Genomic DNA, 72089 nt, shown 5'->3' on the forward strand with positions numbered 1-72089 from the left:
TTCTGTAATTTTTGAGATTGCATCCAGGTACTGCATTTTGAACTCTTTTGTTGACTATGATGGCTACTCCACTTCTTCTAAGGGATTCTTGCCCACAGTAGCGGATATAATGGTCATCTGAGTTAAATTCACCCATTCTAGTCCATTTCACTTCACTCATTGCTAAAATGTCGATGTTCACTCTTGCCATCTCCTGCTTGACCACTTCCAATTTGCCTTGATTCATGGACCTAACATTCCAGATTCCTATGCAATTATTGCTCTTTACAGCATCAGGCTTTGCTTCTATCACCTGTCACATCCACAACTGGATATTGTTTTTGCTTTGGCTCCATCCATTCATTCTTTCTGGAGTTATTTCTCCACTGATCTCCAGTAGCATATTGGGCATCTACTGACTTGGGACATTCATCTTTCAGTGTCCTATCTTTTTGCCTTTTCATACTGTTCATGTGGTTCTCAAGGCAAGAATACTGAAGCGGTTTGCCATTCCCTTCTCCAGTGGACCACATTTTGTCAGAACTCTCCACCATGACCCGTTTGTCTTGGGTGGCCTTATAGGGCATAGCTTATAGTTTCATTGAGTTAGACAAGGCTGTGGTCCATGTGATTAGATTGGTTAGTTTTCTGTGATTGTGGTTTTCAGCCTGTCTGCCCTCTGATGGAGAAGGATAAGAGGTTTATGGAGGCTTCCTGATGGGAAAGAATGACTGAGGGGAAAACTGAGTCTTGTTCTGATGGGTGGGGCCAGGCTCAGTAAATCTTTAATCCAATTTTCTATTTATGGGTAGAGCTGTGTTCCCTGCCTGCTATTTACCTGGGGCCAAACTGTGCTGCAGGTAATGAAGATAATGGTGACCTCCTTCAAAAGATCCCATGCAGACACTGCTACACTCAGTGCCCCCCATCCTGCAGCTGGCCACCACCAACCCACACCTCTGCTGGAGACTCCTGGACACTCACAGGTAAGTCTGGGTCAGTCTCTTGTGGGATCACTGCTCCTTTCTCCTGGGTCCTGGTGGACAAGGTTCTGTTTGTGCCCACCATGAGTCTTTTTCCCAGTCCTGTGTAAGTTCTGGCAGCTCTCTGATAGGGTTACTGGCGACCTCCTCCAAGAGGGCTTATGCCATACCTTAATCTGCTGCACCCAGAGTCCCTGTCCCTGCAGCAATCCACTGCTGACCCTTACCTCCACAGGAGACACTTAAACACAGTTCTGTCTCAGTCTCTGTGGGGTCTTTGGGTCCTGGTGCACACAAGGTTTGTTTGAGCCCTCTGAGCATCTCTGGAGGAAATGGAGTTTGATTCTAAACCTGAATTTGCACCTCCTCCCATCTTTCTGGAGTTTCTCTGACCTTGGATGTGGGGTATGTCCTCACGGCTGCTCCATGCCATGCAGCTGCCATTCCAGTGCTGCAGCTAGAAAGTTCAACAGTACCTGAACCGTATACTTCCAGATGTTCAAGTTGGTTTTAGTAAAGACAGAAACCAGAGATCAAATTGCCAACATCCCCTGGATCATCAAAAAAGTAAGAGAGTTCCAGAAAAAATATTTACTTCTGCTTTATTGCCTATGCCAAAGCCTTTTACTGTGTAGAACACAACAAACTGTGGAAAATTCAAATACCAGACCATCTGACCTTCCTCTTGAGAAATCTGTATACTTGAAGTATGAAATACTTCAAGAAATTAAAATACCAGACCATCTTACCTGCCTCTTGAGAAATCTGTATGCAGGTCAGAAAGGAACAGTTAAACTGTACATGGAACAATAGACTGGTTTCACATAGGAAAAGGAGTACATCAAGGTTGTATATTGTCACTCTGCTTATTTAACTTAGATGAGGGGTACATCATGATAAAGGCTGGGCTGGATGAAACTGGAACTACGATTGCCAGGAGAAATATCAACAACCTCAGACATACAGATGACACCACCGTAATGGCAGAAAGTGAAGAACTAAAGAGCCTCTTGATAAAGTGAAAGAGGAGAATGAAAAAGTTGGCTTAAAGCTCAACATTCAGAAAAATAAGATCATGGCATATGGTCCCATCAGTTCGGTTCAGTTCAGTTCATTCTCTCAGTTGTGCCTGACTCTGTGACCCCATGAATCACAGCAAGCCAGGCCTCCCTGTCCATCACCAACTCCCGGAGTTCACTTAAACTCATGTCCATCGAATCAGTGATGCCATCCAACCATCTCATCCTCTGTCATCCCCTTCTCCTCCTACCCCCATCACTCACAGCATCAGAGTCATTCCCAAAGAGTCAACTCTTCACATGAGGTGGCCAAAGTATTGGAGTTTCAGCTTTAGCATCAGTCCTTCCAATGAACACCTAGGACTGATCTCCTTTAGAATGGACTAGTTGGATCTCCTTGCAGTCCAAGGGACTCTCAAGAGTTTCTCCAACACCACAGTTCAAAAGCATCAATTCTTCAGTGCTCAGCTTTCTTCACACTCCAACTTTCACATCCATACATGACCACAGTAAAAACCATAGCCTTGACTAGATCAGCCTTGATTGGCAACATAATGTCTCTGCTTTTGAATATGCTATCTGGGTTGGTCATAACTTTCCTTCCAAGGAGTAAGTGTCTTTTAATTTTATGGTTGCAATCACCATCTGCAGTGATTTTGGAGCCCCTAAAAATAAAGTCTGACACTGTTTCCACTGTTTCTCCATCTATTTCCCATGAAGTGATGGGACCAGATGCCATGATCGTAGTTTTCTGAATGTTGAGCTTTAAGCCAACTTTTTCACTTTCCTCTTTCACTTTCATCAAGAGGCTTTTTAGTTCCTCTTCACTTTCTGACATGAGGGTGGTGTCATCTGCATATCTAAGGTTACTGATATTTCTCCCAGCAATCTTGATTCCAGCTTGTGCTTCCTCCAGACCAGCATTTCTCATGATGTACTCTGCATATAAGTTAAATAAGCAGGGTGACAATATGCAGCCTTGACGTACTCCTTTTCCTATTTGGAACCAGTCTGTTGTTCCATATCCAGTTCTAACTGTTGTTTCCTGACCTGCATATAGGTTTCTCAAGAGGCAGGTCAGGTGGTCTGGTAGTCCCATCTGTTTCAGAATTTTCCACAGTTTATTGTGATCTACACAGTCAAAGGCTTTAGCATAGTCAAGAAAGCAGAAACAGATGTTTTTCTGGAACTCTCTTGCTTTTTCCATGATCCAGCAGAAGTTGGCAATTTGATCTCTGGTTCCTCTGCCTTTCCTAAAACCAGCTTGAACATCAGGAAGTTCACGGTTCACATATTGCTGAAGCTTGGCTTGGAGAATTTTGAGCATTACTTTACTAGTGTGTGAGATGAGTGAAGTTGTGCGGTAGTTTGAGCATTCTTTGGTATTGCCTTTCTTTGGGATTGGAATGAAAACTGACCTTTTCCAGTCCTGTGGCCACTGCTGAGTTTTCCAAATTTGCTGGCATATTGAATGTAACACTTTCACAGCATCATCTTTCAGGATTTGAAATAGCTCAACTGGAATTCCATCACTTCCACTAGCTTTGTTCGTAGTGATGCTTTCTAAGGCCCACTTGACTTCATATTCCAGAATGTCTGGCTCTAGGTGAGTGTGGTCACACCATCGTGATCATCTGGGTTGTGAAGATCTTTTTTGTACAATTCTTCTGTGTATTCTTGCTACTTTTTCTTAATATCTTCTGCTTTTTTTAGGTCCATACCATTTCTGTCCTTTACCGAGCCCATCTTTGCATGAAATGTTCCCTTGGAATCTCTGATTTTCTTGAAGAGATCTCTAGTCTTTCCCATTCTGTTGTTTTCCTCTATTTCTTTGCATTGATCTCTGAGGAAGACTTTCTTTTCTCTCCTTGTTATTCTTTGGAACTCTGCATTCAGATGCTTATATCTTTCCTTTTCTCCTTTGTTTTTTGCTTCTCTTCTTTCACAGCTATTTGTAAGGCCTCCCCAGACAGCCATTTTGCTTTTTTTGCATTTCTTTTCCATGGCTATGGTCTTGTTCTCTGTCTCCTGTAAAATGTCACAAACCTCTGTCCATAGTTCATCAGTCACTCTATCAATCAGATCTAGTCCCTTAAATCTATTTCTCACTTTCCACTGTAAAATCACAGGGAATTTGATTTAGGCCATACCTGAATGGTCTAGTGTTTTCCCTACTTTCTTCAATTTAAGTCTGAGTTTGGCAATGAGGAGTTCATGATCTAAGCCCCAGTCAGCTCCTGGTCTTGTTTTTGCTGACTGTATAGAGCTTCTCCATTTTTGGCTGCAAAGAATATAATCAATCTGATTTCGGTGTTGACCATCTGGTGATGTCCATGTGTAAAGTCATCTCTTGCATTGTTGGAAGAGGGTGTTTGCTATGACCAGTGCGTTCTCTTGTCAAAACTCAATTAGCATTTTCCCTGCTTCATTCCGTATTCCAAGGCCAAATTTTCCTGTTATCCTAGGTGTTTCTTGACTTTCTACTTTTGCATTCCAGTGGCAAATAGATGGGGAAACAGTAGAATTAGTGACTGACTATTTTTTTTTTTTTTTGAGCCTCAAAGTCACTGCAGATGGTGATAGCAGCCATGAAATTAAAAGACTCTTACTCCTTGGAAAGAAAGTTATGACCAACCTAGACAGCATATTAAAAAGCAGAGACATTATTTTGCCAACAAAAGTCCATCTAGTCAAGGTTACAGTTTTTCCAGTAGTCATGCATGGATATGAGAGTTGGAGTATAAAAAAAGCTGAGTGCCGATGAATTGATGCTTTTGAACTGTGTTGTTGAAGATGCTTGAGTGTTCCTTGTACTGCAAGGAGATCCAACCAGTCCATCCTAAAGGAAATCAGTCCTGAATATTCATTGGAAGGACTGGTGCTGAAACTGAAGCTCCAATACTTCAGCCACCAGATGGGAAGAATTGACTCATTGGAAAAGACCCTGATGCTGGGAAAGATTCAAGGCAGGAGGAGTAGGGGACGACAGAGGATGAGATCGCTGGATGGCATCACTCAGTGCACATGAGTTTTGGTAAACTCCAGGAGTTGGTGATGGACAGGGAGGCCTGGCATGCTGCAGTCCATGGGATCAGAAAGAGTCAGACACGACTGAATGACTGAACTGAAGGAATAGGAAAGACTTTTGTGATCTTCTCACAGTTAGGCCATTGGCCATGACATTTTTCAAATATTAAAAGATATGATTTACAATGAAGTGATCAAAGTGATACTTTGAACATATTAAGTTTAGGTTCTTATGAGACATTTATAAAACATTCAGGCAAGTTAATATTTAAGTCTGGGACACATTTCTTGTGTTTATTCTTACAGGTACTTAAGAAAATGTCTACCTTGATAGGTACACTATATTTTTTTCATTTATTTCAAAATTATTTGTTAAAGGCTGTAAGAAAAATTCCTAATATGTTCCTCAATCAACCTCCATCCTTATACACTGTGGACAATCCTCTATTTTGAGATTCTAGCTTTTTTTTTCCCTCAGACACTGAGCTACAGAATATTGCTTCTGTGTTTCCCCTGTCCCCACCATGCCTCTTTTTTTTTTTGTCTTCTCCATGTTTACAATGTTTAATGTTTTGTCTACAATTGTCAGTGTCTCCATTGTCTCCCTTGGCAAACATATCAACTATCAGCCCAAACAAATTTTCCAAGTTATACCAGCTCCTGTATTTCTGCTGAAGTCTAATGCCTCACTGGTTATATGCTTGATCTTAAATTGTAAAATTACATTTCAAAAAAACAACTATTTTAGATCACAAGCATTCTATTCATCCTCTAGTTTTCTTATTCAAGGTTCCACATTGAAGTATTTGGCAATTTATGTAATACTTTGCCATCCTAAGCACCCCCTCTTTTCCTTTCTTAGGTCTAGGCTTCCCTGGGTCATTACCACAGTGATTGACTGTTATCCTTAGTGGTCGCTGTGTCATGATTCCAAATTTTTGATTTATTAATTCATGCAATCTAAGCTTTGGTTTTTAGAATAATTGAAGTATCTTTAGCTTCATTTTCAATACATTTCACAGTCAGGTTCACATTATTTGTCTTGTCTTACTAGCTTATACCAGGATACATTGAAAATCTGAAAATAAAATCAGTAAAATCAGATAATTTAGGTCACAATAAATATTTGAATTTTTTCTAGTAAATTGTAAAACTGATAGGTTTTAATGTAGGTGAATAATAAGGTCAGGTTTAAATTTTAAAAAAAGATTATTCTTGCTGTTATAAAGATAATTAATTATATGATTGGAAAGTATAGAAGTTGTATGATTGGAAGGGGTAGAAATTGGAAGGGAGGAGTAAAATTTTAAGAATAAGTTAAGCAGGGTTACAGCATTTCTGGCAGAAGATAATGTGTCAAAGTAGGGAATTTGGATTGTATTAGGATCTCTGGCATTTTGTGTCCATATTCATATTGATTTTTCAAATACATAGATTGGTGAGAGGTACCTTATTATCTGAAAAAAGATTGCACATCATTTGCAGCAGTTGCCCCATGCTACCAGAAACTGCAAATGAATGTAACCTCAAATGAGGTTACAAAACTTGAACTTGTGGTATTGAAAAATATCATTCCTGATCATACTCTCGGCATTTTCAATCTTCTTATGAGCACTAATGAGTAACAGGAAGGCTAAAAGAGAGGGGAATTATCTTTAAATTAGCAACAATGCTTATGACTAAAGAGGAGTAATAATAATAATTATATATATATATATATATATATATATATAATAATTTTCTCCACGTACTTAGAAATTTATTTTATTATAAAATTATAAGGCCAGTATTTTTTTAAGTAAATTTATTTCAGATATTTTTTTTTTTTGGGTTACTTGAACTAAAAGCATCCCAGTAAATGAGCATTCTCTTTCTTCCTGGGTTTCATTTTCTCCTTGAGAATGTTACAGAAAGCCTTGTCTTATCAAACCAGAAATTTAGGGGTCTGCAGTTCTTAATGTCTTGATCCTGTTTATGCACTGTCTCTTCAAACTGAAGTCTTCTTTCTGAAAACTTCTTGAGTAAAATGTCAGATTCATTTTATTGTACATAGATGATTTATCTAAATATACATTATTATAGCATTGGTTATATATTATGTGTGTGTATATATATATATATATATTCACCTCTATTGTATTAAATATATTACCAGAGCTAATGGAAATTTTCTTCAGAAAATTGATGGTATATCATTGTATTCTCAAAAAGAATCATCATTTAAAGTTTGGGTCATTCTGTACTGTTTTCCTTCACAAGTTTTTTTGCGTATGTGTGTGAAAGATGAATTTTTCATTCTAGTTAGTATTGCAGAAACAAGAGTATGATAAAAATAATCTCAGTGAGCAAAAATCCATTGTTTAAATAGTGGTATAAGTATATAATATGTTTTTTTTTTTTTAGTATATAATATCTAATGATACCAGTTGTAAGTTTGAAATATAAACAGCTAGATAGTTTTTAATAACTTGTTTTCTCCAACCTTTACTTAAGTATTGTACTATTTGATCATACATAATGTCTGATGCCTTCCAAAATGAAAGTGATGTGGTGCACTTTGAGGTGTAGATTTCATCTTTTGAAGTCCATTTTATTTATTTATTTTTAAAATTTTTAAAATTATTATTATTATTTACTTTACAATATTGTATTGGTTTTGCCATACATCAACATGCATCTGCCATGGGAAGGCCATTATACCAAAATAAGATAAATATTTTCTACCCACCTCTAAGGCACATCTGTTTCAGCCTCTTAGAATTTCTACTTGGCTGTGTCAGTGAGAGTTGGTGGGGCTCTATAAACCTTTGAGAACCTAACTAAAACCCAGGTGATTTTAATATCCACAAATTGTCTTTTGCATCCTTTGGGAAGATGCCATCTGGGATTTGCTGTTTGATAAGATCTCCCCCTAGGAGTTCAACCAGATGTCTCTTCAGTCTTCTTCTTTTTTTGGTGACAGTATGACATATATTATTGAAATGAGTTCAACTCCATGACATCTGATTAAAGTGTATCTATCAAAGTAACTTTGTTGCATTCAGTGACTCATTATGGCAAAAATGCAAACCAAAGAGCTAGAAACAAATGGACTAACAATGAAATAAAAACAAATTCCATTTACACACTTTGTTTTTATATGACACTATTTCTCTTTGTTTCCTACTTTTACTTCAAAGAATACAATTTAGCACAGTCATTATTTCAAGAATAGGATAAACTGGATATTAAAGGTGAAGCTATGTCCTCCAAAAAATATTCTATATTAAAAATATTATTTTAATCCTCTCTTTATAAATGTATTTCAGGTGAAAAAATGTAGAAGATAAATTCTAGGCAAGGATCAAATATAATATTTGAAATTACAACTTTTATTTAATGTCTATAAATTTCCTTTCACACAGTTTTTTTTAAACACTAAATATTTTAGACATATATTTTCATGCATTTAAAGACTAAGAGAATCATGTAGAAAGAAAAATGCCCTGGAGAAATTATCAGCTTTGGGGCTTAAGTTCTCTTTGCAACAACATTTTGTGTGTATGTGTGTGTCATATTATTTTCCCCTTTAGGCCTTGAATTTAAAGCTGGAAGTTGGAGTAGGTTCACATTAAATACTTTGGGATGGTTATCTAGTAAGGTTTTGTTGTTGTTTAGTTACTAAGTCATGTCCAACTCTTGCGACCTCATGGAACCTGCCAGGCTCCTCTGTCCATGGGGTTTCCCAAGAAAGAACACTGGAGTGGGTTGGGTTGCCATTTCCTTCTCCAGGGGATCTTCCCAACCTAGGGATCAAACTTGTGTCTCCTGTATTACAGGTGGATTCTTTATAAGTGAGCCACTGGGAAGCCCACATCGTGGGGTAAATGAATAAAGATGAAAAACGTATTCATTTGCTTGAGCAGCTATAACAAATACCAAAAACAGGTTTGTTTAAATAAAAGAAATATGTGTTCTCAGTTCTGGAGTCTAAAAGCCCATGATCAAGGGACTTCCCCAATGGTCCACTGTTTAAGGCTTCACACAGAGAGTGTGGTTTGATCCACGGTCAGGGAGCTGAGATCCCACACGCCTATGGTCCAAAAAAAGCAAAACATGGAACAGAAGCAAAGCTGTGACGAGTCCAGTGAGGACTTTACAACAGTTCATATCAAAGAGGGCTTCCGCGATGCTTCAGCAGGCAAGGAATCTCTTGCCAGTACGAGTTCAATCTCTGGGTCAGAAGATTCTTGGAGGAGGAAAATGGCAACCCACCGCAGAATTCTTGCCTAAAATATCCCAGGGACAGAGAAGCCTGGAGGGCTACCGTCCGAAGGGTCACAAAGAGGCAGACACAACTAAGCAAATAAGCACGCATATCAAAAAAATCTTAAACAAATAAATAAAGTCTATGAGTAAGAGATTAACAGATTTGATTTCTTCTGGGGCCTTTCTCCTTGGCTTCTTTCCTTGCATAGATGGCTCCCCTCTTGCTGTATCTTCATGTGACTGTCACTCGGTTTGGGTACATCGAAGTGTCTGGTGTCTCTCTATGTGTTTTAGCCTCTTCTTATGAGGACACTTATGATATTGGATTACGGCTCACTTTAATAACTTGTTTTAACTAATTACTTCTTTAAAAAGCCTTATCTCTGAATACACTAGGTTCTGAGATACTGTGGATTGAGCCTTCAACATATCAATTTTGGTGGGACACATTTCTGCCCACGACAACTTGGAAGAAAAAATAAATAAACAAGAGAAGAGGTTCTGCCTGGCCCAATAATGACAAAGCATCACAATCTGAAAAACATAATTATTTTGAGGGTCTTGCTGTAGAAACCTTGCTTCTTGAAGACTGTTCTGATGAAGTCAGTTCAAGGTATTAAGTTAATATTGTCATGACAGTATTATCAGTATAGAGAAATATTGCAAGCTATGTATATAGTTCAGAAGTTTGTGCAATGAGTTATAGATATATATTTAATATACTTTTATATATCCTTTAAATCTTTGTCTATATGGATTATATAAAAATTCTAGAAAAGTGTCTAAAAAAAGCAAAAATAGTATTGAAAAAGTCATATTCCATTTTAAAGACATTAATAATGTATATTTTAGGCACAATAGAATATTAAAAAATGTGAAGTATGTATGCTGACCTTGAAAAATGATGACATGCTACTATTGCTCCCAATAAGAGAGAATTTCCACTATCCTGAAATGTTCCTCAATGTCTCTTTACAGTGAATTGCTCCACACTCTACCACAAAGCGTAGTACTTTTTATTAGCATTTTATTTTTTATTTTAATTATTATGCAAATAGGTAAATAATTTACCAACAACACAGTTAGAATGTGGAAGAATCCTTATGCATCTATTTTATAAACAAAAAGCAATAGTGTATCATGTTATAAGTACAAAGCTATTTGTTACAGCACTTTTTATAGTGGCAAAGAAATTAAAATCTGCTAACAACTAGGTCTATCAGTCAAAGAATATCCAAATAAAAAGAGATCAATGTGTACTCCACAGTTGTATGCTGTGATAAAGTGTCATAATCTGACAAACATAATTATTCTGCGGGTATTGCTGTAGAAATCTTGCTTCTTGAAGTCTGCCCTGCTGAAGTCAATTCAAGGCATTAATTTAATATCATTATAATAGTATTGCATCATGTATCACTTTATTCATTGCCATGTATCACTTTATTAATTTTCAATAAAAAATTTAAAAAGGAACTTTTATTAACTAAGAATAATGTGATGCTTTCTCAAATTAGGAAAGTAAATTGTAGGGAATATGATGTACCATGGTTTCTTTAATGCTTTCCTATGTGGATGAAACTAAAGTTGCTTTCAATATTATTTAACTTCACTTATGGATTGTGAAAAATAAAGGAATGATATAACTGGGGGAAAATATGTGACCAAAAATCTCTACAGTACAATATAAAGTGTTTCTCTAAAAAATAAAATTTATTCATGACAAAAAATATACTTACAGACAGGATCCATAGGTACTGTAGCAAGTAAAATTGATGTTCTTGGAGAATGCAATTGTGTGCTTTTTAATTTAATTTGTTATATTTTATTTCATTGATTCATTTTAAAAAGTTAAAATTTTATCTTTATAATGATAAAATTAATAAATAAAATTTGTATATATTTCCAGTGTGCAAATATGATATTCTGATATACATGTATAAAGGTGAAATATTATCATAATCACCTAATTAACATATCCACCATCTCACAGGGATAGTTTTTTTTTTTTTTCCTTTTGTGGTAACAATAAAGTAAATGGCAGTACATTAAAGAAGGGGAAAATAAATAAAATACATGCATCTAAGATAAAGAGCAAAGATATTACTTTGCCAACAAAGGTCCATCTAGTCAAGGCTATGGTTTTTCCAGTGGTCAGGTATGGATGTAAGAGTTGGACTGTGAAGAAAGCTGACCACCAAAGAATTAGTGCTTTTAAATTGTGGTGTTGGAGAAGACTCTTGAGAGTCCCTTGGACTGCAAGGAGGTCCAACCAGTCCATCCTAAAGGAGACCAGTCCTGGGTGTTCACTGGAAGGACTGATGCTGAAACTGAAACTTCAATATTTTGGTCACCTCATGTGAAGAGTTGACTCACTGGAAAAGACCCTGATGGTGGGAGGGATTGGGGGCAGGAGGAGAAGGGGACGACAGAGGATGAGATGGCTGGATGGCATCACCGACTCAATGGACATGAGTTTGAGTGAACTCCAGGAGTTGGTGATGGACCGGGAGGCCTGGCGTGCTGTGATTCATGGGGTCGCAGAGTTGGACATGACTGAGTGATTGAACTGAACTGAAGATAAAGAGACTCTGGTTCATATTTTGATTTAATTACCCAAAATTTTCACTTTGAATGTTAGACTGAATCAAAATGACTGGGGTAGTGTTTATAACCTTTTAAAAATCTAAAAATTGTCTATTCAAACAACTAATGTATAAGGAATCAGTTCATTTGCTGTGTGTTAGTCGCTCAGTCATGTCTGACTTTTTTGCATGCTATGGACTGTAGCCTGCCAGGCTCCTCTGTCCATGGAACTCTCCAGGCAGGAATACTAGAATGGATAGCCATTCCCTTCTCCAGGGGATTTTCCTCACCCAGAGATTGAACCCAGTTCTCCCGCATTGCAGGCAGATTCTCTACCATGAGCTACCAGGGAAGCCCTGAGTAAGTACAAAGGATGAAGCATTTTGTTAGCACAGAGTTCATGCAAAATACTGGATCTGTGTATACAAGCTGAGGAAGAAAGCAAAATACACGATGAAAGGTCAGTTAACCCTAGAATGTACCAATTGTCTCTAACCTAGGTTATCATTGCTATGGATTTGCAAAATATTTATGACACTTTAGTAAATGACTGTATACACACAATCCTTCAAGCTAGGCTTCAGCAGTACTTGGATCAAGAACGTTCAGGTTACAGCTGGGTTTAGAAAAGGCAGAGAAACAAAAGATCAAATTGCCAAGGGAAATTCCAGGAAAAAACATCTCTTTCTGCTTCATTGATTAACTGAAAGCCTTTGACTGTGTGGATTGCAACAAACTGTGGACAATTTTTAAAGAGATGATAATGCCAGACCACCTGACTAGTCTCCTTAGAAACCTGTATAAGATTTAACAAGCAACAGTTAGAACCTTATGTGGAACAACTGACTGGATCAATTTTGGGGAAGAAGTATGACAAGGCTGCATATTATCATCCTCTTTTTTAACTTCTATGCAAAGCACATCATGTGAAATGTCAAGCTGGATGTTACAAGCTGGAATCAAGATTGTTGAGAGAAATATCAACAACCTCAGATAAGATAAGCAGAAGATACCACTCTAATGGCAGAAAGAAGAATTAAAGAGCCTCTTGATGAGGGTGAAAGACGAGAGTAAAAAAGCTGGTTTAAAACTCAATATTCAAAAAACAAATATCATGGCATCCAGTACCATCACTTCATGGCAACTAGAAGAAAAAGTAGAAACAGTGACAGATTGTCTCTTGTTGTGCTCCAGAATCACTGCAGACAGTGACTTCAACCATGAAATTAAAGGATGTTTGCTCCTTGCAAGAAAAACTATGACAAACCTAGATAGTGTATTAAAAATCAAAGATGTCACTTTACTGACAAAAGGCTGTATAGTCAAAGCTGTGGTTTTTCCAGTAGTCATGTATGGATGTTAGAGTTGGACCATAAAGAAGGCTGAGCACCAAAAAATTGATTCTTTCAGATTGTGGTGCTGGAGAAGACTTTTGAGTGTCCCTTGGTCTGCAAGGAGATCAAACCAGTCAATCCTAAAGGAAACCAACCCTGAATATTCAGTGGAAGGACTGATGCTGAGGCTGAAGCTCCAATACTTTGCCCTCCTAATGTGAAGAACAGACTCAATGGAAAAGACCCTGATGCTGGGAAAGATTGAGGGCAAAAAGAGAAGAGGGTGGCAGAGGATGAGATGGTAGGATAGCATTCCTGACTCAATGGGCATGAACTTGGGCAAACTCTGGGAGACAGTCAGGGATAGGGAGGTATGGTGTGTTGCAGCCCATAGAGTGTCAAAGAGTCAGACACAACTTAGTGACTGAAAACCAACAACAACCACAAGAAAATGACCGGATAACTCATTTTTTTTGAATCTGCTATCCTAAATAAACATGTTTATCAGGAAGCTAGCATAAACCAAAGCTAACTATAGCATGTGACTCTGTCAAGGGAGACTCAGAGTTAGCCAGTAGGCTTCTCATGTTTCTTAATTTAAATATCTTCCAAAATCTCCACTGTATCCCAGAGATAGAAAATATTAACTCAATCTGACTGAAAATTTAATTCTGAGAGGTATACTTTATTTTCTGTATTGCATATGTTCTTGAAATAACTTGTTCAGTTATAACCATAAGCTTATTCACTTCCTTGCCTCTTGTCTAGTCTACACATTATTCATGGTTTAATATTCTTTACCTTTAGTACAGTCCCTGCTTTAACATATATATCACTAATTTTTGGTCCATTGTACTCTATTTTGACTGATAAATACTTTTTTAACCTCTGCAAGTCTGAATTTGACCAAAAATTTGGCATGACTTGCCTTCTTTCTAAATAACATAGGTTCCAATATGATCTTGAAAATCACTTGAGACTTAATCATCTGACACCATGTTTATTCAGGTGAGGTGGAGAAGAGTCCTGAGAGATATGAAAGGAAGCATTTTATCCTGAAAAAGATGAAACAATGTGGTAAAACATTTTTATTTTTGATGCTTTCATTGGACTGATAGAGCATTCTACAAGGATTTTGGACCCACATTTGCAACTTGTATTAAGATATTAGTTGGGAATTTTGCATCAATTGGTTAAAGTTCTCCTCAGAGCATCTTTTACTTCTCTGTTCCTTAGGCCATAGATCAATGGATTGAGCATAGGGATCACCAGAGTGTAAAACACAGAGGCCATTTTATCAACAGCAAAAGTATGGCTGGACTTGGGTTGCAGGTACATAAACAGTAATGTCCCATAGAACACGACCACCGCTGTCAGATGTGAACTACAGGTGGAGAAGGCTTTGTACCTCCCCTTGCTTGAGTTCATTCTGAGAATGGCCACAAGAATGAACATATAGGATACAAGAACAATCAAGAGGGAACAGAGCAAATTGCAGCCTGAAAAGATCAAGATGATCAATTCTAACTCATGTGTGTCAGAACAGAGCAGAGATATCAGAGGGACAGAGTCACAGTAAAAATAACTGATGACATTAGAGCCACAGAAGGACAATTTAAATAACTTAAGGGTGAGAAATAGTGACACAAAGGTGCTGTAGAGGTAGGGAGTAAGTACCAGCGCCCAACACACTTTCTGTGCCATGATGACCACGTAGAGAAGAGGTTTGCAGATGGCTACATAGCGGTCATAGGCCATTGCTGATAGAATGAAGAGTTCAGTGATAATGAAAGTCTCAAAGAATGCCAGTTGGGTGGCACACCAATTGTAGGAAATTGTATTTTTGTGCACCACAAAGTTGACCATCATTTTTGGGCCAATGACAGTGGAGTAACCAAGATCAGTAATTGACAAATGTCTAAGGAAAAAGTACATGGGAGTATGTAGCTTGGAATCCAAATGGGTCAGGATAACCATACCCAGATTTCCTGTCACTGTGACCAAGTAGATGACCAGGAAGATTCCAAAGAGAGGCGCCTGCAGCTCAGGACTGTCTGTGATCCCCGTAAGAACAAACTCAGTCACCTTGTGCATGGCAGTATGATTGTGTTTCTCCATGGGGTCCATCCTGGTTACCTGGGTATAAAATCAATACTTTGTACTTGCAGTGCTATCATCTAGGAGAATTTAATACATTATATGTGAGTCATTTTCTTTGTCTAAAATTATAAATACAGATTCATCTTCCCATCAGGTCAAGACTACACCTACCTATATTCACATTGCAATGTAAGTGCATAACGATCAGCTTTTTAAATTGTTATGTAAGTTCTGATATTAACCTTTTCATTGCTGAGACAATAGATTTCAAAGATATAATCTCAAATAAACATATTTCTAGCTAAACACTTAGATAAATAGCTGGGCTGTCCTATCCATGAAATTTCCCTTTTAGAAAGCCCTGAATGATATAAGTAACTGCCAGCTTGATTGACCCTACATTTCCCTTTCTGAATTTTATAACTCCTGCTCTTATGTTTTAAATTAACCAACAAAAATTTAATGTAGGCACCCCATCCTTGATCACAACAAAGGCAGAACCATGCTGTCTTCTCTTACTCTCATTCTTTCTCTCTTTCTCTCCTTAACCTCTCTCTGTGGCCTTGGGTGTGCCACGTACCCTCCAGAATGTAACAAGGCTTGTTTTTCAAAGTTACCTGATACTTGTTGCTGAGATGCATCTTGCAATAATAAAAGAATCACAAGTGATCTTCCAGCCACAGCACTGGCTTTGATCAGGGAAATGTCTGTGCAGCTCACCACAAATAATAGGGACCACTTGAGTGCCCACAGGAAGTCCTCGCTGATAGGATCTCTATCAACAGGCTGAGACCAACACAAAGCACATTCATTGAAACTTTGGGAAATTTTGCTTTAAAGGGACAAGACATTTTGAAATGATTGCTTTGATACAGCTTCTATGGCCCACTTGTTTTCACATGGTCTTTTAAAATATATCAAAAGATCTGTCTATTATATTTGAACTTTATAAAAATGTTCAGATAATTTTTAAAACAAACATCTACACTCAGACAATAAAGCTTATATTATTGACAATCATCTTATCTGTTCAAAGTTGCAAGGAATAATAAAAAGATTCTCTGTTGGTAGACTGATGAATGATGTGGTGAGTAGAAAATCTGATAATTAAACATAAATTTCAATGTTTCTCATTTATCATAAGCTCAGCTTGTTTATCCAATACAAAATCCAGTGTTATAATGTCTTAATTTTCAAATTTTGCTATTAATATCTTAATCTTCATTTGCCATATTGATTGTTTCTGACAACTGAATCACTTCTAATGGTCTTCCAATCACACATCCCTCTTCTGAAAAATAAAGGGTTGATCATTCTTATTATTTATGAATCTGGTTATTTATGGAGATCCATGTAAATAGATCCACTGGAAAGAAGAATGCAAATGAATACCAAGCACTGATATGGAACTTATAATTTGCCAGGGACTTTGCATGTATTAATTCACATGACCCACACAATAACTCTAGAAAATAAATAGCACAGTTGTCCCTGGTACTTGTGGGGAATTGGTTCCAGCATCCACTGAAGATAACAAAATCTACAGATGCTAAAGTCTCATAGTCCACCTTCCTTATCCACTGGGGATACTCTATCTGTATATTTGGCCAACCATCACTGGTAAACATAGTGGTGTAGTTGCTGAGGGAAAAAAAAAAAAAATTGCATATAAGTGGACTCATATAGTCCAAAACGTGTTGTTCAAGGGTCAATTATATGACCATAGTCCATTTACATGTCAAGAATAAAATAGCTTAATCAAGATTGCCCAGACAATAACTGGAAGAGTTAGGATTCAAATAAAATTAACTTTCTTCATAATATATTCTCACAAACATGGCATTCTTCTGTTCTATCATGGTCATTCTGAGTACACAGGCAATGAAAATGGAGAAAGGGAGGCATCCTTGTTAAAATAGATGGGAGAGCTTTAAGTTCATTTGGAAAGCTAAGATAGTCTAAATGCATTGCATCAGAGTCCATACAAAAGGTCTGTCCCAAACGTTAATCTTGTTGATCAGAAAAGTATACTGAAAGGGAAGAAACAGTTTTGCAGAGCACAATGCCTTCACAATCTTTGGTAATGATTGGGTTTGAGCTGTATGACCTGAGAAACTTGCAGACCAGTGTTTTCTACTTACCTTACTGGAGAATTTGCATCGACTTCCTACTGTTTCAATCCTCCTTGTCTATTGCAGAATGGTTTTAAGTGTTTTTCTATCCCTTTGAGACTCATTTTGTTAAAATTTTGATCTGATTCAAAGATTAAAAAAATAAAAAACATTGAACATAATTACCTTAGGGAGAGTGCCTTGGATATTTGTTAGTTATCCTCCAAATGTCTCATTAGGAAAAGTCAAAAGTATTTCATCCCCTGGTCTAATTGAACAAACTATGCAATATCACCAAACATTGGAAAACATAAATATACTTTTGTCAGCATCTCAGTTACACAATTTAATGCACATATTAGATATGTTACACATGCACACGGTGTATGAGTAAGTGAAAAATGACTTTGTAGAAAAAGATTATGCAATATTTGATAACATAGCATTCGTTAACCAAGAATGTTTTTGAAGAATATAAAATTGTAGGTTGACACAAAACAATGTTTTATGACATATTGTTTCTGCAAAAAGATCAGTGATAACTCTTTTATTTATCTGTTCATCTTCATCTGTATCTTTCATTTCTATGTTATTAATGCTTTTATCTTCAGTTTTCAGAAACTTAACATGACATACTTTGGTGTAATTTCCTTTCTGTTTATCCTGCTTAGAATTATTTGAGCTCTTTATATTTTAGGATTATCTTTTTTAATGTTTGGAAAAAAATTTGGCCAACATTTCTCTCTTTGATTTTTCAATCATATGTAATCTCTTCTTTCCACTTTCCTACACTTAAATATACAGTACTTAGGTTGCTGTTGTTCTATAGATCACTGAAACTATTTTCATGGTGTTTATTCAGTGTTTTAGCTTTTCTCTTTGAGTACCATTATTGTGATGTGTTTAAGTGTAGCCATCATTTCTTTTTCAGTACACAATATGCTGTTATGCTCATTCAATAAATATTTTGTTCCTAAGTTTAGTGTTTTTAGTAAATGATTTGGTATATGGAACATATTTATAATACGTTTTAAAGTCCTTGCCTGTTAATTATATCTTCTGTGACATTTCAGGATCTGTTTTAATTATGTCCTAGGTGGGGGTCACATGTTCCTGCTTTCACATTCGTCTAGTATTTGTGACTAGATGCTAAATACTGTGAAGAAATACAGAATAATAAGTGCTGCAATTTCCTGTTGTCTTCCTAAAAGAATGTTTTAAACAAGGATCAACTAGCTCCTTTCGAGACTTGTTTTCAAACTACGTGAGTCTAAAGTAGCTTTTATTATACCTCTGAGATCTCTACTGGATGCTCAGGTGTGGAACGAGGATTCCACTCTCTGGCTTTTTGGAACACTGATGTCTTCCTGTTTTGTGTGATCTCGGATTGTTTAGCTCACAATCCAGGAAATCTTGTAATGTAATTACCTCAAATGAAAATGGATTAAATTTCCCAAAGGTTGAGATGAGTAGAGTGATTTTTTAAATCACGATGCAAATGTCTGCTGTATGTAAGAGACTCACTCGATCTGCACACAGTCGTTTACGTTCAGGAAATACAATGCAAAATGGCTGAAAGGACACCTTCCTAGAAAACAAGCAAAAAGCTTCACAGAAACAGCCACAGAGTTTACTAGGTAGAGTTTAATAAGAGCTTCCTTTGGGATAGATTCAGGGTTCTGTGAAATCATTAAAGGAAACATTGAATCAACAGCAAGGAATGTGGGGAAGTGAGTGAGATTTCATTGAGATTTAAAGTATGAAAATTAACTGGACTGAATACAAAGGAAACAATCTATTTCTCTGTGTATTTTAATGAGCTTTTGCTTTGGAGCCAAGAAGAATGATATATATTTTTTATTTTTTTTTAATTTTATTTTTAAACTTTACAATATTGTATTAGTTTTGCCAAATATCGAAATGAATCCACCGCAGGTATACATGTGTTCCCCATCCTGAACCCTTCTCCCTCCCCATACTATCCCTTTGGGTCGTCCCAGTGCACCAGGCCCAAGCATCCAGTATCGTGCATTGAACCTGGACTGGCAACTCGTTTCATACAAGATATTATACATGTTTCAATGCCATTCTCCCAAATCTTCCCACCCTCTCCCTCTCCCACAGAGTCCATAAGACTGTTCTATACATCAGTGTCTCTTTTGCTGCCTCGTACACAGGGTTATTACCATCTTTCTAAATTCCATATATATGCGTTAGTATACCATATTGGTGTTTTTCTTTCTGGCTTACTTCACTCTGTTTAATAGGCTCCAGTTTAATCCACCTCATTAGAACTGATTCAAATGTAGTCTTTTTAATGGCTGAGTAATACTCCATTGTGTATATGTACCAAAGCTTTCTTATCCATTAATCTGCTGATGGACATCTAGGTTGCTTCCATGTCCTGGCTATTATAAACAGTGCTGCGATGAACATTGGGGTACACGTGTCTCTTTCCCTTCTGGTTTCCTCAGTGTGTATGCCCAGCAGTGGGATTGTTGGATCATAAGGCAGTTCTATTTCCAGTTTTTTAAGGAATCTGCACACTGTTCTCCATAGTAGCTGTACTAGTTTGCATTCCCACCAACTTTTCTCCACACCCTCTCCAGCATTTATTGTTTGTAGACTTTTGGATCGCAGCCATTTTGACTGGCGTGAAATGGTACCTCATTGTGATTTTGATTTGCATTTCTCTGATAATGAGTGATGTTGAGCATCTTTTCATATGTTTGTTAGCCATCTGTATGTCTTCTTTGGAGAAATGCCTATTTAGTTCTTTGGCCCATTTTTTGATTGGGTTATTTGTTTTTCTGGAGTTGAGCTGTAGGAGTTGCTTGTATATTTTTGAGATTAGTTGTTTGTCAGCTGCTTCATTTGCTATTATTTTCTCCCATTCTGAAGACTGCCTTTTCACCTTGCTAATAGTTTCCTTTGTTGTGCAGAAGCTTTTAAGGTTAATTAGGTCCCATATGTTTATTTTTGCTTTTATTTCCAATATTCTGGGAGGTGGGTCATAGAGGATCCTGCTGTGATGTATGTCAGAGAGTGTTTTGCCTATGTTCTCCTCTAGGAGTCTTATAGTTTCTGGTCTTACATTTAGATCTTTAATCCATTTTGAGTTTATTTTTGTGTATGGTGTTAGAAAGTGTTCTAGTTTCATTCTTTTACAAGTGGTTGACCAGATTTCCCAGCACCACTTGTTAAAGAGATTGTCTTTAATCCATTGTATATTCTTGCCTCCTTTGTCAAAGATAAGGTGTCCATATGTGCGTGGATTTATCTCTGGGCTTTCTATTTTGTTCCATTGATCTATAATTCTGTCTTTGTGTCAGTACCATACTGTCTTGATGACTGTGGCTTTGTAGTAGAGCCTTAAGTCAGGTAGGTTGATTCCTCCAGTTCCATTCTTCTTTCTCAAGATTGCTTTGGCTATTCGAGGTTTTTTGTATTTCCATACAAATTGTGAAATTATTTGTTCTAGCTCTGTGAAGAATACCGTTGGTAGCTCGATAGGGATTGCATTGAATCTATAGATTGCTTTGGGTAGTATACTCATTTTCACTATATTGATTCTTCCAATCCATGAACATGGTATATTTCTCCATCTATTAGTGTCCTCTTTGATTTTCTTTCACCAGTGTTTTATAGTTTTCTATATATAGGTCTTTAGTTTCTTTAGGTAGATATATTCCTAAGTATTTTATTCTTGTCGTTGCAATGGTGAATGAAATTGTTTCCTTAATTTCTCTTTCTGTTTTCTCATTATTAGTGTATAGGAATGCAAGGGATTTCTGTGTGTTGATTTTATAACCTGCAAGTTTACTATAATCATTGATTAGTTCTGGTAATTTTCTGGTGGAGTCTTTAGGGCTTTCTATGTAGAGGATCATGTCATCTGCAAACAGTGAGAGTTTTACTTCTTCTTTTCCAATTTGGATTCCTTTTATTTCTTTTTCTGCTCTGATTGCTGTGGCCAAAACTTCCAAAACTATGTTGAATAGTAATGGTGAAAGTGGGCACCCTTGTTTTGTTCCTGACTTTAGAGGAAAGGCTTTCAAGTTTTCACCATTGAGGATAATGTTTGCTGTGAGTTTGTCATATATAGCTTTTATTATGTTGAGGTATGTTCCTTCTATTCCTGCTTTCTGGAGAGTTTTTATCATAAATGGATGATGCATTTTGTCAAAGGCTTTCTCTGCATCTATTGAGATAATCATATGGTTTTTATTTTTCAATTTGTTAATGTGGTGTATTACATTGATTGATTTGCAGATATTGAAGAATCCTTGCATCCCTGAGATAAAGCCCACTTGGTCATGGTGTATGATCTTTTTAATGTGTTGTTGGATTCTGATTGCTAGAATTTTGTTAAGGATTTTTGCATCTATGTTCATCAGTGATATTGGCCTGTAGTTTTCTTTTTTTGTGGGATCTTTGTCAGGTTTTGGTATTAGGGTGATGGTGGCCTCATAGAATGAGTTTGGAAGTTTACCTTCCTCTGCAATTTTCTGGAAGAGTTTGAGTAGGATAGGTGTTAGCTCTTCTCTAAATTTTTGGTAGAATTCAGCTGTGAAGCCGTCTGGACCTGGGCTTCTGCTTGTTGGAAGATTTTTGATTACAGTTTCAATTTCTGTGCTTGTGATGGGTCTGTTAAGATTTTCTATCTCTTCCTGGTCCAGTTTTGGAAAGTTGTACTTTTCTAAGAATTTGTCCATTTCTTCCACGTTGTCCATTGTATTGGCATATAATTGTTGATAGTAGTCTCTTATGATCCTTTGTATTTCTGTGTTGTCTGTTGTGATCTCTCCATTTTCATTTCTAATTCTATTGATTTGATTTTTCTCCTTGGTTTCTTGATGAGTCTGGCTAATGGTTTGTCAATTTTATTTATCCTGTCAAAGAACCAGCTTTTGGCTTTGTTGATTTTTGCTATGGTCTCTTTTGTTTCTTTTGCATTTATTTCTGCTCTAATTTTTAAGATTTCTTTCCTTCTACTAACCCTGGGGTTCTTCATTTCTTCCTTTTCTAGTTGCTTTAGGTGCAGAGTTAGGTTATTTATTTCTTTTTTCTTGCTTCTTGAGGTATGCCTGTATTGCTATGAACCTTCCCCTTAGGACAGCTTTTACTGTGTCCCACAGGTTTTGGGTTGTTGTGTTTTCATTTTCATTCGTTTCTATGCAAATTTTGATTTCTTTTTTGATTTCTTCTGTGATTTGTTGGTTATTCAGCAGCGTGTTGTTCAGCCTCCATATGTTGGAATTTTTAATAGTTTTTCTCCTGTAATTGAGATCCAGTCTTACTGCATTGTGGTCAGAAAAGATGCTTGGAATGATTTCTATTTTTGTGAATTTACCAAGGCTAGATTTATGGCCCTGTATGTGATCTATCCTGGAGAAGGTTCCAAGTGTGCTTGAGAAAAAGGTGAAATTCATTGTTTTGAGATGAAATGTCCTATAGATATCAATTAGGTCTAACTGCTCTATTGTATCATTTAAAGTTTGTGTTTCCTTGTTAATTTTCTGTTTAGTTGATCTATCCATAGGTGTGAGTGGGGTATTAAAGTCTCCCATTATTATTGTGTTATTGTTAATTTCTCCTTTCATACTTGTTAGCATTTGTCTTACATACTGCGGTGCTCCCGTGTTGGGTGCATATATATTTATAATTGTTATATCTTCTTCTTGGATTGATCCTTTGATCATTATGTAGTGACCTTCTTTGTCTCTTTTCACAGCCTTTGTTTTAAAATCTATTTTGTCTGATATGAGTATTGCTACTCCTGCTTTCTTTTGGTCCCTATTTGCGTGGAAAATCTTTTTCCAGCCCTTCACTTTCAGTCTGTATGTGTCCCCTGTTTTGAGGTGGGTCTCTTGTAGACAACATATGTAGGGGTCTTGTTTTTGTATCCATTCAGCCAGTCTTTGTCTTTTGGTTGGGGCATTCAACCCATTTACGTTTAAGGTAATTACTGATAAGTATGATCCTGTTGCCATTTACTTTATTGTCTTGGGTTTGAATTTATACCCCGTTTTTGTGTTTCCTGTCTAGAGAATATCCTTTAGTATTTGTTGGAGAGCTGGTTTGGTGGTGCAGAATTCTCTCAGCTTTTGCTTGTCTGAAAAGCTTTTGATTTCTCCTTCATACTTGAATCAGGTCCTTGCTGGGTACAATAATCTGGGCTGCAGGTTATTTTCTTTCATCATTTTAAGTATGTCTTGCCATTGCCTCCTGGCTTGAAGCATTTCTATTGAAAGATCGGCTGTTATCCTTATGGGAATCCTCTTGTGTGTTATTTGTTGTGTTTCCCTTGCTGCTTTTAATATTTGTTCTTTGTGTTTGATCTTTGTTAATATGATTAATATGTGTCTTGGGGTGTTTCGCCTTGGGTTTATCCTGTTTGGGACTCTCTGGCTTTCTTGGACTTGGGTGATTATTTCCTTCCCCATTTTAGGGGAGTTTTCAACTATTATCTCCTCAAGTATTTTCTCATGTTCTTTTTGTCTTTGTCTTCTGGGACCCCTATGATTCGAATGTTGTAGCGTTTAATATTGTCCTGGAGGTCTCTGAGATTGTCCTCATTTCTTTTAATTCGTTTTTCTTTTTTCCTCTCTGATTCATTAATTTCTACCATTGTATCTTCTAATTCACTAATCCTATCTTCTGCCTCTGTTATTCTACTATTTGTTGCCTCCAGAGTGTCTTTAATTTCATTTATTGCATTATTCATTATATATTGACTTTCTTTTATTTCTTCTAGGTCCTTGTTAAACCTTTCTTGCATCTTCTCAATCTTTGTCTCCAGGCTATTTATCTGTGATTCCATTTTGATTTCAAGATTTTGGATCAATGTCACTATCATTATTCAGAATTCTTTATCAGGTAGATTTCCTACTCTTCCTCTTTTGTTTGGTTTGGTGTGCATTTATCCTGTTCCTTTATCTGCTGGGTATTCCTCTGTCTCTTCATCTTGTTTAAATTGCTGATTTTGGGGTGTCCTTTCTGTATTCTGGCAGTTTGTGGAGTTCTCTTTATTGTGGCATTTCCTCACTGTGTGTGGGTTTGTACAGCTGGCTTGTCAAGGTGTCCTGGTTAGGGAAGCTTGTGTCGGTGTTCTGGTGGGTGGAGCTGTATTCCTTCTCTCTGGAGTGCAATGAAGTGTCCAGTAATGAGTTATGAGATGTCTATGGTTTTGGGGTGAGTTTTGGCAGCCTGTATCTTGGACCTCAGGGCTGTGTTTCTTTGTTGCTGGAGAATTTGCTTGGTATGTCTTGCCCTGGATCTTGTTGGCCCTTGTGTGGTGTTTGGTTTCAGTGTAGGTATGGAGGCATTTGATGAGCTCCTGTCAATTAATGTTCCTTGGAGTCAGGAGTTCCCTGGAGTCAGGGTTTGGACTTAAACCTCCTGCTTCCAGTTATTGGTCTTATTTTTACAGTAGTTTCAAAACTTCTTCTATACAGCACCATTGATAAAACATCTACATTAAAGATGAAAAGTTTCTCTACCGTGAGTTCTCCCAGAGAGGTTCACAGCGTTACATGGAGAAGAGAAGACGGAGGAGGGAGTTAGAGGTGACCTGAATGAGATGAGGTCCAATCAATAGAGGAGAGAGTGGGCTAGCCAGTAATCACTTCCTTATGTGCACTCCACAACTGGACTGGTCAGAGATGTTCACGGAGTTATACAGAGAAGAGATGAAGGAGGAAGGAGACAGAAGTGGCCAGAAGGATAAAAGGGGGGAATGAAAAGGGGGGAGACAGATCCAACCAGTAATCAGTTCCCTAAGTGTTCTCCACCATCTGGAACACACAGAAATTCACAGAGTTGGTTAGAGTAGAGAGGGGTTAAGGAGGAGACACAGGCGACCTGGTGGAGAAAAAGGAGAGTCCAAAGGGAGAGAGAGCAGTCAAGCCAGTAATCTCACTCTCTAGTGAAAAATGGGTACTGAAGATTGGGTTCTTAAAGGTACCATATTGGTAACAAATACATAAAAGCAAAAATTAAAAATCTAGAGTAGAGTTTGAAATTTCAAAAATACGATGTTAACGAAAAGAAGAAGGAAAGAAAGAGAGAAAAAAACGAACAAACAAAAACAAACAAGGTCACGAAAATTATAAAGAAAATACAGGTACAAAATTGATAACTAATACCAAAAAGCAAAAGTTAAAAATCTAGAGTAGAGTTTGGAATTTCAAAAATACAATGTTAAAAAAAAGAAGAAGAAAAAGAAAGAATGAAAAACAAACAAAAACAAAGTCACAAAAATTATAAAGAAAATACAGGTACAAAATTGATATCAAATACCAAAAAGCATAAATTAAAAATCTAGAGTAGAGTTTTGAATTTCAGATATACAATGTTATATAAAAGAAGAAGAGAAAGAAACAGAAAAAAAAAATCACAGAAATTATTAAAAAAAAAAGCAAACTATAGGTACAAATTTGATAACATATACCAAAAAGGTAAAATTAAAAATCTAAAGTAGAGTTTGGAATTTCAAAAATACGATGTTAAAGAAAAGAAGAAGAAGAAAAAAAACAAGATCAAAATATTATAAAAAATATATATATATATGAAGTTTGCTGTAAAAAAAAAAGGGTCTTTTTTTTTTGCAAAGTAATAAGTTATAAAAGTGAAAAAGGAATAATAGAGGACTTAAAATTTTTTAAAAAAATTAAAAAAAAAAGAAAGAATGATCGTAAAAAAAGTAAAAATATATCTAGGACTTTGTCTGGTTTTGTTGTGAGTATTGTGGGTTCAGTTCATTTCTGGCTATTTCCTTGGTCCAAATTATATTTCTCAAGATCTATAGGCCCCTTCCTATGTAGTCCGTAGTAACCACAGGGTTTTAATCTATTGCCTGTAGCTTCCAAGGTGGTTCCCTCTGTTAAAGCTTCTTCTGATTGCTGGTCTCTTCAGTGTCTGGTTTCCGCCCTGACACAAAGGGGATGGTGGAGGACACTTATTTTTTTTTTTAGGCTCACTTGTTCAGTCCCTCTGTGGGGAGGGAGGGAGTGAGGGATGCTGCAAACAAATAACACTGGCGTGTGCTCACAGTGCCTCAGCCACGCTGGGTCTGCCCCGACTCACAGTGCGTGTAGCCTCCCTGCCCACACTGCTCAGGCTCTAGGTTGCTCCGCCGGGAACCATCCGTGGCCGGCCCTGGGCTGCCTGCAACTCCCAGGTCCAAGCCACTCAGGTTCAGGCACTCGGGTAGTCCTCAGAGGCACAGACTCGGTTGGGCCTACGTTTTGTGCCCTTCCCAGGTCCGAGCAGCTCAGGTGATGAGGTGTTTGGTGAGCACGATTGTTGCGACTTATCGCCTTTCTGCTGCTCGGTTATCTAGGTGTACAACCGGCGCACCTTCTCAGGCAGATGTTGACCATCCAGACCCCCAAGAACTTTTAGTTAGCAAAGAAGCCTGCTTACAGTTTTATAGATAATGTCTCTCTGTGGCTGCGATTGGCCCCTTCTGGTTCTGGCTGCCTGTCACCAGAGGGGGAAGGTCTGCAGCCGGCTATCTCTGTTCAGTCCTTTGTTCCATGCGCGGGCCTGACGGTGTCTTAGGTTAGGGCTGGCTTTTCGCATGGTAGATATCCCACAGTCTGGTTTGCTAGCCCAAATTATTTTGCTCAGATAGCGTTCAGGGTATTCAGGCCAGATCCTTACTCTAAGCGATGCAGCCTGCGCCACACCTCCCTGCCCAGCCCCCGCTTGTTAATGGCGTGTGCAGGCGTCTGCACTGCTTCTCTGCTGGGGGAGTTACCGTAGGGCTCGCAATCTGCGGGTTTTAATTGTTTATTTATTTTTCCTCCCTGTTATATTGCCCTCTGTGCTTTCAAAGCTCGGCACAGATTCGGCAGTGAGAAGGTTTCCTGGTGTTTGGAAACTTCTCTCTTTTTAAGACTCCCTTCCCGGGACGGGACTCCCTTCCCGGGACGGGACTCCCTTCCAGGGACGGAACTCCATCCCTCCCTCTTTTGTCTCTTTTTTTGTCTTTTATATTTTTTCCTGCCTCCTTTTGAAGACTTGGGTTGCTTTTCTGGGTGCCTGATGTCCTCTGCTGGCATTCAGAAGTTGTTCTGTGGAATTTACTCAGCGTTTGAATGTTCTTTTGATGAATTTGTGGGGGAGAAAGTGTTCTCCCCATTCTACTCCTCTGCCATCTTGGCTCCTCCCCTCAATATATATTTTTTAGAAACATCAACTGACATATGCCTTAATCATAGTTTATTAAAATACTATTTCTTTTATTTATTTATTAATTATTATTATTATTTTTTATTTTACAATATTGTATTGGTTATGACATACATCAACATGCATCCACCACGGGTGTACACATGTTCCCCATCCTGAACACCCCTCCCACCTCCCTCCCCATACCATCCCTCTGGGTCATCCCAGTGCACCAGCCCCAAGCTTCCTGTATCCTGCCTCAAACCTGGACTGGCGATTCGTTTCTTATATGATATTGTACATGTTTTAATGTCATTCTCCCATATCATTCCACCCTCCCTCTCCCACAGAGTCCAAAAGATTGTTCTATACATCTGTGTCTCTTTTGCTGTCTTGCATACAGGGTTGTCATTGCCATCTTTCTAAATTCCATATATATGCGTTAATATACTGTATTGGTGTTTTTCTTTCTGGCTTACTTCACTCTGTATAATAGGCTCCAGTTTATCTACCTCATTAGAACTGATTCAAATGTATTCTTTTTAATTGCTGAGTAATACTCCATTGTGTATATGTACCACAGCTTTCTTATCCATTCATCTGCTGGTGGAAATACTATTTCTTATTTCATTATTGGATGTTAGATACAAAGTTTGCACTTATTCTTTAAGACCATTTGGAAGGCACTGTTTACTTCTTTGTTCCTTAAGCTGTAGATGAAGGGGTTAAGCATGGGAATCACTAAAGTATAAAACACAGAGGCCATTTTATCTGTATCAAAGGAGTGAGTGGAGTTGGGCTGCATATACATAAATAGTAGAGACCCATAGAACACTACCACCACCATCAGGTGAGAACCACATGTGGAGAAAGCTTTTTTCCTGCCCTCTGCAGAATGCATTTGAAATATTACTGTCAGGATCAGTATGTAGGACATTAGGATGACCAGGAGGGAAGAGATCAAATTAAATGCTGAAAACAGTATGATCAACAATTCTATTTCTTGTGCGTTTGAGCAGAGCATAAGTAACAAGGGAACATCATCACAGTAGAAATGACTGATGACATTAGAGCCACAAAAAGTCAATGTAAAAATCTTAATAGTAAACAGGAGTGCCTGAAAGGTACTGTAGAGGTATGGAATGCCTACCAGCATATGACAAAGTCTCTGGGACATGATAACATGGTATAGCAGAGGGTTGCAGATAGCCAAGTAGCGGTCATAGGCCATGGCTGACAAGATAAAAAATTCACTGATAATGAACATAAGGAAGAAAGCCAACTGTGTGGCACATGCATAATAGGAAATGGTATTTTGATCCACAACAAAATTCACCAGCATCTTGGGGCAAATGACAGTAGAATTACCAAGATCAATGAAAGCCAGGTGTTTGATAAAAAAGTACATAGGTGTGTGCAGCCGGGAATCCACTTGAGTTAAGATGATCATGCCCAGATTTCCCACCACTGTGATTGTGTAGATGATGAGGAAGGCTCCGAAAAGGGGAGTCTGAAGCTCAGGCTGCTTTGTGACCCCCATCAGAATGAATTCAGTCAGTGATGATCGATTCTGTTGGTCCATTTAGTCCAGTTAGCTTTTCTGGAAAGAAATAGGTTAGTTTTCCCATGATGTCATTTAATTAAGTATAATATTTTTAGAGAGAATAGATATTTTACTTCATGACAAGGGATAGAAAAGTAATTTCCATATCTTATTTTGAAACTAAAATAAAGGACAGAATCTTCTACATTCCAAAAAGTGGAAATCCTAGGAAATCACATGCACTGTTACTACAGATTAAATAGAGTCAGTGATGTTTGGAAAATATCCGTTGATTTAAATTACCATATAGGTATTAACACAGAAATATAGACTTTATTTCATCTATACAAGGATATCACATTTTTCTTTAATACACTTCCACTTTCATCTGATAATTCTTTTGGACTTCTCAAATTGCACAATATAGTATATATTGTACAATTGTACAATACAAAGCATAGTACCATAATTTTTAAAATGTTTCACGGTTAAGTGCTGCCTTCTGCATTTCATAAAATATACATACGCTTCCCTGGTGGCTCAATTGGCAAAGAATCTGCCTGCAATGCAGAAGACCCAGGTTCTATCCCTGGGTGGAGAAGATGCTCTGGAGGAGAAAATGGCAACCCACTCCAGCATTCTAGCCTGGAAAATCCCATGGACAGAGGAGCCTGGTAGACTACAGTCCATGGGGTCACAAAAAGTCAAATACTTAGCGACTAAATCACCAGTCAGTAAAAACAATTAGAACTTCTCTTAGCTTAATCCATCTGGATTCCCTTTCTTTCAGTTTCTCCTTCAACAAAATCTGGAACTCTGTAAGCATGACTTTCAATTGGAGGAGTAATTCGAGTTCAAAAATCTCAATCAGAGAAAATATAGGATAGAATTATTAAAAGTAATAAAATGCTCAACTTTTGCCTGAGAAATCCAAATGGGCCAAGGCAGAAACTCGTATCTGGTGAAACTTGTGGAATCTGCCGATGAAAAAATTTATCAGTTGATCTAAGAATTAAGTAGAAGATCTTATTTGAACCAAACTAAGGATTATAACCCAGAAACAGCCTCTCAGAAAGTTCTGGAATTGTTCTATCTTTTAAAGGTCAAAGCACAGTCAAGTAATTTTCTGAGACGAAGAGCTGTTCATTGAATGATGTATTTTTGACAGTGTAAACAAACCAGATCTACATGTACAATTAGTGATGGGTCAGGGGTCATCATGGTGAGCCCCTTACAAGAAGGAAGGTTATTTCCTAAGGATTTATCTTGCTGATGCTAGGAGAACGTGTCTCTTTGTTTTTCAGTAGACATTTCTGCTGATGGGAAGACACAGTGCACAGTAGAGGGGAGAGAGGATGTCAAAGGAAGAGAAACAAAAATTATGTACACATTTCTCTGACTTGCCTTAGAACGTGCATTTTTATTTCATCAGAGCTGTCAGAGAGGAAAGAATTCTCCTCTACCATCTTCCTAAGTTCTCTTAGCTGGTTGGTGGGTCTGAGAATTAAATTGCCATCAGATAGATTTGCAGGAAGAAATCAAATAAAAGTTGTAGGACATGTATACATGGAAGCAACTCAGGAAAACTGAGTAGCTCATCAAAATGGCCAAAGTCTTTACCTTAAATACTGTCTTCAGCTAGAGACAAAAGAGGATGTTGAGGGTAGTGGTTTGGGACTTCAAAGGAGCAGGAGGGAATTCGCATGGAGATGGAAAAACAAATGCTTCATAAACTGATATCTGCTGGGTCTGGTAGAGAGTGTGGTACAGAGTGGACTTGGATCTCTAGGCTTTGCCTGCATTTGCCTGACTACACCTAGCTGACTTTCTCTGCAGATGTCAACAGCCCTTTATCTAGTATTTTTTAGACAATCAGGGGGAAGATCAAAAATTCTGGAGTCTTTTGGATCTTGATTGTTTTCAGCTGGAAATAATCCACATGCCAAAGAGACATTTTGGGGGGCTGGGGGGTCAAATATTGCTACCTTACAAAGCCAGTCAGAAGGTTAGCTGGAGTCTGAGGCCACTCAGTGGCACTTTGTAGATTTTAGTACTGATTTAGCCAGTTTGATTCAAAGACTAGGGATGTAATACTGGAGATTGCTGAGCTATTTCTACCCCTTTCTCCTAGATGATGTCATCTGCAGAGTCCCCATTGAATCCCATTCTGCTTTCAGGCCCCTTCTCATTTTACAGATAAGAACCCAGTGTTTCAGACTCTACTCTCAAGGTTTTCCTGCAGAATGGAAGACACACTGAGTTCAGTTCAGTTCAGTCACTCAATCCTGTCCGACTCTGTGATCCCATGGACTGCAGCTCACCAGGCCTCCCTGTCCATTCCAACTCCCGGAGTTTACTCAAACTCATGTCCATTGAGGCGGTGATGCCATCCAACCATCTCATCCTCTGTCAACCCCTTCTCCTCCTGCCCTCAATCTTTCCCAGCATCAGGGTCTTTTCAAATGAGTCAGCTCTTCACATCAGGTGGCCAAAGTCTTGGAGTTTCAGCTTCAACATCAGTCCTTCCAATGAACACTTAGGACTGATCTCCTTCAGAATGGACTGGTTGGATCTCCTTGCAGTCCAAGGGACTCTCAAGAGTCTTCTCCAACAGCACACTTCAAAAGCATCAATTCTTTGGTGCTCAGTTTTCTTTATAGTCCAACTCTCACATCCATACATGACTACTGGAAAAACGATAGCCTTGACTAGATGGACCTTTGTTGGCAAAGTAATATTTCTGATTTTTAATATGCTGTCTAGGTTGGTCATAACTGAGTTAAGACAATCCAAAATTCCAGTACCCTTTCAAGTCTTCAGTGTTTGCCAAGAATTATTTTAGTGTTTACTGAGTTGATCTCCATTTTCAGTGTTAGTGATTACCTCCCTCTGAAGATGTCTTGATTCTTTTACCCTGCTCATTCTAGTATGAGAATTTACCCCATTAAAATACTTTGAAATGCACAATACAGTATTATTAACTGTGTACACAATGGCGTATAGCATATCTTTATCCTATTCGTCTTGCAAAATTGTAATTTTATACCTGTTGATTAAAAGTTCCCCATATGATCCAACAACCTCACTTCTACTATTTATAGAAATAGCAGCTGCTAGAATCTTAAAGAGGTATTGATATCCTGTCCATTCTTCTATTTCAGGAAAGAATATCTCCAGTCATTTTGATGCAGCATTTTATGCACTTCCATTTAGGGAATTAAGGCATTAAAAAATGCAAAAATTATGCAAAAGAATGACTGACTTTTCAGTCTTCAGACATAATGATAGCAGTTAGGAGTTATCTGAGGGTCAGGGCTTTCTCAGTAACTCTTAAATCATTCTATTTATTTGCCAGTCTATTTTTTTTCAGTTTGCAAAGCCTTTCCTGAAAACAAACAAGCAAACAAAAAACACAAATCAAGTAGTAAGCAACCAGTAGGGGAAAAAAGCAGACAACTAAAAAATGTAAAAGTTCATATATAAGGACTTGATTAGTCACTTAGTTGTGTCCAACTTTTTGCGAGCCCAAGGACTATAGGCTGCCAGGCTCCTTTGTCTGTGGAATTCTCCAGGAAAGAATACTGGGTGGGTAGACATTCCCTTCTCCAGAGGATCTTCCCAGCTCTGAGATCAAACCCTCCTGCATTGTAGGCAGATTCTTTAGCATATGAGCCACCAGGAAAGTGCCGTAAAGACTTATATCATTATATTAAAATTGTTTTCACTTAAAATATTGCAAATTTTAAAAATATATATTATAATATATAATACATAATTTAATGTATTCTTTTTAAATATTGCATTGTATATGTTTATATGAATAATAATGATCAAATAGTACAAAATACATCTACTAAAAATTCTTTTATCTAAAATTCAGAGGTAACTGGGCATCCTATATCTTATCTAGATGAATGTTAATCTTAATAGATTCTAATAGATGAGATCAGTGATGGTTTTTTCAGATAGTCCTAACTTTTTCATCCCATGAAATATCCAAATGCACTCTCACATTTCAGAAATCAAGTGGATATATTGCTTCTAGTCAATTCATAGGATCTAATACTCTAAAAATTTCATACTACTCCAGATAAAAAGGGAGATAATAATGTTTTTGTCATGTAAAGAATTAGTGCTCAGTGACCATTAAGAGTCATAGAGTCCATGGTCAGAGGCCAGAAAACTTAGGAAATGACAAACACCCAGGTGATAATCAAAATCGACAACTTCTATCCACTCACCTTTAATGAAGAATTGGATTTTCTTCTCCAAAATTACTTTTTGTTTGGGTAAGGAGAATATATACCTTTTGTCTTCCTCTGTGATGATCCCAGAGGATGTAGTATAATTTATTCAGATGATTACACCTAAATCATCTGAACATTTTTAAAAAACTGCCTGTGGTGACTGCTAATTATTCAGAATGTTCTGCATATTCCCAATTGAAAGAAAAAAAAAGTGTAAGGGATAATTCAAGGAAAGAAACCAAACAGCGCAAATGATCTGTGCAGTTCACGGAGAGCTGTGTAAAAATACGTATCCTCTCACACAGAGTCAATGATTGAAGTAGCAATGAAAAATTCTTCAATCAGCTTTATTCCAGTAAAACTGGAACAATTACAAAACCCATGATAAATTTTAAGTGGCATTATCATTATCACATACTTTATTTTTAAATGGCATTATCCTTATCACATACTTTTTTTTTCTTTAAATGTGTTACTCAAGTAAAAATATGTAGTGAACACTGGGTTAAAAATATGTCATTTAATGTATGTGAGATAGGTTTTATTTCCATATTCAGAGGACATCAAGTTTCGGAGAACCAGATAATTTGACCAAAGCCATATAATTGATAACTAGACGATTTGAAATTAAACCCTCATCTTTAAATGGATAATATATTCTTGTCTTGTCCTTCCATATGACCAACTATAACAATCACTGGGATGCAGTATTTTACTGTGATGATTGCCTCAACCACAGTGTTGCCTGAACTGAGATTCAACCATGCTTGGATAATGTTCAGTACAACCTCATCAAGAATAAAATCTAATATAAAATATTATATTCCCTCTCATAATATTTTACCTGTGCCCTCTTCCTCTATGACTTCTGTACATACAATAATTGAGGGGAATTCATATACAGTTAAAGATGGATCTAAATTGTACAAATGGATAAGTTCTGAAAACTGTTTTATTTGTTCCTAATACCTAAATCAATACATAGAACACTTTCAGTCCCACAGAAATTTTTCTGATGCTTTATATCCTTTATCTAGACCATTTCCATTGTAGAAATGTTCCTCTCCCCTTTACACCTCAAACAAAATCCTCCCACCTCAAACAAAATCCTTCCAACTCCAGCAACTGCTGCTCTGGTTTGTTTCCATAAACTTGTTTTCCCCGTTCCTGAGTTTCATGTAAGTAGAGTAATGCAATACATACTGTTAATATGGTATCTTTCACTTCATATAGTGATTTTGAAATTTATCTATGCTGTGATTTTTACAGCTACATTCCAATACATGCATGTGACACCATTCTTTAGTCATTGATGAATATTAGTGTTGTGGGTTATTATAAAAAGCTTAGTATAAACATCTCCATTTAAATATGTTTGCGGAAGGATGAGTTAATTTCTCGCGGTTAGATCTAAGGGTGAAATTACTGGATCACAGGATAAATGAATGTTTAAGCTTATAAGAAATTTGAAGCCTTCCAAGCTTATTGTAGCTTTTTACATTACCAACAAATATCCATGAGAGTCCCATTTTCTGAGTATCTGTGCCAATGTTTCATGTAGAATTTTTAAAATTTTGAAATAGAAATTAGTGAAAATTATTTCATTGTGATTTTTTTTTGCTTGAAGACTAATAATAATAAACACTTTTCTGTATAAAATATGATTCTTCCATACACTTCCTTCTGAAGCATCTACCCTTTGGTTCATTTTAATTTTGTTGTTTCTCTTTCTGATCAATATATTTTTTTGAACTTTTATATCTGTGCTAGATAAAACTACTTATTCAGAATTCCTCTATACGTTTTACTGTTTTATTAGTTATTTGGCCCAGGGTCCTGCAGTGATACAAAGAAGAATTGTGCTACCACTAGGGAGGGCAGGAAACCCTCTCCCATCCTCTCCTGTGTGCTCAGTGGCTTCAGCCCTATCAGACTCTCTGCGATCCCATGGACTGTAGTGGCCAGGCTCCTCTGTCCATGGGATTCTCCAGGCAAGAATACTGGAGGGGATTGCCATTCCCTCCTCCAGGGGATCTTCCCAAACCCCTGAATTTCCTGTGTCTTCTGCCTTGCAGGTGAGATTCTTTACCACTGAGCTACCAGGGAAGCCACTCAAATATCAAAGAGATTTGGGAATGAAGTGGGAAGGGGAGACTGAAAAGTTAAAGCCACCACTCAAACTATACAGAACTATCTAAAGACTGAGAAGGGAGAAAAAGAACAAAGAACCAATTTCTGCTGCCCTTTCAAGGCTTGTCCTAATTTTCTTGCACATTTGTGTGTTAAGAAATTTTTTATTGTATCTTGGATACTGTAATATCCTTCTATGTCTGAATATTGGTGTCCTTATCTTAAGGGAGTTGATTTTATTTGTTCTTTTTTCTTTTAGCAGAAAACTGACATGCTTTGACTCAAACTCTGTCTCATGGGTTGTAATACTAATATTACTTCATATTTTTAGCTCTGTCTAGCATGTGGAGTCTGCACCACACTTTCATGGTTCAGGATCAGTGAACTGGACAATGTTTTTACACAGGATATTAATCTCCCCTTCCCTGGCTTTCTCCTTCCTAGAATTCACCCCTCTTTAATTTTTTCCCTTTGACTATGTTTGTCCCAATTCTGTCTCTTTTGTTGTTCAGCTCAGAAAGACTGTGGGCTATTTACAGGGTATTCATTTGTTGCAAGATTAAGCCCTTCTGAAAATAGAATTTGTAAAATGAGAACATCATTGTTCCATTAATGAATGTCTAATGCCTTTCATAATTTGCTTAATTTTCTGTCTGGAGTACTTTCAAGGTTGGCTATTTCTTTTTTTCTCAAAGTTTTTAACTGTGATGTGATATCTTATCAAAATTTACCTGGTGATTGCCAGAAGCAGATAAGGAAAATGTGTATTTCTTTAAATTTCTAGGTTGTGTTTTTGTCTCATATAAAATTATTGTTTGCTATTTTCCCAGTGTTGTTAAACATTTGTTCATTTTCTTTTAGTGAGCATTATTTTTCACAAAGTCAGTGTTTCTTCTTCTTTTTTTTCAATATATGATGTGTTTTTCTTAGGCCTGTCAAGTATCAAACTTTTTAGTGATTTCTATTTATCTCTTGGTACTTAAATGTAGAGAGTTCTATTCTTTTGCATCTTTTTCACTAAGTTATTTCTTCAATATCTAATCAGCTTTTAACAAATACAGAGTAAAATGTTCATTCTTGATACTCTACTGAATCCTAGTGGCTCAGTTTGGTTTTCTATTATAACTCTTAGTTCTAATTTTCATGTTTATATTTACCTTTGAATTCTTAAAATATTTGCTACTGTTTTTAAAGTCCTTGTTTATTCTGGGGCTTCCCTGGTGGCTCGGATGGTAATGAATGTCCCTGCAATGCAGGAGACACATGATCCCTGGGTTGGGAAGGTCTCCTGAAGAAGGAAATGGCTGCCCACTCCAGTATTCCTGCCTGGAAAATTCCATGGAGAGAGGAGCCTGGCGGGCTACAGCCTATGGGGTTGCAAAGAGTTGGGCACGACTGAGGGACTAACCCTTTCACCACTTATTCTCTCATCTCTGTTTTTCCTGGATCTAGAAATGATGACGTATTTCTCATGGTTATGGATAATATTTTCTCTTCAACTTGCAGATATTTCTTTGGATGCTGGACATTGAGAACATTTTTTAATTGAGTCCATAGTTTTTTGTTTTTCTCTGTCTTCAAAGTGTTGGGATTTGTATTGCCAGTCAGTTTATTTTCTGGCTCACCTGCTTAATCCTTTTGAGAGTTGATGTTGAGTTCTGTTAGATGGAGTATAGTGGATTATTTCCTTTGGGGCAAGTTCTCTCTTCAGCTGTCTTTATTGAAAGCCCTACATGTTCAATGACATTCTTCAATAAGATCTGACAAATTTGAATGTATCCCAAGCCTATGAGAACTGGTAGTTTTCAAGGTACAAATTCCTTGCAGTTCCTTTTTTTCCTAGTAGCTGTTCTTGACTTTCTCTTTAGCTGCTAAATCGTGTCTGACTCTTGTGACCCCCATGGACTGTAGTCCACCAGGATCCTGTGCCCATGGGATTCTCCAGGCAAGAATACTGGAGCGGGTTGCTGTTTCCTTCTTCAGGGGATCTTCCAGACCCAGGAATCAAACCCGGGTCTCCTGCATTGTAGGCCAATTCTTTACCAACTGCGCTATGAGGGAAGCCCATTCTTGGCTTGGCTTTATACAATCTCAATAGCTGCAATTTAGAAACCATCGGAAATGACTCAAGCCAACTTCATGCTAATATGAAATCATTTTGCTCAGGTGTTTCCACTCCAGTTCTCAGCCCTGCATAGTCTAGGCACTGTAGCCCTTCCTGACCTGACTCAGTGTCTTCCTCTCTACATGACTATCATGTTCTTCATGTGCCCCACCATCATTCCCTGTCAGGGGCCAGTAATCATGATCTTTCTGTCATGGACCACCAGTTGTCAAATATCTGAAAACTTGTGTTACATGTCTGTCTCTAATTTTCCAGTTATTTTTAGCAACAGAGTGATTAAAATCCAATATTCTTGTTACAGAGATTGCTAAAAGCCCTTGGGAAATGCATGCTGCCAATTTTCCTACTTGTCTAATTTGAGCATTCTCTCATTTCTCCCCATGGTGATTACCCATTTTTTTAATTTAAATTATCGATTTTAAACTCAACATTCTATTTTAATTATAGATTTCTATATAATCTAACAGAGAAGGCAATGGCACCCCACTCCAGTACTCTTGCCTGGAAAATCCCATGGATGGAGGAGCCTGGTGTGCTGCAGTCCATGGGGTCGCTAAGAGTCAGACACGACTGAGCGACTTCACTTTCACTTTTCACTTTCATGCATTGGAGAAGGAAATGGCAACCCACTCCAGTGTTCTTGCCTGGAGAATCCCAGGGACGGGGGAGCCTGGTGGGCTGCCATCTATGGGGTCGAACAGAGTCGGACACGACTGATGCGACTTCAGATCAGATCAGATCAGTCGCTCAGTCGTGTCCAACTCTTTGCGACCCCATGAATTGCAGCACGCCAGGCCTCCCTGTCCATCACCAACTCCCAGAGTTCACTCAGACTCACGTCCATCCAGTCAGTGATGCCATCCAGCCATCTCATCCTCTGTCATCCCCTTCTCCTCTTGCCCCCAATCCCTCCCAGCATCAGAGTCTTTTCCAATGAGTCAACTCTTCGCATGAGGTGGCCAAAGTACTGGGGTTTCAGCTTTAGCATCATTCCTTCCAAAGACGTCCCAGGGCTAATCTCCTTCAGAATGGACTGGTTGGATCTCCTGAAGCGACTTAGTAGCACATAATCTAAGTGTTTTTGGGAGTATATTTATTCTCCAATCTTTTTAAAAATGAAGATTGAAGCATTTTTGATAACCCGTTTATCTCTGTTTGTAAATGATGCCTAGAATATCTTGTTCTTCAGTAAATATTAGTTTGATGAATGTAAGCCTTGAATTTTCACCAGAGTTCTAGAAGGATTCTTTTGAACTCAGTTTCCAAGTTAAACTGAAAATAGAAATCGGCAATCTAACCACCAGAAATTCACTTTTTTATTCTCTGTGTATGATGCTTTTAAAGAATCTTTAAAATTAACTGTTTTCAGTTTCCTTATCTTGCATATCTGCATAACCATCCTAGTGACACCTGACCATTTATTATTAGGTAAACCTCTGTTCTGTGGAGCAAATTCATTATTTTTCTTTTTAAATTTTACTGAATTCAAGAATCCTCAAAACTTGATGGTTTTAAAAATTCTTTATAGTGTTTTAGTTAATTACACACTTTAGGGACTTTTATGAATCAGGGGAAAATGTAAAGTCCCTTAAGAACTGTGTTTCCCAAGGTTTCCTTTGTTAACTTTGTAACATTTAAGCTGTAGTAGAACTCATTAGAAGCTGATGTAAAAAGTGCCTGTATGTGTGTGTGTATATATATATATATATATATATATATATATTTAGTTGTACCTTCTATTCAAATTTGTTCTTTTAGAGCAAAAATAAAAAATGTTAAAAATTTGTTACTTTGTTACTCTATTTATTGTGTATTAATGATGATTTGCCTTCAGTTGTTTTACTTGGAGATATCATCTTCATCATAAACTTTTAATTATTGTTTTTAATAAAATTTTAAAAAAAAGAAAACATGGAAAACAACATGAAGTTTCTAAAGCTGAAATTGTAAAATATTTTCTTTTGGTAAGTTGAATTTATTTTACAATAATTGACTTCTTTTGTTTTTAAATTTTTTCCCATATTTTAATACATCACTTAGAAAGATTGTTTTACATCTGATAGAATCATGAGTGTTAAGAATATTAGAGGTCATTTAAACCACCTTCACTCTATCCACTCCACCTGTATCATCTAGTTTTATTCACAATATTGTCTTATGTTTTACAGGGATAGGTGTGCCTGATAAGTAATATAATTTAATTTCTAAATTCCATTTGGAAATCCTTTTTAATTATGCTTACAATGAAAACTATCTGTAAGATACTGTAAAGTATCTTTCCTTGAGACAATGCTATTTAATTGATACTATACAAAGATGAATTAGAGAGTTAGATGAGAGCTCTAATCAATACAAGTCTTTCTGCAGTGATTGAAATGTCCTGCAATTAGCACTGTTCAATATAGTGGCTATATAGTCATGTATGACTATTGAGCACTTGAGAGTAAATCAGACTGTAGAATTTCACCTATTTTTATTATGTTTAATTTCTATTTAAACATTCACATAAAGTTACTAATTACTGAATTAGATAGCTCAGATGTGATGAACTAATGTTATATTTTGTTTTGAAATGTCTAGATTCAACATTACAGTTTAAAGAACTCATGCATTTGGCAAATGTTTTGATAGTTTCTGAGTAATGTATTAGCAAACTTCTAGGCTACAAATTTGTGAAAGAAAATATTAAAACATCCGATTCTATTTCATTGTATTTTAAAACAGAATGAACTAAAGGTTTCAAATTTGGAAAATGTTAATAGATTTACTGTTGTACCTTTTTTCATGATTTATACTCATCTGCATGCCTAATAAATTTGTTCACATTGCAATTCTCTGTCAATATATTGCTTATCCACTTACTTATCTCCCCACCTTCCTATTTATCTATCTCATAATTTGTGCACTTATTATTAACTCAAAGCAAAACCTAGCATTTTTCCATAGTATCTATTTTCAGTAATCATGTGATGTAGGTGTGATTGTACTAGTATGAAAGAAGATAAACGACCTTCCCAAAGTCAATAAATCAATAAATGACAGCAATATATTTTAATTGTAGATTGAGCTGATGCCAACTACTTCACTTTTGTGGCAGTTGAATTATTTATTAAAATAAATTAATAGAATTGACATAGATAAACCAAATGTTATCATTGTGTTTATTTCTTTATATCTAAAAATATATGGAGAGCCCTATCCTCTTATGGATGTATTGATTCTTATATAAGCATAGTGGGGCTTCCTAGGCAGTACGGTGGTAAAGGATCTGCCTGTCAATGTAGAAGGCAAAAGAAACACAAGTTCCATCCCTGAATCCATAAGAGTCCTTGGAGGAGGAAATGACAACTCCCTTCAGTATTTTTGTCTGGAAAATCCCATGGACAGAGGAGCCTGGTGGGGTTGAAAAGTGTCAGAAATGACAGAGCACTCACATAGCATAGAAGCCTGGTACAATGGACTAAAAAAGCCTAAGTAACCAAGCTACCTAAGGAATAGAAACTGGATTTAGAAAACCATAGTGTTCCGTGGTGGCTCAAACTGTGAAGAATCTGCCTGCAATGCAAGAGACCTGGATTCAGTCCCTGGTCAAGAAGAAAATGGGATACCCCCTCCAGTATTCTTGCCTGGAGAATTCCAAGGACAGAGGAGACTGACAGGATACACTCCCTGGGCTCACAAAGAGTCAGGCTTGACTGAGTGACTTTCATTTCATAGTGCTGTTTTACTAACACACACACACACACACACACACACACACACACACACATATATATATATATATAATATATATATATATATATATATATATATATATATATATATATATATTAGAGAGAGAGAGAGCGACCCGAATTCAATCCCTGGGTTGAGAAGAGAATGGCTACCAACTCCAGTATTCTTGCTTGGAGAATGCCAACGACAGAGGAGACTGGTGGGCAATGGTTCCTGAGCTCACAAAGAGTTGGGTAAAACTGAAAGACTAAGCACAGCACAGCATACACATATATAAATATAAATATATACATCTGCCTACAATGTGGGAGACCTGGGTTCGATCCCTGAGTCAGGAAGATCCTCTGAAGAAGAAAATGCCAACCCACTCCAGTACTCTTGCCTAGAAAAATCCCATGGACAGAAGAACATGGTAGACTACAGTCCATGGGGTCGCAAAGAGTCAGACACAACTGAGCCACATTTAAATTTTATACATAGAATTATATAAAGGCTACAAAAAACATTCCAGAACAATAAATGATTGTGTTATTCCACATTTTACATTTTATCTTTTCTATGTATATGTGTGTATATATATATATATATGTTTATATGTGAATGTTTATAATAAATAGTTAAATATTATGTATAAAAATTTATATAACAACAGATGTAGCTAAAAAGCCCCATGTAATATATAACAGCTTTTAACTGCTCTGTTTAGACAAGATCTCGTTTTCTATGTTCTGAGTCTCACCCTTGTGTGATTTCACTGAGGGTCTCTCTCTGTGATGCTTATAACGAAGTGTCATAAGAGGCCAGAGATTTATGCACCTTAAAGAGCATCATGGCATCTTTGGAGGTCAGGATTCCATCTCACAGCTTTGCTTTTATCTGGCTATATCATAGTGCTTTTATAGATTAACAATGGAGATAATAGTACAGCTGACTAAAGATCTTCTTGTAATTTACTCCTTTAAAAATGAAGGCTTTTAAAGAAGGATAAAGTTTAATTTTGTGAATTCCTTATATTTTCGATCAGTGTCCTTCAAGCCAGTATCACTTTCTCATAGAGGCAGACACTTGGAGACAGAATTAGATTTTTGAGAGCCAAAATGAATTTTCATATATTTGCTTATGGAGTAGAATTATAACTAGCACTAAATGAAAAAAATAAAAATAAATAAATATTTTGGTTCGGCAAAATAATTCATTTTTCCAAGGACAGAAGCCTATACATATCTCTCGAAGTCTTTAATATTAAACACCAGATTCTCCTGTATACATTCTAATCCCCACATCTGTTTTACTTACAGATTTCAAGATTAAGGAATTAAATGGCTGCAAAGAATTTTACGGTTGTTACTGAATTTATTATTTTGGGACTGACAGACAATACTGAACTGAAAGTTGTTTTATTTGTGTTGTTCCTGGTGATTTATGCTATTACTTTGGTGGGGAATCTGGGCATGATGATCTTCTTAATCCAAGTCACCCCCAAGCTCCGCACACTCATGTACTTTTTCCTCAGCTGCCTTTCATCTGTGGATGCCTGTTATTCATCTATTATTGCACCAAAATTGCTGATCAGCTTCCTAGTTGTGAGGCAAACCATCTCCTTCTCTGCCTGCATAGTGCAGCATTTGTTTTTTGGGGTGTTCATCACCATAGAAGGCTTCTTGCTGTCCATGATGGCTTATGACTATTATGTAGCCATTGTCAACCCTTTGCTTTATGCTGCAGCCATGTCTAAGAGGAAGTCTGTAGGACTGGTCACTGGATCACTCATTGGTGGAATGATTAACTCACTGACCCACACCATCAGCTTTGGGAGATTGTCTTTCTGCAGGTCCAATGTCATCAGTCACTTCTTCTGTGATGTCCCCCCACTGCTGAAGTTGTCATGTTCTGATACCTCCATGAACGAGCTGTTGCTCCTAACCTCCTCTGGAGTCATTGCCATGGCCACCTTCTTGATTGTGATCATTTCCTACACCTTCATTGCTGTTGCTATCCTGAGGATCCGCTCAGCAGCAGGCAGACAGAAAGCCTTCTCCACCTGTGCCTCTCACCTGACCACTGTGACCATATTCTACAGCACCTTGAGTTTTAATTACATTCAGCCAAGTTCCCAGTATTCTGTAGAACAAGAGAAGGTGGTTTCAGTGTTCTATACACTAGTGATTCCCATGTTAAACCCACTGATTTACAGTCTGAGAAACAAAGAGGTAAAGGCTGCTGTGAGAAGGGCCATAGAAATAAAACATTGGTCATGCTAATTTCACATTATTTAGCCCTATAGCAGTCAATCAGTCAATTCTTCCCTTATCAACATCCACATGAATTCAATGAATTCCAGAGCTTCTAAGTATAGGACAAATTATTTCATTCTGTGTAGTCCTTTTCACATGAGAAACTGAGACTAGAAATCAGAAGTGATTTTATGCATAAGTCAATTTTTAAAAAGCCAAACTAAAAACTCAGGTTAATAATATCTGTACTAATCACTTTTAATAAAATGATTTTAATAAATTTATTTTATCAATTCATAGAATTACATGCATCTTCTCTGAAATTTGGAAAACAAAGTTTGTGAATGTGTGTATACTATTGGAGATATAAAGAATGAAATATTTTTATAAAATACTTAAATGTATTGACTCAGAAATGAAAATAACTTTATATATGGCATTTTCTTTACCTCCTAAAGCTTGTATTAAAATTTTAAATATAGGGGGAGGAGCCAAGATGGCAGAGGAGTAGGATGGGGAGAACACTTTCTCCCCCACAAATTCATCAAAAGAGCATTTAAACATCGAGTAAATCCCACAAAATCCGGCAGAGGACATCAGGCACCCAGAAAAGCAACCCAACCCTTCAAAAGGAGGTAGGAAAAAATATAAAAGACAAAAAAAGAGACAAAAGAGGGAGGGACGGAGTTCCATCCCAGGAAGGGAGTCTTAAAAAGAGAGAAGTTTCCAAACACCAGGAAACCTTCTCACTGCCGAATCTGTGCCGAGCTTTGGAAGCACAGAGGGCAACATAACAGGGAGAAAAAATAAATAAACAATTAAAACTTGCAGATTGTGAGCCCTACGGTAACTCCCCCAGCAGAGAAGCAGCGCAGACGCCTGCACACGCCATTAGCAAGCGGGGGCTGGGCAGGGAGGCGTGGCGTGGGCTGCATTGCTTAGAGTAAGAATCTGGCCTGAATACCCTGAGCGCTATCTGAGCGAAATAATTTGGGCTAGCAAACCAGACTGCGGGATATCTACCACGTGAAAAGCCAGCCCTAACCTAAGACACCGCCAGGCCCGCGCATGGAACAAAGGACTGAACAGAGATAGCCGGCTGCAGACCTTCCCCCTCTGGTGACAGGCAGCCAGAGCTGGAAGGGGGCAATTGCAGCCCCAGAGAGACATTATCTATAAAACTGTAAGCAGGCTTCTTTGCTAATTAAAAGTTCTTGGGGGTCTGGATGGTCAACATCTGCCTGAGAAGATGCGCCGGTTGTACACCCAGATAACCGAGTGGTGGGGAGGCGATAAGTCGCAGCATTGGTGCTCACCAAACACCTCATCACCTGAGCTGCTCGGACCTAGGAAGAGCACAAAACGCAGGCCCAACTGAGTCTACGCCTCTGAGGACTACCCGAGTGGCTGAACCTGAGCGGCTTGGACCTGGGAGGCGCATGCAGCCCAGGGCCGGCCTCGGATTGTTCCCGGCGGAATAACCTAGAGCCCGAGCAGTGTGGACATGGAGGCTACACGCGCCGTGAGCGGGGGCAGACCCAGTGTGGCTGAGGCACTGCGAGCGCATGCCAGTGTTATTGTTTGCAGCATCCCTCCCTCCCTCCCCACAGCGGGACTGAACAAGTGAGCCTGAAAAAAAAAAAAAAGTGTCCTCCACCATCCCCTTTGTGTCAGGGCGGAAACCAGACACTGAAGAGACCAGCAAACAGAAGAAGCTATAACAGAGGGAAACGCCTTGGAAGCTACAGGCAGTAGATTAAAACCCTGTGGTTACTACGGACTACATAGGAAGGGGCCTATAGATCTTGAGAAATATAAGTCGGACCAAGGAAATAGCCAAAAATGAACTGAACCCACAATACTCACAACAAAACCAGAGAAAGTCCTAGATATATTTTTACTATTTTTACGATCATTATTATTTTTTATTTTTTTTAATGTTAAGACCTCTATTGTTCCTTCAATTTTCACTTTTATAACCTATTACTTTGCAAAAAAAAAAACAAACTATTTTTTTCTTCTTCAGCAAACTTCATATATATATATTTCATAATTTTTTGACCTTGTTTTGTTTTTTCTTTGTTTGTTTGTTTGTTTTCTTCTTTTCTTTAACATTGTATTTTTGAAATTCCAAACTCTACTCCAGATTTTTAATTTTAGCTTTTTGGTATAAGTTATCAATTTTGTACCTATAGTTTTTTTTATAATTTCTGTGACTTTTTTTTTTCTTTCCTCTGTTTCTTTCTCTTCTTATTTTATATAACATTGTATACCTGAAATTCCAAATTCTACTCTAGATTTTTAATTTATGCTTTTTGGTATTTGATATCAATATTGTACCTGTATTTTCTTTATAATTTTTGCAACATTATTTGTTTTTGTTTGTTTGTTTGTTTTATCTCTTCATTTTTCTTCTTCCTTTTTTTTAACATTGTATTTTTGAAAGTCCAAACTCTACTGTAGATTTTTAATTTTTGCTTTTTGGTATTAGTTATCAATTTTGTACCTGTATTTTCTTTATAATTTTCGCGACCTTGTTTGTTTTCCTTTGTTCGTTTTTTCTCTCTTTCTTTTCCTTCTTCTTTTCTTTAACATCATATTTTTGAAATTCCAAACTCTACTCTAGATTTTTAATTTTTGCTTTTATGTATTTGTTACCAATTTGGTACCTTTAAGAACCCAATCTTCAGTACCCATTTTTCACTAGGAAGCGAGATTACTGGCTTGACTGCTCTCTCTCCTTTTGGACTCTCCTTTTTCTCCACCAGGTCGCCTGTGTCTCCTCCCTAACCCCTCTCTACTCTACCCAACTCTGTGAATTTCTGTGTGTTCCAGACGGTGGAGAACACTTAGGGAACTGATTACTGGTTGGATCTGCCTCCCCCCTTTTCATTCCCCCCTTTTATCCTTCTGGCCACCTCTGTCTCCTTCCTCCTTCATCTCTTCTCTGTATAACTCCATGAACATCTCTGAGTGGTCCAGTTGTGGAGTGCACATAAGGAAGTAATTACTGGCTAGCCCACTCTCTCCTCTATTGACTCCACCTCATCTCATTCAGGTAACATCTAATTCCCTCCTCCTTCTCTTCTCCATGTAATGCTGTGAACCTCTCTGGGTGACCCTCATGGTAGAGAAACTTTTCACCTTTAATGTAGATGTTTTATAAATGGTGCTGTATAGAAGGAGAAGTTTTGAAACTACTGTAAAAATAAGACCGATAAATGGAGCAGGAGGCTTAAGTCCAAACTCTGACTCCAGGGAACTCCTGACTCCAAGGAACATTAATTAACAGGAGCTCATCAAACGCCTCCATACCGACACTGAAACCAAACACCACACAAGGGCCAATAAGTTCCAGGGCAAGACACACCAAGCAAATTCTCCAGCAACAAAGGAACACAGCCCTGAGCTTCAAGATACAGGCTGCCCAAAGTCACCCCAAAACCATAGACATCTCATAACTCATTACTGGACATTTCATTGCACTCCAGAGAGAAGAAATACAGCTCCACCCACCAGAACACCGACACAAACTTCCCTAACCAGGACACCTTGATAAGCCACCTGTACAAACCCAAACACAGCAAGGAAACGCCACAATAAAGAGAACTCCACAAACTGCCAGAATACTGAAAGGACATCCCAAACTCAGCAATTTAAACAAGATGAAGAGACAGAGGAATACCCAGCAGATAAAGGAATAGGATAAATGCCCACCAAACCTAACAAAAGAGGAAGAGATAGGGAATCTACCTGATAAAGAATTCTGAATAATGATAGTGAAACTGATCCAAAATCTTGAAAACAAAATGGAATCACAGATAAATAGCCTGGAGACAAGGATTGAGAGGATGCAAGAAAGGTTTAACAAGGACCTAGAAGAAATAAAAGAGAGTCAATATATAATGAATAATGCAATAAATGAAATTAAAAACACTCTGGAGGCAACAAATAGTAGAATAACAGAAGCAGAGGATAGGATTAGTGAATTAGAAGATAGAATGGTAGAAATAAATGAATCAGAGAGGATAAAAGAAAAACGAATTAAAAGAAATGAGGACAATCTAAGAGACCTCCAGGACAATATTAAATGCTACAACATTCGAATCATAGGGGTCCCAGAAGAAGAAAATAAAAAGAAATACCAAGAGAAAATACTTGAGGAGATAATAGTTGAAAACGTCCTTAAAATGAGGAAGGAAATAATCACCCAAGTCCAAGAAAGCCAGAGAGTCCCAAACAGGATAAACCCAAGGCAAAACACCCCAAGACACATATTAATCATATTAACAAAGATCAAACACAAAGAACAAATATTAAAAGCAGCAAGGGAAAAACAACAAATAACACACAAGGGAATTCCCATAAGGATAACAGCCGATCTTTCAATAGAAATGCTTCAAGCCAGGAGGCAATGGCAAGATATACTTAAAATGATGAAAGAAAATAACCTACAGCCCAGATTATTGTACACAGCAATGATCTCATTCAAATATGAAGGAGAAATCAAAAGCTTTTCAGACAAGCAAAAGCTGAAAGAATTCTGCACCACCAAACCAGCTCTCCAACAAATACTAAAGGATATTCTCTAGACAGGAAACACAAAAACGGGGTATAAATTCGAACCCAAAACAATAAAGTAAATGGCAACCAGATCATACTTATCAGTAATTACCTTAAACGTAAATGGGTTGAATGCCCCAACCAAAAGACAAAGACTGGCTGAATGGATACAAAAACAAGACCCCTACATATGTTGTCTACAAGAGACCCACCTCAAAACAGGGGACACATACAGACTGAAAGTGAAGGGCTGGAAAAAGATTTTCCATGCAAATAGGGACCAAAAGAAAGCAGGAGTAGCAATACTCATATCAGATAAAATAGACTTTAAAACAAAGGCTGTGAAAAGAGACAAAGAAGGTCACTACATAATGATCAAAGGATCAATCCAAGAAGAAGATATAATTATAAATATATATGCACCCAACACGGGAGCACCGCAGTATGTAAGACAAATGCTAACAAGTATGGAAGGAGAAATTAACAACAACACAATAATAGTGGGAGACTTTAATACCCCATTCACACCTATGGATAGATCAACTAAACAGAAAATTAACAAGAAAACACAAACTTTAAACAATACAATAGACCAGTTAGACCTAATTGATATCTATAGGACATTTCATCCCAAAACAATGAATTTCACCTTTTTCTCAAGCGCACATGGAACCTTCTCGAGGATAGATCACATCCTGGGCCATAAAGCTAGCCTTGGTAAATTCAAAAAAATAGAAATCATTCCAAGCATCTTTTCTGACCACAATGCAATAAGATTAGACCTCAATTACAGGAGAAAAACTATTAAAAATTCCAACATATGGAGGCTGAACAACACGCTGCTGAATAACCAACAAATCACAGAAGAAATCTAAAAAGAAGTCAAAATTTGCATAGAAACGAATGAAAATGAAAACACAACAACCCAAAACCTGTGGGACACGGTAAAAGCAGTCCTAAGGGGAAAGTTCATAGCAATACAGGCACACCTCAAGAAACAAGAAAAAAGTCAAATAAATAACCTAACTCTACAGCTAAAGTAACTAGAAAAGGAAGAAATGAAGAACCCCAGGGTTAGTAGAAGGAAAGAAATCTTAAAAATTAGAGCAGAAATAAATGCAAAAGAAACAAAAGAGACCATAGCAAAAATCAACAAAACCAAAAGCTGGTTCTTTGAAAGGATAAATAAAATTGACAAACCATTAGCCAGACTCATCAAGAAACCAAGGAGAAAAATCAAATCAATAAAATTAGAAACGAAAATGGCGAGATCACAACAGACAACACGGAAATGCAAAGGATCATAAGAGACTACTATCAACAATTATATGCCAATAAAATGGACAACGTGGAAGAAATGGACAAATTCTTAGAAAAGTACAACTTTCCAAAACTGGACCAGGAAGAGATAGAAAATCTTAACAGACCCATCACAAGCACAGAAATTGAAACTGTAATCAAAAATCTTCCAGCAAACAAAAGCCCAGGTCCAAACGGCTTCACAGCTGAATTCTACCAAAAATTTAGAGAAGAGCTAACACCTATCCTACTCAAACTCTTCCAGAAAATTGCAGAGGAAGGTAAACTTCCAAACTCATTCTATGAGGCCACCATCACCCTAATACCAAAACCTGACAAAGATCCCACAAAAAAAGAAAACTACAGGCCAATATCACTGATGAACATAGATGCAAAAATCCTTAACAAAATTCTAGCAATCAGAATCCAACAACACATTAAAAAGATCATACACCATGACCAAGTGGGCTTTATCCCAGGGATGCAAGGATTCTTCAATATCCACAAATCAATCAATGTAATACACTACATTAACAAATTGAAAAATAAAAACCGTATGATTATCTCAATAGATGCAGAGAGAGCCTTTGACAAAATGCATCATCCATTTATGATAAAAACTCTCCAGAAAGCAGGAATAGAAGGAACATACCTCAACATAATAAAAGCTATATATGACAAACTCACAGCAAACATTATCCTCAATGGTGAAAACTTGAAAGCCTTTCCTCTAAAGACAGGAACAAGACAAGGGTGCCCACTTTCACCACTACTAGTCAACATATTTTTGGAAGTTTTGGCCACAGCAATCAGAGCAGAAAAAGAAATAAAAGGAATCCAAATTGGAAAAGAAGAAGTAAAACATACACTGTTTGCAGATGACATGATCCTCTACATAGAAAGCCCTAAAACTCCACCAGAAAATTACTAGAACTAATCAGTGACTATAGAAAAGTTGCAGGATATAAAATCAACACACAGAAATCCCTTGCATTCCTATACACTAATAATGAGAAAACAGAAAGAGAAATTAAGGAAACAATTCCATTCACCATTGCAACGGAAAGAATAAAATACTTAGGTATATATCTACATAAAGAAACTAAAGACCTATATATAGAAAACTATAAAACACTAGTGAAAAAAATCAAAGAGGACACTAATAGATGGAGAAATATACCATGTTCATGGATTGTAAGATTCAATATAGTGAAAATGAGTATACTACCCAAAGCAATTTATAGATTCAATGCAATCCCTATCAAGCTACCAAAGGTATTCTTCACAGAGCTAGAACAAATAATTTCACAATTTGTATGGAAATACAAAAAACCTCGAATAGCCAAAGCAATCTTGAGAAAGAAGAATGGAACTGGAGGAATCAACCTACCTGACTTCAGGCTCTACTACAAAGCCACAGTTATCAAGACAGTATGGTACTGGCACAAAGACAGAATTATAGATCAATGGAACAAAATAGAAACCCCAGAGATAAGTCCACGCACATATGGACACCTTATCTTTGACAAAGGAGGCAAGAATATACGATGGATTAAAGATAGTCTCTTTAACAAGTGGTGCTGGGAAATCTGGTCAACTACTTGTAAAAGAATGAAACTAGAACACTTTCTAACACCATACACAAAAATAAACTCAAAATGGATTAAAGATCTAAACGTAAGACCAGAAACTATAACACTCCTAGAGGAGAACATAGGCAAAACACGCTCTGACATACATCACAGCAGGATCCTTTATGACCCACCTCCCAGAATATTGGAAATAAAAGCAAAAATAAACAAATGGGACCTAATTAACCTTAAAAGCTTCTGCACAACAAAGGAAACTATCAGCAAGGTGAAAAGACAGCCTTCAGAATGGGAGAAAATAATAGCAAACGAAGCAACTGACAAACAACTAATCTCAAAAAATATACAAGCAACTCCTACAGCTCAACTCCAGAAAAATAAATGACCCAATCAAAAAATGGGCCAAAGAACTAAATAGACATTTCTCCAAAGAAGACATACAGATGGCTAACAAACACATGAAAAGATGCTCAACATCACTCATTATCAGAGAAATGCAAATCAAAACCACAATGAGGTACCATCTCACACCAGTCAGCATGGCTGCAACCCAAAAAAGTTACAAATAAATGCTGGAGAGGGTGTGGAGAAAAGGGAATCCTCTTACACTGTTGGTGGGAATGCAAACTAGTACAGCCACTATGGAGAACAGTGTGGAGATTCCTTAAAAAAACTGAAAATAGAACTGCCTTATGATCCCGTAATCCCACTGCTGGGCATACACACTGAGGAAACCAGAAGGGAAAGAGACACGTGTACCCCAATGTTCATCACAGCACTGTTTATAATAGCCGGGACATGGAAGCAACCTAGAAGTCCATCAGCAGATGAATGGATAAGAAAGCAGTGGTACATATACACAATGGAGTATTACTCAGCCATTAAAAAGAATACATTTGAATCAGTTCTAATGAGGTGGATTAAACTGGAGCCTATTATACAGAGTGAAGTAAGCCAGAAAGAAAAATACCAATACAGTATACTAATGCATATATATGGAATTTAGAAAGATGGTAACAATAACCCTGTGTACGAGACAGCAAAAGAGACACTGATGTATAGAACAGTCTTATGGACTCTGTGGGAGAGGGAGAGGGTGGGAAGATTTGGGAGAATGGCATTGAAACATGTAAAATATCATGTATGAAACGAGTTGTCAGTCCAGGTTCGATGCATGATACTGGATGCTTGGGGCTAGTGCACTGGGACGGCCCAGAGGGATGGTATGGGGAGGGAGGAGGGAGGAGGGTTCAGGATGGGGAACACATGTATACCTGTGGTGGATTCTTTTTGATATTTGGCAAAACTAATACAATTATGTAAAGTTTTAAAATAAAATAAAATTAAAAAAAATAAATATTGGTAAATCCCTATATTAGCAAAAAGGACACTATGATTCCAAATGAGATTTTCTAACTAGTAGTGATTTTCTTACTTTTCTTCTTGTTCTTGGACATCCATGACATCAACAAAAATGTTGGGTTGTTGGAAAATGACACTATTGTAATTTTCAATTTGCATGTTCTCTTCCTAAAAAAGGCCTAGTATAAAGATAGACACATATTTGGAATTTGAGAGTAGATATAATTCAGCACCCTTTCAGCACCCTTCCCATTCAACTCTGATTTTTAGAACCTACTTTATATTCTTTCAAGATTAAAAAAAAAAGAAGAAGAAGAAAAGAAAAAAACTCTAGCAATCTTTAAATTACAGGATGGGTGTTACTGCTGGATGACAGTTTCTATTCTGCAATGATGGTTTACTTGATTATGTAACTTCAAAACTCCCCATCATTTTAGAAATGATTGTTACCAAAGTTCCTGTGAATATTATTTCAACAAATTTTGAAAATAAAAATTAGTTATACTATGGACAGTTTTCAGTAATTTTAGAGTCTTTATTAACTACTGATATCAGAAAGATACAGATTGGGATTTTTAAAACAAATGAGAAAGTGTTTAAAATAGTTAAACAAGCTTACATTCACTAGTTCATACTTGACAATGAAGACATAATCAATATGCCAGCAAGGATGACAGGATTTGAAGCAGAAAAAGCAATTTTTACCTTTCCTATGAAAAATAATTACAAAATATTGTAAAAGTGGTTGTCTTTGCCCATACATTTTGCAGGGGGCATGCCATCCTTCCAATATCAGTCTTTTAAAATGAGTCAGCTCTTCATATCTGGATTGATTTCCTTTAGAATTCACTGATTTGATCTCCTTGCTATCCAAGTAACTCTCAAGAGTCTTCTCCAGCACCACAATTCAAAAGGGTCAGTTATTCAGCACCCAGCCTTCTTTATGGCCCAACTCTCACATCTCTACATGATTACTGGAAAAGCTATAACTTTGACTATATGAACCTTTGTTGGCAAAGTAATGTCTCTGCTTTTTCATATGCTGTCTAGGTTTGTCATAGATTTTCTTTCAAGGGTCAAGTGTCTTTTAATTTGGTGGCTGCAGTCCCATACCTCAGTGATTTTGGAGTCCAAGAAAAACAAATCTGCCACTGTTTCTACTTTTTTCCAAATCTATTTGCCATGGAGTGATGTGATCGGACCCCAACTTCTTGTTAGTTGCATCTATCAGAAATATACTCTCCCATCAAGGTTTGTCTTGTCTTTATTTCCTCTTCTGACAACAAGTGAAAGTTGCACAATCGCTCAGTCATGTCTGACTCTTTGCAATCCCATGGAGTTCTATACAGTCCATGGAGTTCTCCAGGCCACAATACTGGAGTGGGTAGCCTTTCCCTTCTCCAGGGTATCTTCCTGACCCAGAAATGGAACCAGGGTCTCTTGCACTGCAGGAGGATTTTTTTTTTTTTACCAACTGAGCTATGAGGGAAGCCCATTTTGACAACAAAACATGTAAAATTTCAGTGTAGGATAGATTTATATATATTTTTTCTTTACTGTTAGTATTTTCTACCCTGAGTCTAATGAGATATATTATCTTCTAAAAAGGTTATGTTTTCCCTTGCTTTTATATACAAATATACAAATATTCAGCACCATTTATCAAGAAGAGCAGCTATTTTCTGTTTTGTATCAATTCTTCCTAATTTAGGGATTCATATATATGTGGAAAACAATTCTCATTCAGTGTTACTCTGGAATTCTATTGATCTATCCCTGTGCCAATATTACAGTTTATCAAACACTCTAGCCACTGTGTCTTAGTATCTGTGTGAACTGGAACATGTCCCTTGGTCTTCTTTTTCAGAAGGATTTAGTTACTCTTGACTGACTCTTTATACTTTTCATATAAGTTTTATAATCAATACATATTGATGGAATTCTATTTCTAATGCACAGATATAACTGAAATATAATTAACTTTGTCTTTCATAGGTTTAGTCTATGTCTCTAAACCATTTACAGTATCAAAAATGCTTCATGGAAATAACCTGACACAGTTTTGAATTTCTTTTAATTTCATATTTTTCATATTAGTGTTGGTCAACACATTCTTTACAGTTTTTCACTTTCCCATCAGAGATTCCCAATCTGGATAAATTGACCCAGTAATACATTTAGGATTAGGCAAATACTCCCCGGGGTGTGTGTGTGGGGGAGGAATGACTGGAGTTTCTCACTTGTTTTGAAAAACATCTCCAGTAGAAATTAGAGTTTATATAAAAATAAGTATTTTTACAGTCACAGAGCCTTAAATTAGGATTCTAAAAGTTATGTAACATTAAAGTTTGTTAGTTGGACCATTGCCCCATAGCAATTTAGCATTTTCTACCTCTCTACCGTAGAGATACTAACTTACCTTTACCTATACAGAAGCAGAAATTTCATTTAAACAGATGTTTATAGTTTCCAGCTTGTTTGAGGAGTTATTCCAGAGGATATGATTGGGCGTTGATGGTGAGCTGGACCCAGATAGTGGATGTTCCTCACCACCCCTCATCCTGGGAATATATGTTTTGCCCAGCATTCCTATAACAGGCATTGTTTAGGGACACTGCCCTGAGAGAGGAAGGTGCTGTTGAGATAATCTGGACTGAATATATGACTGAATCCAGTTAAGGTCTCTCCATAAATTTTAAGATTCTGGCAGGTTGGGTGGCGATTTACAAAAAATTTAGTCTCCCAAGACAAGCTCATTTGTTAATTTCCCTTGTTTATTAAACCTTCCACCTTCCATCTGGAGTGGTCAGACTCTTTCTGCTGCCTCTATTTGCCCTCCATGTATGGGGGCTAGTTTGCAATCCAAGACAATTATCTGTCGACATTTCCTGTCTTGTCTTTACATTCCCTTAACATATAGCTCATATTTATGTTAATATTCATATATAAAATTTCAATGTATTTTTCTAGTTACTCTAGTATTTTTATTGGCAAATAGATGGGGAAACAGTGGCTGACTTTATTTGGGGGGGCTCAAAAATCACTGCAGATGGTGATTGCAGCTATGAAATTAAAAGATGCTTGTTCTTTGGAGGGAAAGTTATGACCGACCTAGACAGCATATTAAAAAGCAGAGACATTATTTTGCCAACAAAGGTCCTTCTAGTCAAAGCTATGGTTTTTCCAGTAGTCATATATGGACATGAGAGTTGGACTATAAAGAACGCTGAGCACTGAAGAATTGATGCTTTTGAACTATGGTATTGGAGAAGACCCTTGAGAGTCCCTTGGACTGTGAGGAGATCCATCCAGTCCATCCTGAAGGAAATCAGTCCTGAATATTCACTGGAAGGACTGATGCTGAAGCTGAAACTCCACTACTGTGGCCACCTGATGCGAAGAGCTGGTTCATTTGAAAAGACTCTCATGCTGGGAAAGATTGAAAGCAGGAGGAGAAGCGGACGACAGAGGATGAGATGGTTGAATGGCATCACCGACTCAGTGGACATGAGTTTGGGTAAACTCCAGGAGTTGGTAATAGACAGGGAGGCCTGGCATGCTGCGGTCCATGGGGTCACAAAGATTTGGACATGACTGAGTGACTGAACGGAACTGGAACTGAACTGATTGATATATTTTCAAATACTTGGTTATTATTTTGTTCTGGTCATGCCTATGGAATTTATAGCTGATATAGTTTGGTATAGATTATATTAAATTCTTTAGAAAGTATTGCTTTTGCAAGCAATGGGAGTTCTTTGCATATTTTGGATATTGTCCTTTATTGGTTTCATGTTTCAATAAAATTCTCCCTGTTATCTATTTTCTTTCTGTATTTTGATGAACAGAGTTCAAATTTATTACCTTCAATCAAGTCAACTTAATCAATGGTTTTCATCAATCAATTTTTATTGTTCTGATAAAGATGCTACATAACAAAGTACCCAAAAGTTTAGTGGGTTGAAATAACAGCCCCTTTATTTTTCTCTCAGTTTGTGTCTCAGAAATTTGAAGATGTTCTTTCTCATTTTTATTTGCAATTGGATGATAAAAATACATTAAACAGGACATCTCTGTGATATTCCTGGAAGACTGACTCTGTTAGGGATCTCTCAGTGCTACCAACTCAGTCTGCTGTATTTTAATTTCTAGCTTGAAGGAGCCTCACTTGTGCAGACAGCAAAATCCAGACTTAACCCATGTAAGGAAAGGCTGTGACAGTTGATTCTACATGGGGATTTTTTCCTAACCAGATATCCAAACATGATAGATAAAGTTACTTATGATTTTTGTGGATAGGCAATTTTATTTAATTAACACTGATAATGAAAATGTCAGTTTTAAAGGTAATGAATTTATATATAGATTTTAATGGGATCTTATGTTGCTCTTATTCTCAAAGGCTTTGCATTTTTTAAACTTAGTCTCAATTATGAAGTTAAAAAGTTTTGTAAAGCCTATAGGAGAGCCATGATGTCAGCACCTATGTTTACTTCTGATTTACTTCTTTTTCTTCCTTTTAAGCCTGATCATTTCGTTCATTTTTTGTAACCTGCAAATGTTATAGAATATTTTACATTTATGTTTAGCATTTCAATATGTTATCTTTTAAAATAATTTTGAGGAGCATGGAGTTACAACTTGTCTTCCATTTGTTAGTAATGGATAGCCAACCATGTTTGCTTACCTGTTTGATTTTGATAATCCCTGGCTATTTGTGCCTAACACAATGTCCAGCTTGACTTTTTCATTCAAGAACTATTTGTGAAATAAATGAGACTATTGAAGCTAAACATCACTCCAGATAGGAGTAACACATGTTCATTCTACCTGTGATATCAAATGCAGAATTGGGCTCTAAACAGAATTGTATAGATATAGGTGGTAAGATGTCACTTCCTAAGACACTTCTAGACACAATAGCCTTGTGAAGCCAATTTTACTTATGCAATTTTTCCTTGCAAAGGGTAGGTTCAGTCCATATTATATCTTAATGAAATTCTTTCCATGTTATGCAAGTTACTTATAATCAATAATTCTACTATTTTTTGTTAATGTGGTGTATTACATTGATTGATTTGCGGATATTGAAGAATCCTTGCATCCCTGGGATAAAGCCCACTTGGTCATGGTGTATGATCTTTTTAATGTGTTGTTGGATTCTGATTGCTAGAATTTTGTTAAGGATTTTTGCATCTATGTTCATCAGTGATATTGGCCTGTAGTTTTCTTTTTTTTGTGGGATCTTTGTCAGGTTTTGGTATTAGGGTGATGGTGGCCTCATAGAATGAGTTTGGAAGTTTACCTTCCTCTGCAATTTTCTGGAAGAGTTTGAGCAGGATAGGTGTTAGCTCTTCTCTAAATTTTTGGTAGAATTCAGCTGTGAAGCCGTCTGGACCCGGGCTTTTGTTTGCTGGAAGATTTTTGATTACAGTTTCAATTTCCGTGCTTGTGATGGGTCTGTTAAGATTTTCTATTTCTTCCTGGTCGAGTTTTGGCAAGTTGTACTTTTCTAAGAATTTGTTCATTTCTTTAAGCTTTGGTTTTGTCCATTTCCACCCTTTGTAACATTTTTTTATATTGCACATATTAAAACAAACAAACAACAAAAACACACACACACACATACATACAAAAACAGTTCCACTGAGGTACCCTGAGAAGATCCCTTGAGAAACTGGGATGCAATTCAAAGTGTAATTGTGTTGTTCTTGTTGCTTTAGGGTAATCAGCATTTCAACTATAGGAATCTGACCTCATTAAAACAAAAACCTGCATATGTATATACGTGTACCTGCCCTTTCTTTCCAATTTGTTCTCTTTGAGAAGAGAATTAAATACATAAAACCGTTGTTTCTTTTTTCCATATTTTACAAAGCAAAATATGTTTGCTTTGTATTAAGTTTTATTTGGGCATTTTTTAATCTGGAAAGATCTTCAGTTATCTATCATTAAAGTATTGATCAATCTGACTCTCAGGAAAAAAAAAAAAAAAAACGTTAACTGATTTCATGTCCAATAAGACAGTAAGAAACCATGAAAGTATACATATGAGTATCCTACATAAACTGATACCCTAAACGTTTCTATCTTTGGTAAGTTAAATTAGTGTCTTTCTTTTTATTCTTTTCAGATTTAGCCTACATTCTGCAGATAATTAAAATACTGAAACATGAAAGAGTTCTATTGTTATAGCCAAATACTCCAGTAAACAAACCCACTCAGAAGGACAGCATGGATAGTGGAGTGCAGTTTATTACACCGGTGGGTCCGAGACAGGGTTTCCTCTTTAGCCAGGGACCCCAACAAATTTTTGTGAAAATCTTATATACCTTAACTGTACCACTCAAGCCCACATCTCCAAATTCCTTAAACCTAGCCTGGGAAGTATTAAAGGGAGATGTGATTAGGTTACAGCCATGATTCAGGGACTCCCTGGACCTGCTCGAGCATCTACCCTGAAACCAAACTCTGTCTGTCTGCTGCTGCTGCTAAGTCACTCCAGTCGTGTCAGACTCTGTGCGACCCTATAGACGGCAGTCCACCAGGCTCCCCCATCCCTGGGATTCTCCAGGCAAGAACACCGGAGTGGGTTGCCATTTCCTTCTCCAACGCACGAAAGTGAAAAGTGAAAGTGAAGTCGCTCAGTCCTGGCCGACTCTTCACGACCCCTACTGTTTACTATATTATGCTTTTCACCAACTCTTCTGACATTAACAGGGGGCTATCCCCCGACCACCTTTCTCTGAAAAAGATCAACTTAGGGCTCTAATTAATAACTCTCCTGAGCATGAAAAGAGTATTTCAATTCAAACCCATCTGTTGGCATTTTAGCTTGCTTGACAGGTTTATCCATACTCTTGCAACTAACACACATAATTATTCACAACTCCCCAACCATGAAAGGCACAGGAAGCCTAAGCATTCTAAAAGTCCTAATGAGCATAAAGTCCTTTGAGGGATGAAAAATTATTAGGTAGTACTGATGAAGGGTTTCATTGTTGATCCAATGCTTGCTGCCAAGTCTCCACATCCCCTATCCATAGTGTGCCTGGGAATGCATTAATTAATATAGTTGGAATGTAAGAAAAATAAGTAATAGCCTTGACATTAGCAACATAAGACCTTGAGTTAATAAGTTCTTTCTTTGTTGTAACCCACTATACTTTTGCTCTATGAAATGTAACTTTTTTAGTACTTTATGAGGATGATGCAGATTGGAAAAATAAAGAAAAACACTTTAAAGGAGAGAACAAGTTTTCAGGTGGAAAAGGAAATGGCAACCCACTCCAGTGTTCTTGTGTGGAGAATCCCAGGGATGGAGGAGCCTGGTGGGCTGCCATCTCTGGGGTCGCACAGAGTCGGACATGACTGAGGTGACTTAGCAGCAGCAGCAGCAGCAACCTTTGTCAGGAAAGAGTCATAAAATGTTATCAGGCCACAGGGCTAGAAGATAATGAACACAACAGAAGACCCTTGTAAGTGGAAAGGTATGCGAAAGGGAGCCTGGTTTCGATAAGGGTCAAACTGGTGGAATGTTGAGCTGACTCTGAATGACCCTGCATATTTCGTTTCTGGAAATGTGTAACTCAGGGTATAAAAGCTCCTTTTGAAAAAAAAAAGCTGCAGACCCGTTCCACCTAAGCTGGATCTCCCTGTGTCATTCTTTCTTTCTCTCTCTCTCTCTTTTTCAGGCTGATCCCCTGGAGCACAGAGGCTCTCTGAGTTCACTTTCCTGCCCGGGCTTCTAAGCGAGAAAGTGCTCTGCGTTTTCACTCCATCGAACGGGCACCTGAGGCCTCCATGAACAGAGCAAGTCCCGTGTCAGGGGCTTTATTGGCTTTCTGTGTAAACCAAGGAATATCAGCCTCTTTCTCTCTCCTTTACTTTCTCTCTTGCTAATGCCATTCATCCTGAGGGTATCCCTACTGGGGATCCTGCTGGGATCCTGCTGGGGCTGGACCCCAGCAGTGGATATTTTGAGGATAACCATTCTGGCTGATGTGAGGTAATATCTCATTGAATTTTTGACTGACTTGCATTTTTCTAATAATCCGAAACACTGATTTTCATCTGTCTCTTGACCATCTGTATGACTTATTTTGAGAAACGACTATGTCTTCTGATCATTTTTTGATTGGATTATCTAGATTTTGTTTTGATGTCATACAAACTTTCCACTAGCCCTTGGTCTTGGATATAGATTTTCCCTTACTGCTTTATCTGAATATTTTATTGTTTAGCATTTTATACTTAATTTTCTTTTTCATTTTGAGTGCATTTTTATAAGCTTTGGGTCAGCATTATTTGTTAATTTGTTTATTTTTGCCTCTGTACTCACAATAACATCAGCACATGTTTTTAAAAAGCTATCATCCATTTTCTGGATACACCATATTTTTTTAATCCACATATGTTAAAGGACATCTTGGCTGTTTTGTGTCATGTTGTTTAAAAATTGTATTCCAGTGAAATTTTTTTATTAAAGCTTCATGGGATAAACAAATAATTTTACTGCAAGATACTGAACAAAGCATATAGTGTAGACTAATAACCTCAGTAAAGTTGGAGAATTATTAAGTACAGTAAAAGGTAGCACATGGGAAAATGTAGAAGTCAATTTAAAAAGCAAGATGACTGCATCCCTGCCATGTATCAGGCCTTTGAAATATGGTATAGTACCAACAATGAGATTGTTTCCCTTTGCTTCCCACAAGTAGAATAATGAATTGTGCAGTTAAATACTGAAAGTCAATTAAAACTTACTGCATAAAAAATGTTGATAAAAATTGGAAGCATCAACCCAAGGAAAGAGAACCAATACAATTAATTCATCAGTGCTTCTCTTACTCAAGAATGCAAAAAGTAAAACATTACTTTTAAACATGGATAAATATTTTTATTCAAAAGGACAAAATTATTTTAGTATCCCTTCAATCAAACTACCAGTTATGAAGAAAGAATTGCCACATGAGAGAACAAGAAGTACCAATCTGGGAGCTACTGAGGGATCCCAAAGTTTATCTTGATTTAAATGTCCTCTGATTTCAACAAAATGCATGAATTGAGACAAAATAAGGCTTCAGTTGGACTTACGAATGGCTGAATTGCAACATCAGTTCAGTTCAGTTTAGTCGCTCAGTCGTGTCCAACTCTTTGTGACCCCATGAACCACAGCACGCCAGGCCTCCCTGTCCATCACCAACTCCCAGAATTCACCCAAACCCATGTCCATCGAGTCGGTGATGCCATCCAACCATCTTATCCTCTGTTGTCCCCTTCTCCTCCTGCCCTCAATATATCCCAGCATCAGGGTCTTTTCAAATGAGTCAGCTCTTCGCATCAGGTGACCAAAATAGTGAAGTTTCAGCTTCAACATCAGTCATTCCAATGAACACCCAGGACTGAGCTCCTTTAGAATGGACTCGTTGGATCTCCTTGCAGTCCAAGGAACTCTCCAGAGTCTTCTCCAACACCACAGTCAAAAGCATCAATTCTTCGGCACTCAGCTTTCTTTATAGTCCAACTCTCATATCCATACATGACCACTGGAAAAACCATAGCCTTGACTAGACGGACCTTTGTTGGCAAAGTAATGTCTCTGCTTTTTAATATGCTGTCTAGGTTGGTCATAACTTTCCTTCCAAGGAGTAAGCATCTTTTAATTTCACGGCTGCAATCACCATTGTGATTGGAGCCCAGTGATTTTGGAGCCTAGAAAAAAAAAGTCTGCCACTGTTTCCACTGTTTCCCCATCTATTTCCCATGAAGTGATGGGACTGGATGCCATGATGTTAGTTTTCTGAATGGTAAGCTTTAAGCCAACTTTTTCACTCTCCTCTTTCACTTTCATCAAGTGGCTCTTTAGTTCTTCTTCACTTTGTGCCATATTTTCAGTTAATAGGTGAATAGGTTCTTATAAGGAATTAGAAGAATTGATGATAGAAAATGTGGGGTCTCAGTGTAAAGAATAAGAATATTTGCGAAAACAAATGTGATTGATGACTTCAAATACACAGATGAAACATACTGGGGAAAGTGTGATGGCAAAAACAAAAGAAAATAAAAAACTCACAGACATACACAACATGCTGTAACTTTTTTCTAAAAGATGAGAAAACATTCAGAAACCTGGACAGTCATTTCTTTGTCTATATCCACCTAACACATTCTCCTGACATTTACTTAATTTATGTACAAAATTGGTCTTTTATGCTTAAGGCAATTTTTTTTTTTTTTTACTATTTTGTTCATTAATCTATTTGCAACAGTTGGAATTTCCTAGTATATATAATATAATCTATAAATAATTGTTGAACATATTTATACTCACTACTTAATTTGGAGGCACATAGAACAAAATTTAGAGTCCATAACCAGTTTATAGAAATTGCATTGCATATTAATAAAAAAGGTTGCCTGATTTTTTCCACACTCTATGTAGTGCACATTTTACATCTTTATTCCTCAAGCTGTAGATTAAGGGATTCAACATAGGGATAATGAGAGTATACAATATGGAAGCCACTTTATCAGTGTCAAAGGAATGGCTGGACTCTGGTTGCACATACATAAATAGTAAAGTCCCATAGAACACTATGACCACAGTCAAGTGGGATCCACAGGTAGAGAAAGCCTTGTGCCTGCCTTCAGCAGAGCTCATCCTGAGAATGGATACAAGAATGAGAAGGTAAGACACAAGAACTATCAGAAGAGACAAAATCAAATCAAACCCAGCTAAAATCAGAATAATCATTTCTACTTCATGTGTATTTGAGCAGAGCAAAGGTAACAAAGGAAGACTATCACAGTAGAAATGACTGATGACTCTGTAGCCACAGAAAGATAAATTAAATAATTTTACGGTGACGAGAAGAGACACAAATGTGCTGTAGACATAGGGGATCGCTACCAGCACCCAGCATACTCTTTGTGACATGATGACTGGGTAGAGAAGAGGGTTACAGATGGCCACATAGCGGTCATAAGACATTGCTGACAGAATAAAAATTTCACTAATGATAAACACAAGAAAGAAAGCTAGCTGCATAGCACAAGAGTAATAGGAGATTATATTTTGATCCTCAACAAAATTTACTAACATTTTGGGTCCCACAGTTGTAGAATAACCAAGATCTGTAAAAGCAAGGTGTCTAAGAAAGAAGTACATGGGTGTCTGTAGCTTGGAGTCCATCTTGGTGAGGATGATCATGCCCAAGTTGCCCACCACTGAGATCACGTAGATGATGAGGAAGAGCCCAAACAATGGAGCCTGCAGCTCAGGGCGGTCAGTAATTCCCATGAGGATGAATTCACTCGACCCTGTTCCATTGAGTCTTTCCATTCAGGTTTATTAAAGAACCTGTTCTGGGTAGAAATATCAACATAGTCAATAGGTTCTATGTATCATCATCTGGAAGAGTTTCACTATGCAAAGCTAGTATAAACAGATTAAACTTTCCAGTTTAGGATATTTGAAAATAAACTCATCTCGTGGCTCAGATAATAAAGAATCTGCCTGCAGTTCAGGAGATCTGGGTTCAATCCCTGAATCAAGAAAATCCCCTGGAGAAGGGAATAGCAACTCACTCCAGTATTCTGGCCCAGAGAATCCCAAGGATAGAGGAGTCTGGCAGGCTACAGTCTATGGGGTTGCAAAGAGTCAAACATGACTGAGCAACTAACACTTTCATTTTCCTACATATAATAAAATATATAAATAGTGATAGAGACAGAGATAGTTGCTGTTTCTGAACTGGAAATTATTTTACTAACCAAAGGACATTTGTCAAAATTGAGAAGACATGTTAATTGTTACAACTGGAATGTGGAAGCTATTGGCATATGATGATTGGAGGTCAGAGATGCCTCTAAACATCCTATAAATCACCATATCTGTCTAAAATCTCAATATTACTAAGGTTGAAAAACCAGGATGTTATAGATAGAGAGATGATAGATAAATAGATACATATATACATACATAGATGTATAGATACAAACAAGAAATATAATAGATACAGACATAGATATGACAAGAAAAAAGTTAAGACATAAATTTGAGGGCTACATATATAAACTATTATTGTGCTGTTCTTGCAAACTTTCTATAATTTCTATCTAGTCATTTATATAATTGCAATTACATAGTGAAATGTATAAATTAAATTTAATAATATGACAATACTTATGCCAATTATATAATAAATTATGATGCTATTAAATACTATCCATAATAAAATTTTAAAACCAGAATTCAGAAAATGTGTAGAACTTGCTACTCCAACACAGAGTCCTATATAGTTCTATGTACAGTTGATATAGGCTGAAACAGTTAACACACTTGACACGTATTAGACAGCTGTATAAATAAGAAAACTGTAACAGATTGCAGTGAGACATATTTCTGTGAAGAAACATATAAGACGTATAATAGGTAGATAGAAAGATAGGTACATGATAGATAGAATCTCTGCTCTAAATTTCCTTATGGTATATAAAAAGGGCTAGTTTGGGAAAACAATTCAACTTATCTGAAAGTTTATTTTCATACACAAGGCCAATATGGTTACAGGTTATATATATATATATATAAAATGAAGTCAATAGTTTAGCTCAAACAGATCTTCTTTATGTATGTAAATTCATCTGCACTGTGACATACCTTCTTTGTCAAGGCAATATGATTAACAGGTGAAGATTATATAATGTACAATGGAATACATGCAATTTATTCCAAGCCTTGCCCCTTCTGCAGAAATAATACTGGGCCATCAGAGTGCTTGGATTTTTTTAATCTTCTAAGTTTCTTAGTTATTTTAGCAAAATGTGAATAAAAATTTATTTTGATCTATATTTTCTTAATATATTAATCTGACCCAAGGGGCATTTTCACTATAATGGACTTCTACTAACTTGTAAGAATTCAAATGTATTTTATTATGCAAGAAGCCAAGGCAATATGAGGAAAGTTGAGCAAATTGGAAGAAAGAGAAGTAATTAGCATTATTTTCATATCTTGAATATCATAATAACTTGCTTTGAATAAAGGGATGCTAAACTTTAAAAGGAAACTTCCCTGGTGACTCAGGATTAAAGAATTTGCCTGCCAATGCAGGAGACATGAGTTCAATCACTGGGTCAGAAAGAGCCCATGGAAAGGAAATGGCAACACATTCCAGTTTCTTGCCATGGAAAATCCCATGGACAGAGAAGCCTGGCAGGCTACAGTCTATGGGGTCTCAGTCACCTGGAACTTAGCAACTGAGCACAATGGGCCACAGTATGATAAAAAAAAATGTTCAAAGTTCCTATGTTAAGTAATAACGCACTAGAGTGATGGGATGAAATACACTATAGAATGGCTACACATGGATTCTTGTATATCATTTTAAATTTTACATCTTAAGTCAAAGAAATTCCTTCAAACTATAATACAAAAGATAGTTATTTTTATATAATCAAATAAAAATATATCTGAAGGTCCCTAATAATTCACATATCAAGAATATACCAGTGTAAGAAGTGGATGGCAGATTAAGGTAGATAATTATTAAATTTAAAATATTGTGAGCCTGAATGTTTCTTTAAAGAAATAGAAATGATACAGATTACAATAAAAATTACAGTGACAGTAATCGCTAAAGGATCTTTATAATAAAAGGAATAAAAGCACAATTTTATAACATTATATGTGAAAATGATTACATGAAATCTGCATTTAATTCACTAAAAATACTGCTTATAATTTTATGACCTCCTAATCGCCAGTCTTGCCTTGATGTATATACTTTTCTTATATCAGAAATATTGAAATGTGCATCACTAGAGAATAAATTTAGAGAAATATCTTCAATATATTTAGTAAGAAGTAGTATGAAACTTGCTTTTGTTTCTTTGCTTCGTTTTGCAACTATGAAAGTGAGAACATACAAACTTAGCAAATTTCAATTTTCCTGTAAATATAAGAAAAGATAGAGTGCTTTTGTTTTTCTCTCATGCTTTAACATTCTACAAAAACCAAATAGTTTTCTCAGAGTTTAACATCTTTGTTGAATATCAGTTTTTATTTTTTTAAAGCTGTACCTCATGAGATAATTTATATTTTCAGTCAGATCTCACTTGACATCAAAGAATATGTTGATCATTGTACCAATACCATAAAACTGGCTACTTAGAAGTCTCTTAATATGCAAATAATGTTTTCTACATCTCAGTGTGAGGTGGGAATTCCATTTTGCTCATCAAGGGATCTGGAAAGAATTGTCTTTTACATTTATTTAAATAATCATTAAATATTAAATGATGTGGAAAGGAGGTCACAAAAAAGCACGTGGAGTGCTAAATAACTAAGAATTTGGAAGGATTTAAAAAAGAAAGACAATACCCCCAGCTTTTGAATTTTCCCAATTTCTAAAAATTCACATCGCTTTTGTTATGTGTCATTTGCTCTCTACTTTGCCCTCCATCAGAGATACCATTGTTTGTGTAAAACAAATTTCATGGTGATGTTTCAAAGGTGTTTTTCAGCATTTTGTCTGTCATCCTATGGAGTAACATTCAACAAATTAATATGAAGAGACAAGAAGAAAGGTCCTATTCCTGCTCAGGAATTATGGAGTAGTGGAAAACAAACAAAACGGTATCAAAAGCGGTCTCATTTTGCTTGGGCTTTGCCACTGAGCTAAACTGAAACTTTGAATATGTCACTGAAACATTGTTGATATTGAAAATGAGGCATCACATGCAATATCCTGTCATTTTACCTGTAATGAAGCATCTCTCATGACTTTCACCTGTATTTCTGACATGGCTAAGTGAGAAGAATTTATGGATTTCTTTCATTTTTTGAGATTTTCCCTGAGGAGATGCCAAGCAATTTGTTGATTATCTCTAGAGTATTGAGAGCAAAACAACATGTCTAGAGATTGTCTTTTAATTGCCTGGGACATTTTTCTTTTCTTTCTTACTTCCTGACTTCCTTCCTCCCACCCCCCTTCTTTCTTTGCATATATATACATATATTTATATATTTGTTAATGCTTTTGAACTGTGGTGTTGGAGAAGACTCTTGAGAGTCCCTAGGACTGACTGCAAGGAGATCCAACCAGTCCATTCTAAAGGAGATCAGCTGGGTGTTCTTTGGAAGGAATGATGCTGAAACTGAAACTCCAGTACTTTGGCCACCTCATAAGAAGAGTTGACTCATTGGAAAAGACTGATGCTGGGAGAGATTGGGGCCAGGAGGAGAAGCGGACAACAGAGGATGAGATGGCTGGATGATATCACCGACTCGATGGACATGAGTCTGAGTGAACTCCGGGAGTTGGTGATGGACAGGGAGGCCTGGCATGCTGTGATTCATGGGGTCGCAAAGAGTTGGACACGGCTGAGCAACTGAACTTAACTGAACTGAACTCTTGGTTAACTTTCCTTTTGTAGCACACAAGACTCTTGATTAAATCTTGCATTCATAGGGCGTGTCCACTAAGAGTCAGTATTTCTACAAGTTCCCCTCAAATGTGTGACTGTGGAAAATTTTTCAACATTGTTTTATTACAGTATTTAATATATTTAGGAAATTAAAATAATGTGTTATGCTGGTATGAGGTGTCGCTGCCTTGCTTTGTTGCCCATGTGATTGTTTTTACTTATCTCTCAGAGACAGAAATTAGTTACTTACTGTTACTTCTTATTTCTGGAGAAGGAAATGGCAACCCACTCCAGTATTCTTGCCTGGAGAATCCCATGGGCAGAGGAACCTGCTTATCTACAGTCCTTGGGGTTGCAAAGATTTAGACATGACTGAGCGACTAAGCATACCACAGCACTTCTTATTTCATTGCGAGTTGCTATCACATGGCTGTTTTTTCTTTTTCTTCACTGCATAAATTACCATTTTAGTTATTCCAGTCTGTTACCCCATTCCAATAAGCACATGTGTCATCACATACTCCCTGTGCCTTCCTTTTATAACCACACCTCTTTCCTCCTCTGCTACCATTCCCAACCCTTGGTCATCACTAAACTTTTCTACTGCTACATTTTTTCATATAGAAAATAGGGATTGGAATTTTCTCTCAACATAAATCTCTTGAGATTCTTTGGCACTTTTGTGTGTATAGATCATCTGTTCCCTACATTGTTAGTAACATTCCATGATATTGATGATAATTTGTTTAAATAATCACTTATTGAAAGACTTGTGAGTTCTTTCCACTTTTATACTATGATAAATACAGCTACCATGAACTTTCACTTAAAAGTGATTGCATTTTTGGTGATGAAAGTTTTCCTGTACTCTTCTATGTTCTTTTGACCTCAAATGGATGGACATTTCTGCTGTTTCTGGGCTTTGATAACTGCACAAAAATAAATATATAAATCAATAGCTTAAGTGGAAGAAAAACAGTCTTCTTTACACAGTGGCTCTTACCTGGATTAATAATTAGATTTACATAAGATTAACAGGACCAAAACATATATATTCTATTTAGTAATTGTACATATAGATGGGAGTCATCACCAGACCAATTAAGATCCAAGAAATGGGTAGGCTTAATTGCTTATACGGGCCCTGCAGCTGGCTTAGTGGTAAAGAATCTACCTGCAATGCAGCAGACATAAGAGAAGGGGTTCGATTCCTGGGTTGGAAAGATCCCATGGAGTAGGAAATGGCAACTCACTGCAGTATTGTTTCCTGGAGAATCCATGGATAGAGGATCCTGGTAGGCTAGTCTATGGGGTCACAAAGAGTCAGACACAACTGAGCAACTGATCACACAAATGTATATATGCTCAGTTCAGTTCAGACACTCAGCCGTGTCCGACTCTTTGCGATCCCATGAACCTCAGCACGCCAAGCCTCCCTGTCCATCACCAACTCCTGGAGTTCACTCAGACTCACATCCATTGAGTCAGTGATGCGATCCAGCCATCTCATCCTCTGTCATCCCCTTCTCCTCCTACCCCCAATCCCTCCCAGCATCACAGTCTTTTCCAATGAGTCAACTCTTCTCATGAGGTGGCCAAAGTACTGGAGTTTCAGCTTTAGCATCATTCCTTCCAAAGAAATCCCAGGGCTGATCTCCTTCAGAATGGACTGGTTGGATCTCCTTGCAGTCCAAGGGACTCTCAAGAGTCTTCTCCAACACCACAGTTCAAAAGCATCAATTCTTCAGTGCTCAGCTTTCTTTATAGTCCAACTCTCACATCCATGTGTGACTACTGGAAACACCATAGCCTTGACTAGACGGACATTTGTTGGCAAAGTAATGTTTCTGCTTTTTATATGCTATCTAGGTTGGTCATAACTTTTCTTCCAAGGAGTAAGCATCTTTTAATTTCATGGCTGCAGTCACCATCTGCAGTGATTTTGGAGCCCCCCCAAATAATAGAATTTCTGATGCTGTTTATATGCCAGGCTGAACCAAAAGCAGCACTTGTAGGCAAGTCACTAAATATATATGGGAAGACTAAGGACAAAGGAATTTAGTTCTGAATATTCATTAAAAGGACTGATGTTGAAGTTGAAGCTCCGATATTTTGGTCACCTGATACAAAGAGCTGACTCACTGGAAAAGATCTTAATGCTGGTAAAGATTAAGGACAGGAGGAGAAGAGGGTAAGAGAGGATGAGATGGTTGGATGGCAGCACTGACTCAATGGACATGAACTTGAACAAATTACAAGAGATAGTGAAGGACAGGGAAGCTTGATGAGCTTCAGTTCATGGGTCACAAAGAGTCAGACATGACTTAGTGACTGAAGAACAACATTTAAAATGGAAAAAATATATATTAGCAAACTTTGTAAATCTCTACATACTTTGATCTCTTTCTGGTTCATCTTTGAGGGACTATACAATGCACAGCAAGACTTATTTTAGAAATAGGATATTGAGATATATGTCAGTTCAGTCCCTAAGTCATGTCCGACTGTTTGCAACCCCATGAATCGCAGCACGCCAGGCCTCCCTGTCCATCACCAACTCCCAGAGTCCACCCAAACTCATGTCCATCGAGTCGGTGATGCCATCCAGCCATCTCATCCTCTGTCATCCCCTTCTCCTCCTGCGCCCAATCCCTCCCAGCCTCAGAGTCTTTTACAATGAGTCAGCTCTTCATATGAGGTGGCCAAAGTACTGGAGTTTCAGCTTCAGCATCATTCCCTCCAAAAAAATCCCAGGGCTGATCTCCTTCAGAATGGACTGGCTGGATCTCCTTGCAGTCCAAGGGACTCTCAAGAGTCTTCTCCAACACCACAGTTCAAAAGCATCAATTCTTCAGCGCTCAGCCTTCTTCACAGTCCAACTCTCACATCCATACGTGACCACAGGAAAAACCATAGCCTTGACTAGATGAACCTTTGTTGGCAAAGTAATGTCTCTGCTTTTGAATATGCTATCTAGGTTGGTCATAACTTTCCTTCCAAGGAGTAAGCGTCTTTTAATTTCATGGCTGCAATCACCATCTGCAGTGATTTTGGAGTCCCCAAAAATAAAGTCTGCCACTGTTTCCACTGTTTCCCTATCTATTTCCAATGACGTGATGGGACTGGATGCCATGATCTTCGTTTTCTGAATGTTGAGCTTTAAGCCAACTTTTTCACTCTCCTCTTTCACTTTCATCAAGAGGCTTTTTAGTTCCTTTTCACTTTCTGCCATAAGGGTGGTGTCATCTGCATATCTGAGGTTATTGATATTCCTCCTGGCAATCTTGATTCCAGCTTGTGTTTCTTCCAGTCCAGCATTTCTCATGATGTACTCGGCATAGAAGTTAAATAAACAGGGTGACAATATACAGCCTTGATGTACTCCTTTTCCTATTTGGAACCAGTCTGTTGTTCCATGTCCAATTCTAAGTATTGCTTCCTGACCTGCATACAGATTTCTCAAGAGGCAGATCAGGTGATCTGGTATTCCCATCTCTTTCAGAATTTCCCACAGTTTATTGTGATCCACACAGTCAAAGGCTTTGGCGTAGTCAATAAAGCAGAAATAGATGTCTTTCTGGAACTCTTGCTTTTTCCATGATCCAGCGGATGTTGGCAATTTGATCTCTGGTTCCTCTGCCTTTTCTGAAACCAGCTTGAACATCAGGAAGTTCACGGTTCATGTATTGCTGAAGCCTGGCTTGGAGAATTTTGAGCATTACTTTACTACCGTGTGAGATGAGTGCAATTATGCGGTAGTTTAAGCATTCATTGCCATTGCCTTTCTTTGGGATTGGAATGAAAACTGACATTTTCCAGTCCTGTGGCCACTGCTGAGTTTTCCAAATTTGCTGGCATATTGAGTACAGCACTTTCACAGCATCATCTTTCAGGATTTGGAATTGCTCAACTGGAATTCCATCACCTCCACTAGCTTTGTTTGTAGTAAAGCTTTCTAAGGCCCACTGGACTTCACATTCTAGGATGTCTGGCTCTAGGTCAGTGATCACACCATCGTGATTATCTGGGTCATGAAGATCTTTTTTGTACAGTTCTTCTGTGTATTCTTGCCACCTCTTCTTAATATCTTTGCTTCTGTTAGGTCCATACTATTTCTGTTCTTTATCGAGCCCAAATTTGCATGAAATATTCCCTTGGTATCTCTAATTTTCTTGAAGAGATCTCTTTCCCATTCTGTTGTTTTCCTCTATTTCTTTGCATTGATCGCTGAGGAAGGCTTTCTTATCTCATCTTGCTAGTCTTTGGAACT

The 72089-nt window shown here is 37.3% G+C and overlaps 4 protein-coding genes across 4 annotated transcripts; 1 reads left to right on the top strand and 3 right to left on the bottom strand.

Annotated features, from left to right (window-relative positions):
- Positions 1-14358: 14358 nt before the first annotated feature.
- LOC113904656 (olfactory receptor 8K1) lies at positions 14359-15300 on the bottom strand. The gene has a single exon (XM_027561776.1). The coding sequence runs from the start codon at positions 15298-15300 to the stop codon at positions 14359-14361; it is 942 nt and encodes a 313-aa protein (XP_027417577.1).
- Positions 15301-28200: 12900 nt separating this feature from the next.
- On the bottom strand, positions 28201-29142 carry LOC113904657 (olfactory receptor 8K5). The gene has a single exon (XM_027561777.1). The coding sequence runs from the start codon at positions 29140-29142 to the stop codon at positions 28201-28203; it is 942 nt and encodes a 313-aa protein (XP_027417578.1).
- Positions 29143-42659: 13517 nt separating this feature from the next.
- Positions 42660-43601, top strand: LOC113905166 (olfactory receptor 1052). Its single transcript, XM_027562144.1, has one exon. The coding sequence runs from the start codon at positions 42660-42662 to the stop codon at positions 43599-43601; it is 942 nt and encodes a 313-aa protein (XP_027417945.1).
- A 19188-nt stretch (positions 43602-62789) lies between these two features.
- On the bottom strand, positions 62790-63731 carry LOC113904658 (olfactory receptor 8K3-like). The gene has a single exon (XM_027561778.1). The coding sequence runs from the start codon at positions 63729-63731 to the stop codon at positions 62790-62792; it is 942 nt and encodes a 313-aa protein (XP_027417579.1).
- Positions 63732-72089: the final 8358 nt, after the last annotated feature.

The sequence above is a fragment of the Bos indicus x Bos taurus genome, chromosome 15, assembly GCF_003369695.1.
Source record: "Bos indicus x Bos taurus breed Angus x Brahman F1 hybrid chromosome 15, Bos_hybrid_MaternalHap_v2.0, whole genome shotgun sequence".
NCBI classification, from domain to species: Eukaryota; Metazoa; Chordata; class Mammalia; order Artiodactyla; family Bovidae; genus Bos; species Bos indicus x Bos taurus.

What these genes read in the sequence shown, in the direction of transcription:
- LOC113904658 (XM_027561778.1), bottom strand. Translation starts at nt 63,731, where the DNA reads ATGGAAAGACTCAATGGAACAGGGTCGAGTGAATTCATCCTCATGGGA.
- LOC113904657 (XM_027561777.1), bottom strand. Translation starts at nt 29,142, where the DNA reads ATGGACCAACAGAATCGATCATCACTGACTGAATTCATTCTGATGGGG.
- LOC113904656 (XM_027561776.1), bottom strand. Translation starts at nt 15,300, where the DNA reads ATGGACCCCATGGAGAAACACAATCATACTGCCATGCACAAGGTGACT.
- LOC113905166 (XM_027562144.1), top strand. Translation starts at nt 42,660, where the DNA reads ATGGCTGCAAAGAATTTTACGGTTGTTACTGAATTTATTATTTTGGGA.